Here is a 72089-nt window from a genome sequence, read left to right as displayed (position 1 = left end):
TGAAGAAATGTGAGTGCAGTTTAAAGCATATTTTTCCCACTAACTTTATTTTGCTTTCTTTCTTTCTTTGTGCAATACAATTAATATGGAAATGTATTTTGCATGACTTCATGGCCATAATTGACATATTACTTGCTTCTTTAATGAATGGGAGGTGGGACTTGAAGAAGGAAAAGATTGAGAACTTAAAATTTTATCAAATAAATATTTTTTAAAATGGAATTTTAAAAATTCTTCCAATGTCTATTTTTTAATTGATCCTGTCTCCAGCATGAGAAAGCAGGATGAAGTTTGTTGTGTTACAAGAGCCACTTGTCAGTGGCTGCTGGAGTTCTAACTCAGACCTGTGGAATGGATCTCTTCTTATGAGAAGTTAATGATGATTCAAGGAGACTGAGAGGCAGTTGCATAATACAGGGAGATTGAAAGGTTGTTGCTATTTTCTGATATCTCGACTGAGAGGCAGTTGCATTGTCTGACCTCTCTCCTCTTCCTTCTGCCTCCAATTTATTTCATTCCAGTCCACAAACAACATTTTTGTCAGTAAAGGCTGCTTTGCAACTCCTTCAGATGTTATGATCCACAGCTGTGGAGGCTCTTGGAGAATTGACCTACCCCTTCACTTTGGCATTCCCCATTTTTTATTTTAGATTTAATTATTTTCTCCCCACAGCATGGCCAGTAAGTTTGTGTATTTGCTGTTATCTGAATCCATACACTGAGAAATGCAAGCAGCATTATCATCTCTGGATGGTTGTAGGGAGAAATACTATAGCAGGTATTGATCTTGTGAGAGGTTATGGAGGTAAACTTTCAAATAGGAGAAGAGGACTACAGTGAGAACAGGCATTTAAGTCTCTCATAAGTCTCCTGACTTGGCCTTTTGATGTGTTGGCCCATTTAGTTACCCCGATTAAAAAAGTCTCACTGGGTCTCTTCGTCCTTTCCTTCCCCTCAGGTCACCAAAAGAATTCTGGGAGGATCCTACTTACAAATAGCTCTCAGACTCTGCTGCTTTTTTGTTTCTGATGCCCCACATTGGGCACCAAAATGTAATGTCTGGGCTAGTTTTCTGGAAGATCTCTGGATGAGCCTTGGTTTTAGATAGAGAAAGCAGGAGATCTACCACGAGGATGATCAAGGATGGAATCTGGAATCTGGAGTCTCGGGTCTGAGATTGAGCTCAAGCACTCCACTTACTCTCCTCCTGTTTCCAGTCCTCTCAGCCCTTAAATACCTTAGTACAATTACATCGCTACAGCACACTGAGCATGTGTCAATTGAAGAACAATTACATTACCATACTAAGTACTAAGTATACGTGAACTAGAGAACCATTACCTCATCAATTACACTGAGTAAACACCCCTTGTTTCAAGTAGAACACAGGTTCTCATGAAACCTTGACTTCTCATGAAAAGGTGTGAACACCAAGGGAAATGGGGAGCCAAACCAGATATTGTCATCGGTTTCCTCTGGACTAAAGGGTCTTATACCTTACCCAGAATTCCCCGACTAACTGTGGCCAACAGAAGTTCAAGTGTATATCAGAAGGCATAGAAAGAACTTCCACAATCTCATTCCAGTGATCACAAAGAGTCCGATTCTGCTTAAACTGCATTCAGTATCTATTAACAAATCAAGTAAAAGGGGAAGCATGGTAGAATTCCATGTCATTGATTATTGTTTTCCTCTGTTTAGAAAACAATGACTGTACTATTGACTCCATAACATCAAAAAGAAGACTGCAGGTACAGTGTGAGTGTAAGGTAAGACTGTCTTTTTTAAAAAAAAAAGCATAACCAAATAAATGTTGTCTTTTTCAAAGTAATCATCCTGGGAGACAATATTAAAACAAAACAAAACAAAACACAACTTTTTAAAAGTTTTAAATCTTATTTTACTGATAGCTTTTCTTTGATCATCTTTAAAGCAATTCCCTTTCTTCTTTCTGTCTGTCTTTTTATAACTTACTAGATAGTAACAAAATATTTTTTAATGAAAACACAAACAGTTAAGTGAAAGTTGTGTTGAACAGCATATCCAATATCTTACCTTTTTGGTTTCTCACCTTCTGAAAAGGGTAGGAGAGAATTTTCCCAATTTAGTTTAATTTTTGTTTTTGTTGTTTTTATTTCTATTTTAATTGTTGTAGTCATTGTGCATATTTTTCCTTTTAGTTCATATAAGTTCTTTCCATAATTTTCAGAAATTTTCTGATTATTTTGTAGAAAAATAAATATTCAGTTATATTCCAGCACCTCAGTTTGGTTAGCCATACCCCAGTCAAAGGATATGTACTTTGTTTCTAGATTTTACTACAACAAAAAAAATCACTTTCTATAAATATTCCATAAATATGGAATTTCTATCTTTAGGCACTTTGAGGAACATACCTAGAAATATGAGCTCTGGGACAAGAGACATGAACATTTTAGCTTTGTTTAAGCATAATTACAAAGACAGTATATTTATTATAAAGATAGTGCCAGTATTAACTTCTGGAATTTCTCCATTAAATTATCTTTTAGTATTAGTCTATGAGCCACTCAAGGAAATCAACCTTACTACTTTTATATTAACCTTTCTGTTGTTTGGTTTTTGTTGTTGAGTTGTTATTTTTTTTTTCAATAACTTAACTGTATCATTTAGTTTTCACCAGATATCAAGTTTCTCTTTAAGGAACAACTATTTGCTGCCAGTAATAATGTTTCAAAAATGTATAGCATATCTAGAAACAGCAGATTTTCAAGAGGTTTCTCAAATATTTGAACAAAAGTAATATCCTTATTTCACTTTTCCAAGGTGATTACTTTGAAGGAAAAAACAATTATAGGATCAGAGATCAAGAGCTAGAAGGGATTTAAGAGGTTATTCAGGGGAAACTTCAGATGAAACAGCTGAGACCCAAAGAGATTAAAAGACTCAGTCATACATAAAGTAAGCACCAGGGGAAGGATTTGAAGCCAGTTCTGCTTCCATGGGTTCATTCTTTTCATTTGTTCTTTATAATTCTTCAGTATTTTAACAATCTGTGATTTTATTGGTAGAGGTATTCCATCCTCTAAAATAGATTAGATTATAAATTATTTGTGGGATATTAAATAGAATTCAAGAGTTTCTGCTCTGTAAAGAATTTGTTGCTTGTCCTCTCCTAGCTTGATGAGGGTGATCTTTTTTTGCTTGTTTCTTTTGTTTTGTTTTGTTTTGACCTAACAGACTTATTTAGTTGTCTTAAAAGCCCTTCTATCTCAGAAAGGCTTTCCAGACTTGAAAAACACATGGACTTTGTAAACTCAAGGTCATTCCATACCATGATGAAATCATAAAAAAGAATTTCCCAAGAGAGCAGGATTTAACTTTCATCTTCATATTTCTTAGCACCTAATATAGTGACTGTCCACAATCAATGCTTAATATGTTTGTTGAATTGAAATAAACTGTAGGGGGCATCAAAAACGGTATGGCTTATTTATTTTAAAATCAGTTTCATTAATTGTTGGATAGAAAATTTAGCAAGCCCAAAATATAAAGTTTCCTGCAGAGGTAAGCCAACAAATATAGTTTAATGATAAACCACAATGACAGACATTGCACATAGCCAGTGTGGGCAGAAGTTTTCATTCTTCTGACATTTGTCATAAAAGCCAGGCTGAAGGAAAAGCCAAAAAGTGAGGCGTGAAAATTGTGAAAGTCTTAACCCTAATCATAAAAATAAGCCTATTGCAAAATATATCATTATAAATAACTATTGCATATTATTATCACCAAGTGATTTTCTGTAAGAATGCAAACTAAAAAAAAAAAAATCAGTGTCTGGGTGGATCTGTAAGCTACTGGGAAATTAAATACAGATCTGCTATTTAAAATCTGTAAATCTGAAAAAAAATTTTAAAAAAAATTCTTAACATCTGGACACCTTGGAGTTTTTCTTTTCATATACAGCCAAATTGCTATTAGTTTAGCAGGCTCTAGAGCTATCTGAGGAGATCCCATCCATTCCTAGAAAAAAATTAGAAAATCTCTATGTATCATAGATAAAGCTTATTGTATCAAATTCAACCTGAGAAATGAAACTTTGAAACTAGCAGAAATCTTAATATAACCTTAAACTCACATCTTGGAAAGAAATTTATGCAACAGGCCTCAAATTCATAGTGATTCTCCACTTAGTAATGTAGTAATGAAATGACTCATGTTTATGCTACTAGTTAAAGAACAAAACTCTCCAACATTGGGCTTGAGATTTGATAGAAAAGTTCTCTCTCTTGTGTGGTTCCCATTATATTTATGCCACAAAGAAAAGCAACATTGATCAGGTATTTATGAGAAATAGTATAAAATGTGAAAGAAGAGTATAAAATCTTTAACAGATTAAAGAAAAGAAAAATGGAAGTAAAACTGGGGCAGGGTAGAACCTGTCGTAGTTCTTCTTTCAATCAGGCTTGTATTTATCTGTGTTCCTACTTTGTGGAGAATAAATGAAAAATAAAGCACAGTCAGAGACACCTTCTAGCTTGTTCATTCAAATGAAGATCATCTCTCCTGGGCTAAGAGAAAGGAATTATACATAGGGCCAGCACTAGTTGCTACTCTATTTGCAACTGCTGAGACTAATTTTCCCTTCCTTTCTCCTTCTTACAAATTTCCCTAACAACTTGCCTCAGCTATGCATGAAAACTTCTACATTTCCCCACCCCTTCCTAGCCCCCTCCACTCCCTTTGAAGGCTGATTTCTATTTAACTTCTCTTCTTGCACTAGGAAGAATTACACATTGCAGAAATTATTGCGACTAGTTAGCCTCTTGTCCCAAGTTTGTCAAAAAAAAAAAAAAAAGAAAACAGGAAACTTTCTTCCTGGGAAATCAGCTAAAGACCATAAATTTTTGTCAAGTTCAGGACCATGTCTCCCAGGAAGTAGTAGAGCTTTGTAAGGAAAAAAAATGCAAGTATGAAAGAAACTGTGATTTTAGACATAATTTATCATCAAACTTGGCCCTCCAAAAGTTAAAACATTTGTAAAGCCCCAAGTGAAGTTATCGTTGTTTGAACCATGGAAGAGTTTAAATGTTCTTTAGAGAGAATTGGTACATAGGTTTCAGGTATACTTCTTTCTTGCTCTACTATCCTCTTTCTTTTAATTGTTCTCTAAGAGGTTCTTTAGGAATCTTTTCACAACATCCTGAACCATAAACCATTTAGGTTTTAGACTGTAGGACCTGGCAAGAAAACTGATCACAAATAGATTTCCTAGAAACTTTCCCAACTTCTCTTAACACTAGTGCCTTCCCTCCATTATTTCCCTTCTATCCTGCATATAGCTTTCTTTGCATGTAACTATTTTCATATTGTTTTCTTCACTAGATTGCAAATTCCCTGAGGGAAGGTACTGATTTTAGTTCCTTTTGCATTTTCAGTACTTATTTTCATTTTCAGTACACATTTATTAAGTGTCTGCTGCTTTGCCAGGCAGATAGTAGCAGACACTTAATAAATGTGGATTAACTGAGTGACTGGTTGATTTCTATTCTAGCTTTCATCAGAACAAAAATTGCTAAACACTTTCTTTGCTTCTAAAGGTTCAATGGTTTTATGGTGCTTCTGAAGATGGCAATTTTTTTAAAGCTTTTTATGGAAATAATGGAGATAAGGCACTAGTGTTAAGAGAATTGGGAAAAGATTACAGGAAATCTATTTGTGACCAGTTTTCTTGCCAGGTCCTGGTGGATAAAACAGTCAGTTAATGTTTAATGGTTCATTTATAGCTTAGGGTTTTTTGAAATTTAAAACATACATACACACTTGTAAGTAAGTGGCCAAACTTAAATTCTTGTCTTATAGTCTATAGCCTAAATGGTTTATGGTTCAGTATTTGTGAAGTATTCTAAATGCCTTAGCCAAAATGCTTTCAAAAAATTTGAAATATTTAATTATCTTTAGTTTTGTTTTTGCTTATTGTTTCATTCAAAATAACAACTTACAGATTGACAACAACTGCCAATTTCTAGCACATACCCCATTTAAATCATTTATTTCTCTTTGGATAAAATGCTTTTTTAAGCCAGAACAGCCAATATAGAAAAACACTTTTAATGTCTAATCACTTTGGACTGTTCAAAGATAGGAGGAATAGGCAAAAACTACAGCAGCATTTAAAACGAGTCCACGCTTTTCTTTTCTTGGGAAATCTGTCAAGTTAAACCTGAAAGAAAAGATTAGTTTATGTTCACTATCTCTTTCTTCTTCCCAACCTTAGAAGTGACTTAGTCCTTTCTCCTTAAGGTCAGAAGAGTGTGTAAGTTTTATAAGTCATAGAGTATAACTTTTCCTTTTCCTTTATGGAGATGGACAATGTAGGCATCCTTTTTCCCCTAAAAGATAACCTTCTCTTCCTATATAACTCAGAAGACTTCAGTTTTTGTCTGAGCAATGGAGCCCCTGTCTTGTAAATGTCTGCTGGAATGGAATCAGCATCAGGCACTTTGCCACATGAGAGGAGCCTAATTGCATGCAAAGCCTCTTCTTCAATTGGAGGTTTAGCTAGAGAGGGATTGATTTCAATCTGGGGTAAATGGTCAGTGGCTTTGGCACTGAGTGATAACAGTCTCTCTATCTTTTTTAATAATTACTTTTTATTTTCAAAATGTATGCAAAGATAGTTTCCGACATTCACCCTTGCAAAACCTTGTGTTTCTAATTTTTTCTCTCTTACTTCCCTCATCCCCTTCGCTAGTCAGTAAGCAATTCAATATATGTTAAACATGCACAATTATTTTATACATATTTCTATATTTATCATCCTGCATAAGTAAAAATCATATCAAAAAGAAAAAAAATGAGAAAGAAAACAAAAAGCAAGCAAATAACAACAAAAAAGGTGAAAATACTATGTTGTGATCTATGTTTAGTACCCACAGTCCTTTTTCTGGATCTAACTGGCTCTCCCTATCACAAATCCATTGGAATTGGCCTTATTCATCTATTAATAATAGTCTCTTAATAGAGAGATATTTCCTTACCAATGATGTCTTTTACTATCAAAGAGAATATCCTTTACATATTTCAAGGGGAAGAATAATTCCCTGTATTCGAAATCACCCTGATTTTGGATATTATTGACTTTATTAAGTCTTAGAACATAGCAGAACTTTGTATGTGAAATTTTTAATCACTCAAAAGATTTTGACCTGTCTGTACACATGGAAGGGGGCGGGGGGTGTGGAACCAAAATAAAACAAAACAAAGAATGCTTGCTATTCTACTATAGAATAATAAATGTATGTAGTGCTTACTATGTGTCAGGCATACTCTTTTAAGTACTTTTGATCTTTATAACCCTGGAAGGTAGATGGTATTATTATATCTATTTTATGGACAAGGAAACTGAAGGAAACAGAGGGCTTTGAATATGAGGCTAAATTTGTACTCAGATCTTTCTGATTCTAAGCCTCTTACTCTATCCATTACCACCTAGTTTCCCCTATACATGCAAATTATGATATATAATTAATTAACAATCCAAAAAGCTGGTCCATTATAACAAATATCTTGGACAAATTGTATATATGAACAATGAGCTGTATGCAGAGTTAAGGAGGACATGCTTAATTGCCTTTGGGCTATCATATAGTGACTTCACTATCCTTTAGGCTTCTACATGAAACAAAGCTTTATCTTTCTATTAATGTTCTTATAATGATTTAGCATAAATAAGTTTCATGGAATATTTGAGTTTCAAAAAGATTAACACTGAGGATCATCCAAAGAGCAATGGAGAGATATTCTGTGCTTGTTATTAAGCTATAGCATATTTCAAAAGAAAAATTGTGCAGGAGAGGCAGTATAGGAATTCCTTCCTTGTAACAAATAAGCACAGCAAAACACTGGCTATGTTGTAATTATCCCAGTTTTTTGGGCTTTAGTCTCCTTATCTGTAAAATGAGACATTAAGAATAAATAATCTACAGAAGGAGGATAGAACAATGGGAAGCTGTGAAACAGAACGAGTAAATGACAGTGGTGAGAAGGTGATAATAAGAGCCATAATTCTGTCTAGGAGCAGAGAACACTGACAAGTAAAAGAAAGAGCATAATGAAAACTGATTTGCAGTGGTGAATGAAAAGATATATCAATGAGGGATAGAGCTTCACCTTCACTGGAGCCATTGGAAGCAGTACTATGAGTCATGGAATTATACAGGTAACTAGGGTGTGAAGGAGTGAATAAAGGGAATCTATTGAAAAAGAGCTGTGAAAAGATTTGTTCCACAACTTCTGCTGCAATCTTGGCAAATACATACTCTGAGGATAAAGAGCATAGTAAGCATTTAACTAGATGGAGGCAAGCAAAGTTATGAAATAGAAGGGGAAAGAGGTAAACAAGGTTGTAAAATGAAAATTAAATGTATCTCAAGTCACAGAGATTTTGTTTTGGTCTAATATTGCTCTAACACTACTCAGATAGCACTTAACAATTGGGGATAAAATCAATCACAAGTAGAGAGGTCATGGTTTTTCTAATTTGACAGTATTTTCACCTCTGACTGACTGTTGTCAGATGAGTCTAGGCACAAGACTCACTTAGGGAAAACGGAGTGAGGCACAGGGAAAGAGCAGTTGACTGAAACTTTTATTAGATGGGATCTTGCATCATGCATCTATATCCTGCTTTTCGTAATTGTATTCTTATCAAATGAAACACATACACACACACACACACACACACACACACACACACACATATACACACATATGTATATCTGTGTATATATGTGTGTGTATATTTTATATTCTTTACTGGGAAAATAAAACCCCATTCATGTTTGCTGCCTTGTGCTTTTGCAATGATTCAGTAGTACTATTGGGGCACACCAGATATTTTCATTCACAGATTTCACCTGGAGAAGGGAAAGCAGATTTTAAAAATGTAGACGTTCTCAAGCCATGTCTGGGCCCTGAATTTTAGCAAAGATCCTCTTAATCAGGGATTCTGACTCAAGCCCCACATAAATTTGTAGACAATTCAGAGAAAATTTTCCCTTTAATCCAGCAAACATCAAAATAAGTAAAAATCCTCCCCATGGGATAAGACTTATATGCAGAATAGCACATTCTGATCTTTTATCTCAATCACCATGTCACCGAATGGCTTTCGTACAGTTTCTATAAAAAGAAAAAAATACATAATTTACAATTTGGCAAAGCCTGAGGAGAGACTACCAGAAAGTAGGCTTACCCCCAAGAGGGAAAAAAAAAAAACAAGAGATTAACCAGTTATTTTAGATCTCCTTTAATTTTGCTATTTGAACAAATCTTCTAAAACCATTAACTCTCTATCCAGATGTCAGTTTTGTCTCTAAAAGAGATTTTTAAAAAATAGAGCATCTAAAAGAAGATTCAGAAAATTGAATTCCAGTTTTATCATTGTCTAAATTTGAGAGAAAAAATAAATACATTTGAGAGAGCACATTATTCCTGTATCTTTATAATTAAACTATTTCTCCTTCATCATAATCTGGCCAGAAAAATAATATTATTTGAAGCACTATGGGAAGAATTGGTCCTGGGGTAAATTATAAATCTTTTAAATAAAAATATATAAAACTTTATAAAATTATATAGGAGATATTTGTCTTTTGATTCCCTCCCTCTAACTCCTTCATCTCAGGGATTTATTACAATAAATGATATTTATAAATGCTTTAACTTAGAAAATACCTTATATGCTTTCATTCTCTAAATACTCACAAGCCTATAAAATTATGCAAATAATAACATCTCAAATTTACAGATGAGGAGATCAGGAATAAGAGAAGTTAAATGACTTATCCAAGATCACACAATCAATAAGTGGCAGACCAATTCTTTTAATCTCAAATGCATTTTCTTTCTTTTCAAGTATAATAAACATTTTTCTTTATATATCTAAGTTCCATTTTGTTTCATCTCTATTCCACTTCATGGGGCTTTTCTTTGCCATTGAAACTTAGCTGTCCTATGGCCAATTCTCTCACAGCCTTGTCTCTATTTTCTAATATACTACCTTGGAGGGATTCAGTTTCAATACAGAGTTGTCAATTCCTGGCCATATCAACTTGAAGGTAAGAGATTTGTGTCTTTAAGAACTTGGATTACTGATTACAGAAAATAGCAAAGATCCACTGATTTGATTATACTCTGTGTATAAGTTCAGTCAGACTCTGTTAAAGACAAATAAAAATAAATGTGGAATAGATCCTTTCATAGTTGAGTTCTATCCTTAATGACATTCCACTCTGAAATCAGGGAACACTCTTTGGTTTTATTTCCTTGGTTTCTCCCCCAACTATACCAAATCAAGTACAATGCATATATTTTTCAGTTTTGGCTGACTGAAAGTTTGGCTATTTAAACATTTGTTTATGTATAGAGAAAACATATTTTCTGATCATTTGTACATATAAATTCAGTCAGGAAACTAGAGGTAATGAGAAAAAACATAGAAGATGCTGCTTTTGGAGCTTATTTGAGGTTCTCAAATCCCTGACTCCATATCTTCATAGAGAAGACATTCTTTTTTTCTTTAAGGAATGCATAATTTCAATAAGATGATAAGGACAAATTTATTACCCACAATTAAAGGGTTTAATTTTTTCATGGCAGACATACTCTCTTTCTACAGACTTTCAGTTGGTCTCTGATAGAAAACTTCTGAAAAATGGAGAAGGGAGATTATCTTAGTGAAAATACCACAGATAAAGACTGATGCCAGGCAGGGTGGAGTAGGGGTAGTGCATGTAAGAAAGGAGAGAACATTATTAGTCTTATAGCAGGTGAAAATATTCAACTAAATTATGTTAAAAGTCATGGTTAAATTTTTTTCCAGAATCAAGGGAAAAATAAAAAGAATTAAGGGAAGATTTTAAGGAGCAATATGAAACAATATGATATAGCAAACCTTTATTAAAAGTGTCTTTTGTGCTGGATGTAATATTAAGTACTAGGGAAGATAAAAATTTGAGATAAACCACAATTATTTCCCCATATAGCTTTTAGTCTAGGATGGATTTGACATCAACAAAGTTAATAATGAAAAATGTAATAATAATAATAAGTAAATACAGATAAAATAATAGATTAAATATATATGTATAATACTTTAAGGTTTGCTTGCTAAGTTCTTCCTACTTATTTTCTTATTTGAACCTACCATAACTCCCTAAAAATTAGAGCTCTCTAAAAATGAAATGAATTGCCTAGGAGATGATAAGTTTTTTCTTTAAGCAGAAGGTTATACTGATTAGGTATGTTATAGAAGTGATTCCTTTTGGACATGGATTGAACTAGGTGACTACTAAGATGCCTTGTTACTTTAAAATCCTTATGATTCTGAAATTGCTATTTCCTGTTCATAGAACTTACCTATTCTGTGCCTAGTTTTCTCATAGTCTTCTTTCTTTCTTTATAATATGTTAACTCATTAGTTTACTAAAATAGTCTATTGAATAAGTCTATGCTAACAAATACTATTTCATGATAAATGGATCAAGAATTCCCAGAAATGCTATATAAAATCTGAGAAATGAGGTTGAAGATGTTTTATAAAAGAATCACCTTACTTGGACTTTAAAGGATGGGTAGAAATTCAACTGAAGAAAAGGAAATATGAGAACATTTCAAACATAAGATAAGGTGAAGTAAAGACATGATGATATTTAAGCAGAGTGTATTTTTATCAGGCAGGATGAAGCTTTGCTTGCCTGAAGGTTACATATAAAAAGTTATGTAAACCAAAAAGATAAAGTGGAACCAGGTTTCTGCCAGAAAGAGACATTTGAATTGTACATTGATAATACTGTGGTATCTCTGAAGATTATTAAGCAGGATTGTTATCATCAAATTTATATATAAGAAAGATTATTCTGGCAATTTTAAGAAAAATAAATTAGGGAGAGAGAGGAGGAGGAAGAGGATGGAAAATCTATAGAGGTTTAGTTAAGATAAATTGTAACAGTCTATATTAGGATAATGATAATGCGAATCAAATGAAGGGAATATTCCCACCTACTCTGATGAATGCAATAATCCAAGACAATTCCAAAGAATTCAAAATGAAAAAATGCTATCCACCTATAGAGAGAGAAAAGTGATAAGCTCTAACTATAGAATGAATCATATTATTTTTCATTTTCCAAAATTTTCTTCTTTTTTTTTAAACAACATGACTAATATAAAAAATGTTTTGTATGACTTCACTTATAAATTGGAAATGGTGGGAGATATTAGAGTAAAGGAGAGAATTTGAAATTCAAACTTTTTAAAATGTATATTGAAAGAAGGGGATGTATATGACAATTTGACAAGGAATAGGGGGGCAATGAATGCATAACTCACTCTATCATAGCTTGTTACCTGGAATGAAAAAATCTTAGGGGTCATCTAGTTCAACTCCTTTACTTGGCAGAAGAGAAAAATCTAGTTCAGATAGTTAAAATGCATTTCTCAAGATCACTAAGGTATAGAAAGGGTCAAAGATGGAGTATTAAAAGATAAATCCAAGGTATTGAGCATGGGAAAAGAAATGAATAGTAGTGCCATTGAGAAGAAATAGAAAAATTAGAGAAGTAGCCACTCTATTAGATATATTGTATTTCATAAGTTTAGTCCTATGTTCTTTTCTGATAATGAGGAATTCTATTTGAATTCAGTTTCTGAAAAACTACAGACATTTCTGCAAGAAAGGGCATTTCATTTATTGGCTTATTTTTCTTCTCAGGCACACTCTTTGGAATATCATTGCACTGTGATCAAAGTTTCCATATATCATGTTTTCATCAATCCTGGAACATAAGGAACTGAAAATTCACTTGTATGTAAGAGATCTTTAAATATTAAAAAGTTTTATATTTTTAAATGGGTAATCTATTTCCAATTCCTTCAAATTAACTATGCAATTAATAGTACAAATCTAATTAAAATATTCTGGGAAAGAAGTGCAATAATTATGCTTGTTAGCTATCAAGCTGTGTCCTTTTGAGAAACTGCTAATGTGTTTGTTCCTGAAGAAAGCTAAATCGTGTCTTTGATTTCAGGATTTAATTCATCTTAAATGGTATTATTTGCAGAATAAAGTTTAACTTAGGTCCCATTATCAATTATAAATTCTAAGAAAGAATATAAGACAATCTTTTGTTGTAAGAGGTGTTTGAGCACAAAGGTAAGGTAAGTATCAATGTCATACAAAGAAAAGAAGGGGCAACTCACATCATGGTTAAAAAATCCTTGGAGAAAAAGATGATCAGCTTAATTTGTCTTAGAGATTAGTCAAAACAGAGTATGTTCTAACTAGGTAATTACAAAATCCCATCAGCTTTCTGTCCATATCTTTAAAAATAAGGATTATTTCATTCTTTGCACTAAAATCCTCAGCATTAGGGATGGATCTGACTCAGCCTGGTACCTTGTTTGTGCATGTTTAATATTAGAACAAAAGTCCCATATCATTTAACAGTTGACAAAAGGAGATTTACATAACCATAGCCTAGAAAAGATATTCAAAAATTATATTCTAGTGCTTAGTTCCCTTAGGATCCTCTTACCTTCACATGGACACCTTTCTGGTCAGCAGACCCAATTGCAGTTATAAGCTTAGTCTAGGAATATCCATCAAAACTGAAAGATCCTGATTCCATGTTTGTGGGTGTTTTTTTTTTATCTTTAGTGACCAGAAAGCCATTTCAATATGGTCACAGACTACCTAGAACAGTATTGTCACCTTTCAGTATTAAATGAAAAAAACAAACAAAAGAACAACAACAAAAAAAAAAAAAACAGATTAACACATATTGTTGATAGAGAGAAACTTTGATCATCACAGTCAGCACTTAGCACACTGACTGGCATATTTGTTAAATAAATAGTTATTGATTAATTGAATTCCAAGCTAGCATGGCTTAAAAATTCCCCACAGAGGCATATATCTTAGAGCAATAAAAATCATAGAATTTTAGAGCTTTAAAAGACTATGAGAGAGGAGGAACCTTTAAAATTGTATTTTATTCCAATCAAATACTTTTTATAATAATAAAAAAAATATGGCAGGATCTCCAATAAAATTCCACTTTAGACAGGTGGCCCTTTCTATTCCAAAAGTTTTTTTTTAATTTAAAAGAAATTTCATAGAAGAATCCAATTGCCAAGAAGATGCTTAATTCTGTAAGCATCTTCTATAACACATTTCACTGAGAACAAAAGAAAAAACTAAATTTGTAAGGAAAAACCTATAAGGATAAGAGAAACAAAGGTTCAATAGCACCAGATCAACAACTGACACCTTCAAAATTAATAAAGCAACTAACATCTCTAAAACCAGGGTATGTGAAAGATATATTAGCCTGCTTCTTGGACTCTAGGTTACTGATTAAGCCATTATGGAAGGATGGAGGAAAGATCTTGATGGTCTTTAAAAGAAGCTGCCTCCGGAATTGGCTTTGCTAGACTTCTTCCTCCTACATAGGAAAGGATACCTGTGTGCTTCCTAATCCTCCAAAGAAACGAATCTTGATCAATCAAGTTACATAAGGATCGTGAGTCTTAATGAAAATGAAAGGGGTAGGGTTCATTCAGGTATTGCTTACAATTTTACTGGCAGGAACAAGGAATTACCTATAGGAAACTATTATTATATAATTATGGGACGTGATATCTTCAAATCATCACCCTAAATAGGCAAGAGATAAGGGTACTAAGTAGAGAGGCTATTAAAAATAGAAGCATATCAGAAAAAGCATTTGATAAAATCCAACACCCATTCCTAATAAAAACACTTGAGAGGATAGGAATAAATGGACTTTTCCTAAAATAGTCAGGAGCATATATTTAAAACCGTCAGTAAGGATCATATGCAATGGGGTAAATCTGGAACCTTTCCCAGTGAGATCTGGAGTGAAGCAAGATTGCCCACTATTACCATTATTATTCAACATTGTATTAGAAATGCTAGCCTCAGCAATAAGAGCTGAGAAAAAGATTAAAGGAATTAGAATAGGTAATAAGGAAACCAAATTATCACTGTTTGCAGATGATATGATGGTATACTTAGAGAACCCCAGAGGTTCTATTAAAAAGCTATTAGAAATAATTTGTAACTTTAGCAAAGTTGCAGGATACAAAATAAGTCCCCATAAGTCCTCAGCATTTTTATCCATCAACAAAATCCAACAGCAAGAGATACAAAGAGAAATTCCATTCAAAATAACTGTTGATAGCATAAAATAGTTGGGACTCTATCTACCAAAGGAAAGTCAGGAATTATATTAGCAAAATTACAAAAAAAAAAAAAAAAAAAAAAAACTTTCCACACAAATAAAGTCAGATTTAAATAATTGGAAAAATATTAAGTGCTCTTGGATAGGCCAAATGAATATAATAAAGATGACAATACTCCCTAAACTAATCTATTTATTTAGTGCTATACCAATCAGACTCCCAAGAAAATATTTTAATGATCTAGAAAAAATAACAACAAAGTTCATATGGAAGAACAAAAGGTCAAGTCTCAAGGGAATTAATGAAAAAAAATCAAATAAAGATGGTCTAGCTGTATCTGAGCTAAAACTATATTATAAAGCAGCAGTCACCAAAACTATTTGGTATTAGCTAAGAAATAGATTAGTTGATTAGTGGAATAGGTAGGTTCACAAGACAAAATAGTCAACTATAGCAATCTAGTGTTTGACAAACCCAAAGATCCTAACTTTTGGGATAAGAATTCATTATTTGACAAAAACTGCTGGGAAAACTGGAAATTAGTATAGCAGAAATTAGGCATGGACCCACATTTAACATTGTATACCAAGATAAGATCAAAATGGGTCCACGATTTAGGCATAAAGAACAAGATTATAAATAAATTAGAGGAACATAGGATAGTTTATCTCTCAGACTTGTGGAAGAGGAAGAAATTTGTGACCAGAGATGAACTAGAGACCATTACTGATCACAAAATAGAAAATTTTTATTATATCAAATTAAAAAGCCTTTGTACAAACAAAACTAATGCAAACAAGATTAGAAGGGAAGCAACAAACTGGGAAAACATCTTCATAGTTAGAGGTTCTGATAAAGGCCTCATTTCCAAAGTATATAGAGAATTGACTTTAATTTATAAGAAATCAAGCCATTCTCCAATTGATAAATGGTCAAAGGATATGAATAGACAATTTTCAGATGAAGAAATTGAAACGATTATCACTCATATGAAAGAGTGTTCCAAATCACTATTGATCAGAGAAATGCAAATTAAGACAACTCTGAGATACCACTACATACCTGTCAGATTGGCTAAGATGACAGGAAAAAATAATGATGAATGTTGGAGGAGATGCGGGAAAATTGGGACACTGATGCATTGTTGGTGGAGTTGTGAACAAATCCAACCATTCTGGAGAGCAATCTGGAATTATGCTCAAAAAGTTATCAAACTGTGCCATACCCTTTGATTCAGCAGTGTTTCTACTGGGCTTATACCCCAAAGAGATACTAAAGAAGGGAAAGGGACCTCTTTGTGCCAAAATGTTTGTGGCAGCCCTGTTTGTAGTGGCTAGAAACTGGAAATTGAATGGATGCCCATCAATTGGAGAATGGCTGGGTAAATTGTGGTATATGAATGTTATGGAATATTATTGTTATGTAAGAAATGACCAGCAAGATGAATACAGAGAGACTTGGAGAGACTTACATGAACTGATGCTGAGTGAAATGAGCAGAACCAGGAGATCATTATACACTTCAACAACAATAGTGTATGAGATTGTATTCTGATGGAAGTGGATTTCTTCAACAAAGAAAAGATCTAATTCAGTTCCCATTGATCAATGATGGACAGAAGCAGCTACACCCAAAGAAAGAACACTGGGACATGAATGTAAACTGTTTGCATTTTTGTTTTCCTTCCTGGGTTATTTCTACCTTCTGAATCCAATTCTCCCTGTTCAACAAGAGAACTGTTTGGTTCTGCACACATATATTGTATCTAGGATATACTGTAACCTATTTAACATGTATAGGGCTACTTGCCATCTGAGGGAAGGGGTGGAGGGAGGGAGGGGAAAAATCGGAACAGAAGTGAGTGCAAGGGATAATGTTGTAAAAAATTACCCAGGCATGGATTCTGTCAATAAAATGTTGTAATTATTTAAGAAGAAGAAGAAAGAAGAAGAAGAAGAAGAAGAAGAAGAAGAAGAAGAAGAAGAAGAAGAAGAAGAAGAAGAAGAAGAAGAAGAAGAAGAAGAAGAAGAAGAAGCAGAAGCAGCAGCAGCAGCAGCATATGCCATCTAGGGGTTAAGGGAAGAAGAGGAAAATCTGAAACACCAGGCTATGTAAGGGTCAGTGTTGAATATTGACACCAATGAGGCAAATGACCAATCAAAATGACTTTACAATCCACCTAAGAAAATGAAAAATATACAAAGAATGCTTATTGCAAACGTTAGTCCGCAGCATTACTTCCTGATTACCTACATCTTGGACATACCCTGAAGATGAATGAAGAGCTAGGGCAAAAGGGAAAAATAAGATAAGTGAGGGCTAGATTTCATTTTGGAAATGATCACTATCTTTCAGTTTTCCCAGGTGGCTCTTTGGCAGCCAACCTTGATATTTTTTAAAACCCCTATGATCCTAGGAATAGCATATTTCTAAAATTCATGGAAAACAATAATTGATACAGAATTAGAATTGTGATTGTCCCAAAGGTCATGTAAAGCACATAATTAATTTGCAGCAAAGTTCTGATAATTATTTATGGTGAAAGCAAATAATATCTTCCAAGTAACAAAATATCATCCTGGAAATATGATGAGAATGGAAAAAGGATTTGTTATTTATTGAAAACAGGAGCTAATAGGTGGATTCTCAAGTGTTAAACTGGTACCCAGAATATATTGGTATATTTATATAATGACATTAATAACAGTTCTGGATGAGGAAACCCAAAAGAATTGCAATCCACGCCATCAAAGGGATTAGCTTTGCTGATAAAAAAAAAAAGAAGGAAATATGATGTTTAATTCTGATGAATGTGGCTTTCTTCAACAATAAGATGACCCAAATCACTTCCATTTGTTCAATAATGAATAGAACCAGCTACACCCAGCAAAAGAACTCTGGGAAATGAATGTGAACCAGTACATAGCATTTCCAATCCCTCTGTTTTTATCCACTTGAATTTTTTATTTCTTTCTCAGATTAATTTTACCTTATTTCAAAGTCCGATTCTTCTTCTGCAGCAAAATAATTGTATGGACATGTATACATATATTGTATTTAACATATACTTTAACATATTTAACATGTATCAGTCTACTGCCATCTGAGGGAGGTGGTGGGGGGAAGGAGGGGAAAAGTTGGAACAGAAGGTTTTGCAAGGGTCAATGCTGAAACATTACCCATGCATATATTTTGTAAATAAAAAGCTATTATAATAATAAAAAAAAAGAAGTAAGACTTCAATCCAAGTCTTTCTTGCTCTGTGACCCATTCTTTAATCATAATTTCATGCTTCCTCCCATAACATAAAAGTTTGCTATTTTAAAATACATTTTAAAAAATCATAGTAAGCATGGCAAGAATTTCATTGGCATTTGGAGCATTTTATGTTAGCATCAAAATTGCTATAGGAAATATAATTAATAAGGCTTTACCAGGAATTATAAGGCAAAATGCCAATACATCACTACTAAAGTATTTCCAGTTATTATATGTCTCAAAAACTAAAAATATTCTCCTTTTTCCTAAAGCCTAGAGCTGATTTTCTTTTTTTTTCTGCATTAGAGAACCAATAAAGAAATACTTTATCATACTGTCAGGACTGGAAAATTCCTTAATGCCCACTGTCTTTTTAAAATATGTGACTTCTCATTTTCTTGAGCTTCTGTTCCCAAATGTTTAAAGAGGTATCTTATTTAGACTACAGGACAGGGAATAGTATTCTTGCTCCCAATTCTTTTTCATAAATTCTCCTCAGGGGGGAATTATCAACAGCTTTATATTTAATGAGTTTTATGGGATTCAAGAAGCTACTATAATTCAATGAGAGAAATCTTAGAATTCAGGCTATGAAAAGAACCTCCAGAGGATATTAGGTGTTATGCCTTATCTGAATTATAAATGCTTTCTAAGGCATTTCCATTAATTGATTCTTCACCCTGTAGTTAAAGTTGTCCCTTGCTAGGGACCTGAGGCTGCCTATTCTATTTGGAGTTCATTCTAATTGCTAGGAAATTCTTTTTTAAATTGAACTGAAAATCCTTCTATGAAGAGCTTCCCATATTGGTTCAAATTGTGGCCTCAAAATCTAAACAAAATGAAAACACTTTCTCCTTAAAGTCCTCCAATTGCTTCTTCAAGAAAAACTCTGCATCTGTCTTCTTTTTTACTTATAGGTTAATTTATAATAGCATGTTAATAATTATTATTATATAATAAATAATTAATTTATAATAAAAATGTCTAATTCAGATCTTCTATTAACATGCAATGCATTGCCTTTGAGTAAGGAACTCAAATCTATTTTTAATAGCATTTTTTTCAAATTACATGTAAAGGTAGTTTTCAACTTTCATTTTTAATAAGATTTTGAGTTTCAATTTTTTTTCTCTCTCTCTCCTTCCAACCATCTTCCCCAAGAAAGCAAACAATCTGATGTAGATTGTATGTGTACAATCCATATTAAACATTTACATATTAGTCACCTTGAGAAAGAAGACATACACTAAAAGGGGAAAATCACAAGAAAAAAAAGTGAAAATAGTCTTTTTCAATCTTCATTCAAACTCCATTATTCTTTCTCTGGATGTGGAAAGCATTTTTCATTATGAATATTTTTGAATTGTCTTGGATCATTGCATTACTGCAAAGAGTTAAGTGTATCATAGTTGATCATCACACAATGTTTTTGTTAACTGTGTATAATGTTCTCCTAGTTCTGCTCACTTCACTCAGCATCCATTTATGTAAATCTTAAGAAACTCAAATTTAGAGAAACAATAGTTAAATTAAAATTTATACATAATCTAAAATCTATGTGATCTTAAAACTCTCACCCCCTTACTACTACTATGTCACTACCACTGCAAAAGTAGAAGGGTAAAAAAGGACTGAAGGCAATTTTGAATATTTTTGGAGTCACTAGTTGGTTTGTCCAAATTATTCATCAACAAATGGCTAGGTTACTGGGATAAGACTCTCTCCTTGGCTAAGAAGGTATCTATGACTAGGTTCACATTCAAAATCCTGTTAGCATGGTGAAAAATACTATGTGTCATTGCATAGACTTCCAGAACACATGGAATTAATTACAGAAAAACGTGTCAATGAATTAAAACAGGGATTCTTAACCTGGATTTTACAAACTTGCATTTGTTTTTAATATTTTGATAACTATTTCACAGTATATTGATTTGTGTTCATTTAAAAACATTATTCTGAAAACTCTTTACCAGATTGCCAAAGAGGTCCACGACACAAAAAAGGTCAATAACTCCTCAAGTAAGGAAATTTGTTATAGTTTTATAAATACTTTAAGCTATGACCATAGAACTTTAGCAGTAAGAGTATAAATTAAAGTAATAAGCATCAATAAAGATTATGCTAAATATTTCTATTTATAAATGATATAATGCATTATTATCATTTTTTTTTGCTGAAGCAATTGGGGTTAAGTGACTTGCCCAGGGTCACACAGGTAGGAAGTGTTAAGTGTCTGAGACCAGATTTGAACTCAGGTCTTCCTGACTTCAAGGGCTGGTGCACCACTTAGCTGTCCTGATATAATAGATTATTTAGAAAACTTGTGAGATGTAACCAAAATTTAACTGAGACAATAAATAATCAATACACAATATAAAATCATGGATCAAAACATAAAACCAAAAGAATAATAAATATTGGTATTTTAATATTGCTATGCTTTAATAACATAAGTATTACTAAAAATGGGCAGAATAAATTGATTTATTGTTTGTTTTTCTAATAACAACAAACTAAAAAAGGCAGGACAAACTGACAGAAAAGGAAATGTCATTTTTCAATTATAAAATTACCAAACACTCAAATATTAAACATTTATAATTATAGCTAATTATTAAAATGTTACACAATAGAAATTATTAAATATTTGGAGAAATATTCACTGATCAGACCTAAACAAAATCAATGGAATAATGATGGAAGTTAATCTATATCTTTAATTGTCAAGGAAAATATCAATTGCTTCAGCTCAGGATTTTATAAAAATGTATTTTAAATGTATACTGAAGAACAAAAGGTCAAGCATGTTTAGAGAAAAAAAAAGTGTGTTCCAAAGGTCTTAATTGAATGGGATAAACATTAGAAAAAAACAGATTAATAGAATAGGATATAATTCAAAACTAAAACTTAAGGCATACATTACTCTATTTTGATAGGTTTAAAAATATAAAGTAAAATGAAAATAATGTATTATTTCAAATCAGTGGGAAATTTTGATCATAATGGCATGTAAAATGAGATAACATTTCTATTTCATATCATTCACCAAAATAAATTATTGCTGGATCGTTGATTTAAACATTCAAAATTTTCTTCTGTACAAGTTAGAAGATAATGGAATGTTATGTTTAGTACAATTGTGTACAGGTGAGAAAAGCTTAGCTATTCAACACAAAAGAAATCTTAGGAAACAAATGAGAAAGTCTGTGTATTTCAAATATAGTTTGTTCATTTTTTACAGCAAAAAAAAAATTAGAATCAAAATAGAAAAAAAGCAAAAAATTATATGAACTCATTGACTGAAGTTGATTTATTTACTCAATAAATTAATCCATCTAGACCTAAGAGGATTGAATTCCAGTTGGTTTTAAGTCATTCAAAAGTTTAATAGCTATGAAATATTGGACTCATCTGCTTCTATCCCTTTTGTCTGATTCTTGTTCATTTTTCTCCTTTTCTTGCCCAAAGTTTTTTTTTACTTTTTATCTTCTAAAATTCCATTCAATTATTGTTCTGTAAGGAATGAACAGCAGGATGAATACAGAGAGGACTGGCGAGACTTACATGAACTGATGCTAAGTGAAATGAGCAGAACCAGGAGATTGTTATATACCTCAACAATGATACTGTTTGAGGATATATTCTGATGGAAGTGGATCTCTTCGATAAAGAGAGCTAATTCAGTTTCAATTGATCAAAGGTGGACAGAAGCAGCTACACCCAAAGAAAGAACACTGGGAAATGAATATAAACTGTTTGCATTTTTGTTTTTCTTCCCGGGTTATTTATACCTTCTGAATTCAATTCTCCCTGTGCAACAAGAAAACTGTTCGGTTCTGCACACATATATTGTATCTAGGATACACTGTAACCTATTCAACATGTAAAAGACTGCTTGCCATCTGGGAGAGGGGGTGGAGGGAGGGAGGGGAAAAATCGGAACAGAAGTGAATGCAAGGGATAATGCTGTAAAAAATTACCCTGGCATGGGTTCTATCAATAAAAAGTTATTAAAAAATAAAATAAAATAAAATAAAATTCCATTCAAATATTTTTTCACATGGCATCCTGGATGACTTGTTTGATTTTCATTCAGTGAATAATGTCTTACTCATTTTTTTTTAGAAGTGCTATGATCACAAGAAAAATACAATTGAGATGAAATTTTATGGTAATATATTCTATATCTTTTTAGTCTGTATATTTAATTCCTTAGTTTGTTAAGAATTGCTAAAAGGATGTGGAGCAGAGAGCCACCTGCATATGTATGCTCTCTTTCTGTTTCTGTCTCTGTCTATATGCTATTCTATTTCTTTCAGCTTCTCCTTCTATTTGTCTCTCTTTCTTGCATAATTGCCTACCTGAAAAATGAGGTGTGACCCAGAGTAAATATTCATTAGTTCTTATTGATTTTATTAATTTTTATGAACTATTTTTTAGCAAAAAACAAAGTAAAAAGTCATGACAGAGAAGAGTTGAATTCATTAATTACCTTAGAAATATTCTGAAAACATTATAATCATCATCATCATCATCATAATAATAATAATAGTTGACTCTGCTATCTGACATAATAATACATTCAATAATACTAATGCATTAGCTTGATAGGTTTTTAAATTAGATTTTGCGTACATCCATCATCTCACTGGAGCCTCTCAGCAACTCCTGAGGTAGTTATTATATGAAGCCTTATTTCCATTTTACAGATGAAAAACTCATACCAATATCAGGTTTTATTATTTGTTCATGGTGAAGTAACTAGTACCTGAAATAGTCAGGATTCAAAGGCAGGTCCCTGATAACCTTAAGTTTAGAGTTCTTCTTTCTATATTACATTGTTTCTTACAAAAGGATGTTAAGACATTCAGGACACTTAATAATAAGGCCTCTAGATAGAGAGACTTCTCAGTCCATAGACTAGTAATTCTCCACTTTTTTGGTTTCAGGAATCTTTTACAATTTTGAAAATTAAGAGTAGGCAATAAAAACAACTTGTATTCACAAAGTTTTTTTTTTTTTGTTTTTTTGGTTTTTTTTAAGGCTTGCAAAATGCTTTATATTTATTATCTCTTTTGATCGTCCCAACAGCTGTGGAAGGTAAATGATATTGTGATCTCCATTTTATTGAGGCTGAAACTGACATATAAAGGTGATTTTCTCATAGTCCCAAAGATAGCAGCATTAGAACTAAGATCTTCCTTTTTTTTTTCTCCTGTAGACCCAAGAAAGAGTTTTAATTTTTGTGAGTTTTATCTATTGATATTTACCATATTAGAAATCAAAATGTCTTAGTATAATTATGACAATAATAGTATTACCTCATAGTTGCAAGATCTCTGGACATTCTAATTGCATTTCTGAAATTGCTGTCAAATACAAATTCTCTAGCCAAATTATCCCCAGGAAACACTTTGATTACTTCTATCTACATACCTTGGCTCAGACTATTTCGTCTATTTTGTACATCCCATCTCTGACCTTTTATCTCTCTGAATTTTGCTCATTCTTAAAGGCCTATTTTTTTTTTTTTAATGAAGTCTTCCCTTACCAGCCAAAACCCAGCAGTGGTTCTCAAAGTATGGTCTAGAGAATCCTGGGGATCTCTGAAACCCTTTTAGAGGGTCTACAAATTCAAAAATAGTTTTTATTTCCAATATGGCAAATGTCTATAATATAATCCAAATAAAATGCTTTGGAGAGATCCTCAATAATTTTTAATAGGATAAAGATACTGAAAACAAAAGTTTGAGAACCACTTCCTTAAGGTTTTATCTCCTTCTCCATTTAATTATCACAGAATTCTTAATAGATTTAGAGCTGGAAGAAACCTGAGTGGTCATCTCATTGTCTAAACCTTTTAATTACAAAGAAGTAAATAAAAGGTCAGAGAAGTGATTTGTCAAAGATCACATAGGTAGTAGTATATAATAGAATTGATATTTGGATTCATGTCTTCTACTGCAAATCTTATGCTATTATCATTCCACACTGTCTCTGCCATCTGATAACTTGAACATTCCTTTGGCACTTGGCATGTGCCATTTGTATTATTTTTCATTTGCTTATAATGTCTTTACAAATAAATTATAAGTTTCTTTAGGGTAAGAATTATATCTTATGATACATTGAGATTTCCCAAAAGTATTTAGCCCAGAATTCAACAGGTTAATTATTTAGTGAATTATTATTTGATACTTGAAATAATTATTGAAATAATCATTATTTAATAATAAATGATAAATTTTATAATTTTCATTAGCTACCCTCTTGTTACAAGAATATAATGCATGTTTACCTACAATCTAATGCAATGGAAGAGTCTTTTGTGAACATTTTGTAGAACAACAGTGACATCCATTGGCTAAAACTTACCCATTCTCTGCTGGAACCCTTTTGTGATTATCTTCTTATAGAACTGACTTTCCATTGGAAAATAGATGCCACAATTACTCAGAATATTAATGTATTGGAAATTTAAAAGTCTTATAAAATACAACATCTTTTCTGTATTCCCTTAAAGGCAAGTTTCCATGTTTCCATGTGAAGTAGGGCCTATCATTCCACCATGAATTTAATTGAAAAACCCATTTCCTTTTTTACAAAGCATTAAAGCACTTATTGACAATCACTTGAGTGGATTTGTCTAAGAAGATATTTAAATAGTGCCCATAACTTCAGCAGGGAAACCATTTTTATTTCCAAGGTATTTGGAATTCCAGAATGGCCACAAAAATGCTAATGGACTTTGTGTTCCTACCAAATGAAGATCATTTTGAAGGAATTCAGCATGATGGCTCAGAGAAAAGATACAGGACAGAGTAAAAGAAGAGGGATGATAGCTAGCTTCAAATATTTCAAGGTTTGTCATATATGTAAGAATTGCATTTGTTCAGTTTAGCCCCAGATGGCAAAACCAGAAATAATGAATGGATAGAATTTTCAAATGGGGCCAATTTAATCTTAATGTAAGGGGAAAACTTCCTAATTAGAGCTGCCCCAAAGTAGAATGGGCTTCTTTGAACATCTTCATTGAGATATTTTGCTCATATCTCAAAATCAACATATTCAAAATATGCTGATCTTTACCTTCCCTCTGAATATTGGTGAATTTTTGTCTACCTTCCATGCACCTAGGTTGGACAGGGGATTAGATGGCCAGACCGGAAATCAGGAAGACTTGAGTTCAAATTTATTCAAATTCAAATTTATCACACTTTAAAGGTGTGATCCTGGACACACACTGTCTTAGTTTCCTCATCTGTTAAATGGGTATAATAATAGCACTAACCTCCTAGGGTTGTTGTGAGGTTTAAATGAGATAATATTTGTAAAGAATATAGACATACATCTATATTGTTTGTCCTCCTCAGCATCAGGTGCTAGAGAGGATCCTAAGGAGATGCAGGAGTTCAAGCTATGATGACCTTGGAGTCAGTATTGCATGCATATGCAATCGCATAGCAACATTCTGGCATAGAAGTCTGAAAAGCCTTTGGAACAGGAACTTTGCTCTAAAGGAATGGAACTAAGCTATCAATCTAATGCCCTTGACTTCCAGAGACTAAGATGGTATAAAATGGGGGAAGAGGATTATACTTCTCATGTATTTGGGTAAATAAAGCTTGCATATTTTTATTATACCTTTTGAAGTAAATATTCCTTTATAAAATTTCTTTATTACATGTATGACCTCATCCAGGATAAATTAGGCCCTTTGTTTTTATGGAAATCCTTCAGGAGATTCTCTGTCTAGGACCTTTGGTTTTAAATAACCCTGTACTGTGAGTTCCTTTAAAAATTTGGAGGAAAAAAATGTTTTGAGTCTATAAATGTTTAGTCACTTTTTATAATACATGTTCCCTCACAAATTAGTACCATTTATATAATTCTGCATACTTTTCATTTGTTGATTACTTAACTTTAGATACTGATACTGTTAGAATTATTTAATTCTGTATAAATAAGTTTTGATATATTGACATATGCTATATTTCTTCATCTTGTATAAATATTGATATTAAGTTTAATGTAAGAAAAATATGATTCATATTTTACTGTCTAGAAGAAATGTTTATTTTTTTCACATTTAGATAGACCTAGACTGTTTGCCTTTTATGAAAGTAAAATGCCTTAGGATATGAATGCTTGTGTCTAAATCCAAAAGTAGCTGACATTCTTTTCTGCTTTTCTAACTGATCTTCTTTGCCCTGATGAGAGAATTTTAAGTTCTGCTTGGTTTGTTTGGGAGTAGAAGCATACATGGGGGAATTTTAGCTACCCTTTGGGATAAAGGATTCAGAGTCTGCATCTCTGTGAGAATGGCGAGAAGGAGATCTCAATAATTTTAATGTGCCATGTAAAGAGGAACGTGTTTTGGTTGTTCAAACCCCAGTGGATGACCTGAAGAAATCATTAATACAGTATTTCTCTCAGTGCATATTTCTCATATAAGAAAAAAAAGATGCCAAGTTGACTGAAGGTTCCACATCCCTGTGGGAAGACCTCCATATAACCTGTAAAGCTCAGTTTCAACAAGATTCTTGTTCAAGACAGACGTCAGTTTTCTTTGTTTTTGTTTTTGCTTGTGGATTGAGAAAGGCTAAACAAGCAGAAATATTTGGTAAACTTTGTAAACTATTTTGTTTACTTATTTGGGGACCCTTGTGAAATGTTCCTTGCTGCATGAATCTGCAAAATTTTGTAGGGAGAAATCATTATAATTTTCATCTGTCCATGTGGGATTGCATATGGTAATGTGACATTGGCTATTTTGTACGGAGCTGGAGAAGCAAGTGATAGGGCATTTCCTTCCTCCCTAGAGTCCATACTGGGATAGCAAATTTCAAACAAGGGAAATTGTGTGAGCCAGCCTTATTTGAATATTACAACTTGTCTGACACAGAAGAGCTCTGGAGGGAACTTTGGAGCATGTGCAGAGTGCCTAATATGGAGACCTCTGCTTCCCCTATCACATAATTGAGGAAAGCTTCCTTTGATTGATTGTTCATATCTTCAAAACTGGCAAAGCTGTGGGATCTAGGGCCTCTGCTTAAGGAGAGAACTCAACACCATCTTCTCCCCATTTAACACTAGTTCCATTGCTTTTGCCCTTCTTTGGACCTTTCTAACATGCCTTCCTTCATCAGGAAACTCATCACTGAGAAATCTCATTATCCTGCAAGATTGAATCTGCCTCGGTGCTCACCTCTCATCAGTAGCCTCTGCCCTTCTGACTGGATTCTCTAAATGGAGTCATGGCCCTCGGGGCTTCTACTTAAAGCCCAGTTATACAGTTTTTGGCCTTATTTGGCCTTTTCTGACATCTTGTGTCTTTTCCCTGCACCATATAACTTCTTTTTGTGTGTGTTTTCCTCCTCCATTAGATAATAAACACACTAAAGGCCAGGGATTATTTTGCCTTTATTTCTATTTGTATTCTCTGTATTAGCACAATGCCAGACACACAGTTGTTGTTCAGTCATTTCAGTTGTGCCTAACTCTCTGTGATCCCATTTCGGGGTTTCTTGGCAGAGATACTGGAGTGGTTTGCTTTTTTCTTCTGCAGTTCATATTACAGATGAGAATCAGAGGTAAACAGGGCTTGCCATGTTCACACAGCTAGTAAGTGTCTGAGGCTACTTTTGTACTCAAGAGAATGAGTCTTCTTGACTCCAGGCCTGGCACTCTATCCATTATGCCAGCTAGCTGTCCGTGGCACATAGTGGATGCTTAACAAATGTATATTGACTGACTGACTGACTGACAGATACCAATTTGGTCATTCTTTTATACCACTTTTTCTTTAATTTCTCCTTCATGCTGTACTCAGAGGGTAAAGATTGTGGTTCACCCAGAGTGCAGGTATTGTGAATTATAGATAGATAGAGTGCTGGAGATACAACAAGAAGCAAATGACAGTGCCTTCTCTCAAGGAACTTACAATCTGATGGGAGTGAGGGAAGGGAGAGATGGACAATAAGCAATTATGTACCAATAAGGTATATACCAAATAAAGATGAAATAATTAAAAGAGGAAAGACCCTCAAATTGTTGATTGGGAAAAGCTTCTTATAGAAAATGGGGATTTTTATCTTAGAGGTAAGGAAGCCAGGGAAAGCCATAGGCAAGAGAATAAGGAAGAAAATGAGGGGAAAACATCAAAAATGCCTAGTGCTAAGAGACGATCTTATTCTTGGAACAGTCAGTATCACTTGGAACAGGAGATCAGTATCACTGGATTGAATGTGCTTTAAGGGTGTCAGTATCAGAGGAAAGAAGGGTCTGTATTTAAGAATTGTCGCAAAGGTTATATTGCTAAGTTTTGACAATAGCATAGATATGGGGGTAAGGAATAAAGCATTGAGAATGGCATCAGGTTGTGAGCCTGAGGAACTAGAGGTATGCTAAAGTCAAGATGAAAGAAATTTAGAAGAAAAGATAATGAATTCTATTTTGAATATATTGAGTTTAAGCCTTCTTAAACATTTGACATTCAAGATATCTTGAACATTTAGTTTGAGGTATCTGAAAGGCAGTGGAGAAGTAAAATTGGGGGTTAGCAAAAAGGTTAGAGCAGGACAAATAAATCTGAAAATCATCAGCATTGAAATGGTAATTAAATTCATAGGAACTGAAGGGATCAATAAGTAAAATAGTATAAAGGAAGAAGAGAAGAGACTGTAGGATAGAACCCTATGTAATGCCTTGGATTAGTTAGAGAATATGATTTAGATGCAGCAAATAGAGTAAGGAATGGTTTGATAGGTAAAAGGAAAACCTGAAGAGAGTGAATAGCAAGGATAAGAAGATGATCAATAGTGTCAAAGGCTGCAGAGAGTTAGAGGAGAATGAATATTGAGAAATGCCATTGAAATTGATTTATTCAGATTAGTGTGAATAATGAATACCCTGTTTAAGTAATCTAATTCTAAGCTAAAATTGTGCAAGATATGGTCATTGTTTCTAGACCAATTTCTAGATACAAGGCAGTATGAATTTAATTCTACCATTTCAGGGGACTCATGATTTCATTGTTCATATTAATTGATTGGCACCTGGATATTTTATTATCCCCATTTTCCCAAATGAGAAACCTGTGACCTAGGATTACACAACTAATAAGTACCTGAGTCAGTATCTGAACTCATCTTCCCAAATCTAATCTTAGTGCTTGATCCTGCTCAAAGCCAGATAAACTCTTTCCACATTCACTTGAAGCAAGTAAGTGATCCTACCATGACGGATAATGATGTTAATCATACATGACTTGTCCTTACTCAACTGATACTGTCTTGTAATGATAATATTTTCCTTTGTTAACAATGTCCAAATAGTTTCCTTAATGCATTATTGTTAGAACTCATTATCTTTTTCTTCAAACACATCCCTCTTCCTATTAAGGGCACCCTGATGCTACTGGTCACCCAGATTAACAACTGCAGCATTATTTTCCATTCCTCACTCTTCCTAACACCACAGTTCCAGTCAATTGTCATGTCTTGACATTGTAAACTCCATATCTATTGAATTGAATAAATAAATTCTCACTAATTATAATTACCATTATTTTAGGTTTTTGAAACCTGGACATAATTTCTACCCTCATCAATCCATTTGCTACAAAAGTGAGTTTTTAAAGTACAAGTCTGACCATGGTATTGCCTTACTCAAAGAACTCCAATAGCCCCTATTTTCTCTAAAACTAAAGAGAATGCATCTGATTGACATTTTAAAAATTTTATAACCTTGTCCTTCTCTATCTTTTCAACCTTTTTGAACTATATTCATCTTTCTCTATTCAATAGTCCAGCCAACTCAAGAGTTCACACTCCATCTTCCATCTTTATTCTATTTCTCTTGCTGTACCATATACATAAAGAGTACTATCAAATCACATCTGACTAATGGAATCTCTTGTTTCCTTCAAGATTGAACTCAAATACTTCTTTCTCTATGAAACTTTTCCTAATCATTCTCCATCTTCCTTATAAAACTCCCTTGTATTCATTCTCACATATTCTATATGTAATTAATTATATATACATACTTTGTATATTCTGATGAAATACAAGCTCTTTGAGGGGAAAAAAGCAGTTTCATTTTTGACCTTACTAGCACAATAACTATATATAATATGTGATGAAAAATGCTTATTAATTGGTATATTCTAGAATTTTATCATCTATTATTAATAAATGTTGTTATAGAGCAGGATACTTGTGGAACTTTAAGGAAAGCACTCCCATCTATATTCTCTCTCTCTCTCTCTCTCTCTCTCTCTCTCTCTCTCTCTCTCTTCTCTCTCTCTCTCTCTCTCTCTCTCTCTCTCTCTCTCTGTCTCTTCTCTCTCTCTCTCTCTCTTTCTCTCTCTCTTTCTCTCTCTCTCTCTCTCTTTCTCTCTCTCTCTCTCTCTCTCTCTATCTCTCTCTCTTTCTCTCTCTCTCTCTTTCTCGTTCTCTCTTCTCTCTCTCTCTCTCTCTCCTCTCTCTCTCTCTCTCTCTCTCTCTGTCTTTTTCTCTGTGTCTGTGTCTGTGTGTTTGTGTATGTGAGTATATCTCCCGCTGCCCCCACCTCCATGCATACAATTTCCATAACACCAATTACTACTCTTGGAAATATGTAAGTTTTAATACAAAGGGCAATTTGGACAAACTTTGCCCTATATGATTGATTTGAGGCCCAGCTATGGGACCTTTGGCCAAGATATTACAAAAGTAGTTTTTAGGACTTTGGCACTGAGCTCCTGAAATTCGAGGTAATCTCTTTGCCAAATGCTTTTTATTTATTCACATGTCTTTTATCTGTTTTTCTCTCTCTCTTTTTAACTGTTTTTAACCATCTTGTTTTTACCTGATGAGCGCAATAGAATATTTTTTAATATGAAGACTGTTTATTTGAACCCAGGACCCTCAGTAATTCATTGTGCCAAATGCAGAATAATAACTAACAAATAAATAAATATAACCCTAATAAAATTCTGTTTTTCTACATTTTGAAATATTCTTTTTTGAAATTTAAAATGGTCTATTTCTTTTTTTTTTATTTTATTTAATAATAACTTTATATTGACAGAATCCATGCCAGGGTAATTTTTTTACAACATTATCCCTTGCACTCATTTCGTTTCCGATTTTCCCCCTCCCTCCCTCCACCCCCTCCCCTATATGGCAAGCAGTCCTATATATGTTAGATATGTTGCAGTATATCCTAGATACAATATATGTTTGCAGAACTGAACAGTTCTCTTGTTGCACAGGGAGAATTGGATTCAGAAGGTAAAAATAACCCGGGAAGAAAAACAAAAATGCAGATAGTTCACATTCGTTTCCCAGTGTTCTTTCTTCGGGTGTAGCTGCTTCTGTCAAGATGGTCTATTTCTAAGGGACTTTAAAACCTCTACAATTTGCCATAATTCTTCAAGACATATTGATAACAGCAGTCACAACTATAAGTTGTTCCTCCTTCTTTTCCCCTTCCTATATTCTGCAATGTAATTTGCTTAGACTTAATGGCTAGATTCATTGCTTGGTTATTCTTCTTACTACAACCTTATTTATTTTTGGTTTCAGTGACTGGAGATCATATTCTTAGGCAAAAGAAACAGAGGCAAAATGGGAATAGATTGAAATTATCTAAAATTTCATTAGAACCTCCTTTCTATTTCTAGATATCCTTCTAAAATATTAGTTCTATACCCTGCCTTAGCAGGAAACTAAATAGATTAAACAAAATCTTGTTTTTCTTTAACAATGCTCAGGTTCAGTATTATTAACATCAATATATAGTATACAGGATTGGAGATGCAGAATTTCTAGGAAATAAAGTTAACATTGTGATACTCCTAAAAAAAAAAAAAAAAAAAAAAACTTGAAATTGCATTCATTCCTTCATTCATCTATTTATTCATTTTTCTGAATATTTTAAATGGATTTGTTTTCTTCTAATTTTCTTTCTGCTCCTAAAAGTGAAAAATCCTTTATTTGTCCCTCTACTTTGCTCTTTTGACAAAATTGATGGTGTCTATTGGATGGAAACGTTGTCATTTGTCTTTCTGTTGATACATGTAAAAAAATCAAAAAGATTATCATATAATTTTTAGTTAGAGGATCAATTTAAAGATGATGAAATGAAAACTTGAAAATATACAAGTAATTTTTCCAAGGTCACACAAGTAAAGAGCTAACACCAAAACCTAGATATCCTGCTGTCTAAATCTATATTCTTTATTTTTAGGAGAGCAAACTATTGCAATGTACTGCAAATGCAGAAGTCAAATATTCCCCTTCACATGCATCCTTTTATAGGTACTTTTATAGTGATGTCTACACATATGGCATTAATCATTCCTACTTCCAAAAGAATCTGTACTGGGGAAATTTTTTATATAGGCCAGGTCCCATAAGCTCTTCTTTTGAGGAAAGAAAGAGTTGAGGCCTATCTTGTCTAACTGTATTTTTTTTTTAATTTTGGTCTCATGTTATTTCACTAGTTTAGGTTATTTCCCTCTTTGGAACTCCTTTCACCTAAAGAGATTGGCAACCCATTTTCTAGGTATTATCCTAGGGAGTCGTCAAGTTCATTGAGAGATTAAATTACTTGCCCACAGTCTTTCATATATTATATATGAGAGGCAAATCTTGAACCTAGTAATTCCTCACTCCTAATCTTGTCCTCTCTGCACTGTGCCTCAATAATTTGATTCAAGCTGTTTTATATCTCGGGTAAACAGATACATCTGGTTGTTCTACAATTCAGGGATGTTTATTTCTTGGTTAGGAAGGCAGGAAATATTAGAGTCAATATTAAAAATGGTTGTACCCCAAATAAAACAAGTGTGCTTCTCCACACACGCCAAATTGATTGGTGTTTACACTAGTCAGAACTCATACAACCAGCACTCATACAATCATTGCCTTCTTCCCTTTTTAAAATTGAAGCCCTTTATTTTTTTATTTAATTTTATTAGTAAAGCATAAAATGTAAAAAGTCATATAAAAAGAAACAAAAATCGGTATTTAAGTCAAGCACTAATTTGTCTTTGTTCCACCACTGGGCAACAGAGAATTGACTTACAAAGGACTACAGGACTAGAGAAGAGAACACATTTAAATTGCTGATATAATAAACCAAATATGTTGGGGTTTTGTTAGGGCTGCTTTATTTTTTTGTTTTTGTTTTTGTTTTTTGAAATGAAAAAGCTTGGTAAAACTTACTTTCAAATCTTAAAATAAGGTTTGTTTTTTTTAATTAAAGTTCATATGAGTGCACTGCCTAAGATATTAAATTGGTCTCATTTGTGAAGAATGACAACACCCCTTCTCACCACAGTTTAGGAATAGTCCATGCATTTTGACCCTTTTGTTTATGAAGTTCAGTCTATCAAAACTTTATGGGGGAAAACCACAAACTGAGAAAGATAAACACATCTAATGAGTGATCATCTTCAGACTAACCTTTTTTTGTGATAAAGACAATCAATGTTTTTTATCAGGCTTTTCATCCTTTAATTTTTTTTTAAGTAATTGGAGTAATGTTATTCTTCTCTACCCTTACTCTAATATCATTTCCTCCTTAACTTATATCAGATAATTATTATCTATTTGCTGTTTTGCTCTGGTCTTTATGGCACCACTGTTTCTGCTTTTGGATCTCACCACATCTGCTCAACAGAGTATAACTTGTTCCCTTTTCTTTGATTTTGTTATTGATTAGATAGTTGCTGTTATGAAGACATGAAAAAAGAATGAGTGCTAGTGGAATTTCTGAGCAATATTCAGATACATTTTAAAAATTGTAAATGTTTGTAATACCCTTTCCCTGAAATGCTAAAGTTCTAGCAAACTCATATGGGTTAACATAATGCACATAGCAAGATAGATCACAAGAAATTGTCTATAATGCACAAAAATGTTGAAGGAGAGTACCAGTAACCTTCGAATATATTTAGTAAGGGGAAAGCCACTGCAATATATAATGTTTATAGGCTGATTGCCAGGAGACCACATTAAAAACATTATATTATATTCACTATTGACAAAAACTGCCGGGAAAATTGGAAACTAGTATGGCAAAAATTAGGCATTGATCCAGACCTAATACTATATGCCAAGATAAGGTTGAAATGGGTTCATGATCTAGACATAAAGAATGATATTATAAACAAATTAGAATAACATAGGATAGTTTACATCTCAAATTTGTGGAGGAGGAAGGAATTTGTGACCAAAGAAGAACTAGAGATCATTATTGATCATAAAATAGATTAAGTTAAAAAGTTTTTGTACAAATAAAACTAATATAGACAAGATTAGAAGGGAAGCAATAAACTGGGAAAACATTTTTACATCCAAAGGATCTGATAAAGGCCTCATTTCTAAAATATATAGAGAATTGACTCATATTTATAATAGTTCAAGCCAATCTCCAATTGATAAATGGTCAAAGGAAATGAACAGCCAATTTTCAACTGAAGAAAGTGAAATTATTTGTAGCCACATGAAATGGTGTTCCAAAGCACTATTGATCAGAGAAATGCAAATCAAGACAACTCTGAGATATCACTACACATCTGTCACATTGACTAAGATGACAGGAAAAGATAATGACAAATGTTGGAGGGAATGTGGGAAAACTAGGACCTATTTTTGTTGTTTGGTGGACCTGTGAATGGATGCAACCATTCTGGAGAGGAGTTTGGAACTATGTTCAAAAAGTTATCAAACCACACATATCCTTTGATCCAGTAATGTTTTTATTGGGACTATATCCCAAAGATCTTAAAAGAGGGAAAGGGATCCACATGTGCAAAAATGTTTGTGGCAGCCCTCTTTATAGTGGCAAGAAATTGGAAACTGAATGTTTGCCCATCAAACTGTGGCTGAATAAATTATGATATATGAATTTTATGTAATATTACTGTTCTATAAGAAATGAGCAGCAGGATGATTTAAGAGAGGCTTGAAGAGACCTACATGAACTGATGCTGAGTAAAATGAGCAGAACCAGGACATCATTATACAGCAACAACAAGACTATACAACAATCAATTCTGATGGATGTAGCTCTCTTCAACATTGAGATGATTCAGACCAGTTCCACTTGTTCAGTGATGAAGAGAACCATCCTCACCCAGAGAGAGAACCATGGGAACAGAAGGTGGAACACAGTGTAGCATTCTCACTATCATCTCTGTTTTTATTTGCTTGCATTATTTTTCTTTTTCTTCCTTCTTGATTTGATTTTTCTTGTACAACTGAATGGTTGTGTGAATATGGATACACATATTGGATCTGGCATGTATTTTGACATATTTGGCATGTATTGGACTGCCTGCTGTGTGGGGGAGAGGATGGGGGAAGAAGGGGAAAAGTCAGGGGGTTATGGTCAATGTTGAAAAAATTACCCATGCATATGCTTTGTGAATAAAGAGTTTTAATAAAAAAACGAAAGATGGGTTTACTGTAATCTGATCTTTTACAAAAAAATTACTGCAAGTTATTGAGAACAGAATTTCTTTTTTACTTTCTTAAATCTAATTCTCTTGAAAATTAAACCAATGTTTCTACTCCCTCTATCTAAAGTTCAACCATGGTCATGTTAGGAAATACCCCAGTTTATTTGTTAATCAGAAATATAATTCAAGTGCTTCTTAGGCTGTTTCAGTTTCATTATATTTTACAAGAAAACAAAAGACTTGCAATGCTCCTGCAGTCTTTCATGTTGCAGTTTAGGTTTAATGATAGTATGGAGGAAAGCAGTGGTGAAGCATGCAGGGAACTGGAACGATGAAAGGATTTACTTGACACTAAGACAGCAGGGTGCTTGTAGTTAAGTACCTACCTAGTGTGAGATGGTGGTTCTCTAAGCACATACTTGATGTAATGTAATGATGTGATCAATACAATTGGTATATACTTAGGGTAATGTGGTGATGTGATGTTCTACAGCTGTGCATGCCTAGTGTCGTGTGGTAATGTAGTCATGCTGGGGAGACAGAGGACTCCCTCGGCTGCAGCAATCTCAGCCGCAGAGAAGACTTCAGGCTCCAGACTCCAGAGTCCAGACTCCATCTTTGACCAGCCACACGTCTGCTCTCCTATCTCTTTCACTTCACTCCCCCACTAAGCCCAAGTACAGCTGCAGAGTGAGATCAGCTCTACTGCCCTTATCTGGTCATAGGATCTTTTTTTCCTGTCTGGCTTGCATTGCAGCAAGGAGGTTTTTCTGATCAGGTTGCCTTCACCAAACTTGACTTCAGGAAAAAGTTAACATTCTCTGGTTGATCCAGTTTAAGGGTGATGCTCATTCTTTTTATAGATGAATAGAATCTCCCTTTCATTCTAATATGAAGATACTAATATGATACTAATATGAGGAAAATTGTGAGGGTAATTGAAATATTCACTTAGTCACTGCAAAGGTGGCTCCAACATTGGTTCAATTCCATGAATCATAACTTGATTCTTCTTTATCCTATCTTCAGGAGTAATTGCAGAAGAACAAACTTCATTTAAGACAGCACCTAGTACATGCAATTATCCCCTGCAGCAACTGTCCAAAATAACTTCTGAATGAAAGATGGCTCAGTTGCTGCCTGATATATTCTACAAGATATGTATTGAAATCAATTATCTTCTGCAGGATATTCCATGAGTTTCCAATTAATGGCCCACAATTGATCAAATTTATCATTCTGTGATCCTATCCAGAGTTATTTATGATTCTTTTTCTGCACTTCATTGATAATTTGACTTTTATACTTTAAAACATCAGCTTCTTTAATTCAAGACATAAAATGGGCTTCAACTATCTCCTTAGATGGACAATGCCACTTCTGTACTTGGCTCTCCTGGAAACTCCGAGGTTCACACTAGCAAAGCAACCATCCAAAACAAAATATATCCATGCTGTCAAGCTCCTCTGTGGCTCCAGTCCATGTTGGCCTGGGAGATGATGTCTGAAGACTCTTCTAATGGACAGGTCACGGAACTCTGTCTGCCATAGGCAGAAGTATTCATAGAGTGCTTTATAAATTACGTGAGAAAGAAAACCAATATTATTATTTGTAGATAATAATAAAACTCTGTGTCTGTATCTTTGCCAAATGATAAACTAAAATACTTTAAAATATATATTTAAGTTTGAACTTAGTAGTAGTTAAATTTGTCAAGAAAAGACTTTTCAAACATTATATGAGATGTTTAGAAGAATGAGTGGTAGAAGAACTAATCTTAGAATCAAATGTATTTTGATTACAAACAGAAACCTATAATTGGAAACTTCAGAAAATCCTGAAGGATTTTTAAGCTCAATAGATAACTAATTAACAAAGTAAAAAGAAACAAAAATATAATCAGTGTGGGGAAATAGAGAAAAGATGCTGGCATTTCTTTGTCTTGAAATGGGAGACTCCACTTCAGAAATCAGTAGTCATTGAATTTATCTACCTCTCTCTACCTTGTTCTACATATCTAGAGATAAAGAACATTTTTTTCTACTCCAAAAATTCATACAGATAAGCAAAAAACCTCTGCTCTCTTCTTAAAATAAATGATTTGCCCTGTTATGCTTCCAAAGCCAATTTGCAAACAACTTAAAATCTGGTCTAATAAATTTTATTTTTCTCTTTCATTTTATGATATCCATACAAATCAGAAAATACCTTGAATTGTGACTTCATTTTGCTAACAAACAGTTGTGAACCAGCTGAAATATTTTCCTGTTATATTTAATCTATACTATAAATCCTGTAGACTGAAAAGCTTTTTACCTTGCTATAGTAATCAAGGACTAAAAGAAGGAAAACAGGCAGAGAATATTCTGTGAGAAGATCTTACCTAAAGGGTTAAGTCAAATGATTTCTCTTACAATTCTGCAAAAGAAAAGGAAATTTAGGGCTTGGAAAGAAAAAGTGTAATACCTGACAAATTGGATGACTATTAGAATCCAAAAAGATCGCAGAAGATCACTGGGTTACATGGAATCATATTTAAGTAAACAAATCACACACACACACACACACACACACACAGAGACAAATATATATTTCAATATATAAATGCATGTCCTATATAAGTATGTAATTTTACATATATAGATATGTATTTGTATGTACACATACCACATAGACCCAGGGGGAATGGGTTAAAGAGGCGTGTATATATATATATATATGTATATATATATATATAAATTTTTGTGTGTGCAATATATATATATAACAAGAAAGGAATAGAATCCTCCAAAATCTTTAAAGAAATAAGGATAGAGACAATAGAATAAGGTGGATATAGAAGGGTATGAGAGTTTGTAGATGAACAAGAGTGGGATTAGGTATGGTATTAATGGGAATGGGATAAAGAAGGAGAGAGAGAATGGGGGGAGAAGATAAAAGAAGATTTATGGGGGAGGCAACACCAGGGAAGTTAAATAATAATAAGGCAAGTTAACAGGTAGAAATAAAGTAGAAGAATTAGCCGGAATAATAATTAAGAGTAAATACAAACACAATAACAATGCTTAGGAGTAAAATTTATTAAGAAAAAATGGATGTAATTATCAATGGTCTCAAAGTCAAACTTCAAAAATATTTGATCAAAAGAGAAATTTACATTATATGTAAACTATATTAATAATGTTTAGATATATGTGTATATATGTACATATGCATGTGCATATACATAAATATATCCATGCTTAACTGTAGCTTTCTTGGGGAAGATGGGGCATAGGAAAAGGGAAAAAAAGAATAAAGTAAAAAGTACACAGCAGAGAACAAAAGAAAAGCTACAAGAAGCAAAGATGGACAATTCTGAATACACTATCTTCTATTATCATATGCTTTCTTGAAATGGAAACTTGTTACATATTTTGAATTCTCCTTGATGTTCTGCTGGGCACATGACAATGTTGTTTTTTTTTTTAATAGTCTTTCTTTTATATATTTTTTTCATTTGTTAAAAATAAAAGAAATAAAAATGTAAAAGCAAATTATATATGCCTGTATATATCATATATTTCATTATGTTTACCAGTCTTGTTCTATAGCATTTAAAATTTATTTTGGAAATTTATTTCTGAAATAAAATTGAAATGGCTCAGATTTCTGTATTTTTCATTATTTTAATGTCCTAAATAAAGCTTTGATCTTTCTTTTATAAATAACACAAAATATATAAATGTATGTAAAACTATTATATATGCATATATTTGCATATATATCCATACACACATGCATACACATACATACACTCCACTCATTGGCAAATATTACTGCAGGAAGTTGGTTACTTTTCCCACCAACATATCTAAGCAGTTTTGATATATTAAATGGAGTACAGGACTTGAAGTCAGGAAAATTTATATTCAAATTCCACTTCAAACCCTTACTGACTGTATGACCTTAAGCAATTCACTACTTCTCTTGCCTCAATTTCTTCATTTTCAAAATGAGATGACCTTTAGTCCCTTCCAGTTATAAATTTATAATCTTGCAATCTAAGTCCCCAAAAGAAAACATGCATTGCATTGAGGTCTAAGGGAAGAGCCTTTCTTTTGCTTAAACAATAATAGTAAGACAGCTATTATTTCCATGTTAGAGAAAGATAAATATTACTGGCATCCAAGGGTAGAGACTAAAAGGTAAATAGGGTGAACCCTTATCTAGTGCATTATCTTCTCCTAATTTAATAGGTAACCTGACAGATTCTAAAAGATAAGAGATTTATGGATGTTCATGTTTTGATATACTCAAATATTCAAATCCCCCAATGCAACTGTGGCTTACTTATGTAGGTATTTTCTCTAATGATGCATGCAACAATCAATCCAGGAATACTTATCCTATATGATTTTTCAGTGTTCTCTTCTGAGTTTACAGAAAAAGGTCATTCTTATATACTGGGACCTTCCTCAAATTTTCCTATCATTATTAGATACCACTGAAGCATATAGATTATCCATTGGTTATGGCTCCCTTCTATTAGACAACCAGAATTTTCCTTTGGTATCATAAAACCCAAAATCCTCAAAAACAAAAATTCATGTATGTTGAATGACTTATCCAAAGTTACCCAGCTGCTTAATGGCAAAGCCAAAAGTTTGTCACATGACTCCCAGTGAAAGACACTGTATTGTATGTTTGTCTTCTTTCATATATTAAAGTTGTTTCCCTAGAAATAGATATTCTATGATCATCTCATAAAAATAAAATTCTCTTTCTTCCCTTCTTTCAGTGATCTACAGAAGACTAACAGTCTTGCATGAAAGAAAAGCTTTATAAATTATAATACTTTTCTCTTCCTCCTCATAAAGTTCCATTGTATCTTCAGGACTCACCAAGTACTTCCTTCTGTGTGAAATCTTTCCTGATCTTCCTTCTCTAATGTCCTGTACTCTTCTAAATTACCTCTCATTCTTCCCTCCCAAAATATTTCTATATTTATTTGTTTTATTTTGATGTCATATAAATATTTTATATGCCTTTATTTCACCCGTTAGAACATAACTTACTTGTGAATAAATATTGTTGTTTTCTTTTTACTGGTAGTCTGAGAATCTAGCACAATACCTAACATTAAGTGGCAATTTATCAAACATTGTCATCATGAGATATTAAATTTACCTAACATTTCAAAATACCTCAGAGATAAGAACTTAAAAATATAGTTGTAAGCACAATGAAGTGTATTGTCCTTATCATGTGGGTAATTGTGGGGGAGGGGGAAGCTGAGGATTGAAGTCTAGTTCCCTGAATGGAAAGAGAAAGGGACATATGTTCTTACTCAGCATGACTTCCTCTCAACTAGATTTGGAAAAGAATTGGTTGGAATAAGATTTCTTTTCCCCAAAAAATGACTATTTTGTGTGTAACAAACTAGGCAGAACATTGGAAAGGGAAGAGAAGAGAAGGAAGTAAGTTGACATGTTATTGTTGTTGGAGCAGGAGCTCCTGTGCCTGAGTCAAGAACAAAGCCTTCCAAGGCAGATGAGGGTGTTCCATTGCCACTGGGATGCTGAAAAACTTTCACAACTTCCGCTGGCAAGGGACCATAACCACAGGCCCAATGATCCCAGACGAAAATAATGTCAGCAGCAGCCAGTGGTGGCAGTAACAGCAGCAAAGCATCAGCCAATTCCCCAAACTAAGCCCATCACATAATTGCTTCATCTTAAGGGACTATCAAGTGCATTTTTACGGGAATTTTTATAAACATTTTATGGGATCTCTGGGATGCTTTGTATCAAGTTGTTTGCTTCAGCAGAGCAAACTGGATGTCTTCTCAGTATAATTTATTGGGCATAGGAAAAGGGTAAAAGATCAACCAAAGAAGTTTAGTCCCAGACCTGTTAAGGATTGATGAGATACTGTGTCACAATATAGGGATATTGTTTGTTTGATTGATTTTTACAAACTATTTTTGCTATATTACCTCAGTAAATTCTTTTCTAAAAGCTAATTGAATTTGGTTAATTGATATTAACTGATATTAATGAATAAAAGCAAACAGTGAGGAGCTATACAGTTAAAAGACACCTGCACACCTACAAATACACATACTTACCACCTATGGACTCATTCTAGTTTATTAATATATGACACTCAAAATGAAACATCTAGATGTGGTCTGATTAGAACATGATATATTGACACTATCAGTTTCTTTTTTATAAATTATTTCTTTCTATTAATTCAACTCATGATTATAATAGCTTTTAAGGTTACATATCATATCCTTGATTGCTATTCAATTTTCTGTTCATTGAAAGACTCAGCTATTTTTAGATAAACTAAATTCTAGCCACATATTTAGATGGACTAAAACAGCCTCTAGGGTCCTTTTAATACTTTTTGTAATTCTATTGTTTGTATATCCTATAGTTGTGCAAATGATTTTTGGAGCAATGTCCAACTACTTTGGAGTTGTACAGATGATTTGTGGAACTATACATTTGTCACTATTAAATTTTAAAGTGCCATGTTAATGTTAGTTGTCATCATCATCATCTTTAATCTCTCTCATCTCCTCACTTTAAACTCAACCCACATTTGCAAAGTTATCAAAACTTAATTTCTTAACACTATTTCTAAAATCCATTCCAATCTTTCCCCTCCTACACACACCAGGTCCTTTATCATCTCCCATCTAAACCATATCACTTTTTAATTGATCTTTGTGACTTTAGACTCTTCCCATTCTAGTATAGAATTCAAACAGCTGCCAAGGTGATTTTCCTAAAATACAGGTCTGACCACATCATCTTGCACTTTCTTGCCTCTAGAATAAAATATAAAACTCCTGTTTCTCATTTAAAGCTATTTACCACCTGGTTCCATTGTACCTTTATAATCTCATTATATGGCATTCCCTGCCCATGCACTCTATAGTACAACCAAACATATCCTTTGCTGTTTCTCACACATATGGGTCTATTTCTTATTTCTGTGTCTTTTTACTAGCTTTCCCCCATTCTCAAATGCATTCTTCCCCTCAACCCACCTCTCAGAATCCCTGGATTCCTTCAAAATGCAACTCAGAAACTATGTTGTGTATGAAGTCTTTTCAAGCTGTTAGTGCCTTTCTCTGTAGTAAGATTGTTGCAATTAGTTTTTTGGATGTAGCCTATATATACACACAAGTGTGTGTGTGTGTGTGTGTGTGTGTGTACATATTGTTTCTCTTTTTAGAATATTAAGTTCTTTGAGGTTTTGTTTCAAAGTCTACTACAGTTCTTGGCTCATTACATTCATTTAATAAGTGTTTATTGATTGATATGTAGGAAAATATGGTTGGAGAATATCAAGAAATAAAAGGAGATGTAGACATTCACATGATTCAGAATTTTAAATACATCATTAATAGCTCCTTTACTGAAAAAAAATTGTAAAATACGGATTATGATGAGTAATAAGCACCACCACTGAAAGTAAAAATCATGATACTGCTTAAAGACATAGTGGGGACATCTAGATGGCACAGTTGCTAGAGCACCTGCCCTGGAATCAGGAGGGCCTGAATTCAAAACTAGTCTCAGGCACTTTACACGTCTTAGCTGTGTTACTTTGAACAAGTCATTTAATTTAATTGGCTCAAAAAAAACCCATAATACCCATTTATTATGCTTTATGGTGGTGTTTCTAGGAAATCATTGCATTGAAAAATGGGAACCATTTTTACAAGTCTATCTACTCCTACAGAACAGCTCAAAGTATATTCTATTCATATCATACAGAAATACAATTGAATAGTATAAGTTGAAAATTTCTTTCAACTCTGAAAATTTCACAATTCTAAATTATGTAAATCTTGGAGAACAAATAATCTCACAGAATCATTGATTTAGGATTCAAAGAAGGCTTAGAGATGATTAAAATTATACCAGGTCAAAATTATCACAAGCTATCTAATAATTACAATGGAAAATAATTTTAAAATATAAATGTATTGGTTTGTGATCTTTGGAAAGTTGCTGAACCTCGTATCAGTCTATGTATTGGTGGGAAGTTTCCTCACCTGGTAGTTCTTTATGCCAATGAGATCATAAGTACAAGCCCCAACTTCTGCCAGTATATCGGCTATATATTCTGTATCCAGCTAATATCTCTGTCTGCAGTGTGTTCCTATTCCACATATAGGATATAAGGATAGGTTTCTACCCCTATATCTGATACACATATGTAATTTGTAATAGCTTGTGAAACTGGTAACTTGGTATGAAAAAAGGAAAGTTATTTGAAAATAAAGATGATGTAAAAGTAAGATATCTCTATGATATTTTTAATTTAGAAAGAAATTACAAGGTTTTTTAAAGTAATGTAAACCAATGGAAAGAATAACGTAAAAGAGTCAGCTCCATGCCCCATCATTATTGCCTTCAGACAACATTAAAGTAGATATCTGTGGTGTTCTTCTTCTTTTTTATAATATGATGGTTCTCTGGGAGCAGGTTTCTTGGGGAGGTTTTCTGGAGGCAGCCTTAGTTTCAGTTCAAAGTAATAATCACTTCAAATGCAACCAGCTGACAAAATTCAAAAGTTTATTTTCTCCTTCCAAGTCTTGTCTCTTTTTTTGGGCCCGGGTAGCTTTCCCAACTCCAATCCAAACTGAACTGACTTCACTGACTCAGCTCCTTTTTATGCTCTCTCACAGGTTGACTCCTCCTCTGAGAATGGGATTATAGGAGGTGTGAATTCACAAAGTTACAAAGCTAACTTTGTGTATCTCCCATACTTGTGAACACTTGTGAATCTTTCAAACTTGTGAACTAATGTGTGTGAGCTAATGTGTGAACTCTCAAAGGTGTTAATTTAAACACACAAGCATTGCTTCTATCAATTCTATTGAGTTATCACCTTGTTTCAAATTCTGGCTCATAATATCTCCCTGTAGGATCAGCTCAATCATACTGAACCATGCTAAATTAGATAATTATTGTCTCTATCAATTCTAATGACAACACTTTGTAAGGATTCCAACAGGCATCCTTCTTCCAATCCATACTTAATATTCAACCTTCACATACCTATCCTAGTCTCCAGTTTCCTCTTGCCACTAGACTCAGATAGCTCTGGAGGGAAAAGTGAGACAAGTGACCTTGCACATCATTCCTCACTTAAATCCAATTTACTTGCATGTCATGACATCATCTCCCTGATGCCATGGTCCTCTTTGAGAATGAAGGACAACCCATCCTAGTAACAATAATAATGTTCAATATAGAGAAAAAAAAGCATTTCAGAAATATAAAAAGAAGGGAGTAAATCAGAAATGATCCAAAGAATAATACAATGTAGTATTTTTAAATGTTTCTGAGGCTCAACTCACTTCTGCAGTACTTTTCATACCATAGGTACTCAAGTGAACTGGCAGTGTGTGCCAGTAACCTGACCTCAAGGAACTTACATTCTCCCGGAAGAAGACATTTTAAAGGGAGGTGAAATTAGTAGGGAGGTTGGAGAGGATTATAGAGATAAACCAGGAGAATTTAACCTGGAAGAGCCAGATGAATAGGCTGGAGAAGACTAGCATGAATACATGGCCAACCAAGCCATCTTCCCCTTAAAATGGAAGTTCTTGGAAGAACCAGATAATTTGGAAGAGAGGTCATAGGATGAAAGGTACTTCCAGTGAGTGAAGTCCAGGAATGGAGTAAGTTTCTAGGGTGAAAATATTTCTAGGGCATGGTAGAGAATGTCTAGAGTCAACCAATAAACATTTATGAGGCACCTACTATGGGTCAGGCATAGTGCTAAGTACTGGGGGAAAAAAAAAAAGCCAAAAGACAGCTCCTATTCTCAGGGGCTTTATAATCTAATAATTCAGAGTAGAGGAAACAAAGATGAGAGGAAAAATATAGTACTGTATATGAAAAACATCAAAGAAATTGATTTACATGAAAAGTCTGTGAAGAGGAACAATGAACTGTATTGTAAGACAAGAAAGGTACATCAGAATCAGGTTATAAAGATTATTAAATGGGAAACTAGAGCCTCTCTTGAATATCAATTAGCAGTAGATGGAGGATATTTTGAGAGAGATTGGAATCAAGGGGACCAGCTAGGAAATGACTGAAATAGACAAGGCAAGAGATTATGAGTATTTGAAGTTAGATAGTGTCTATGGGAGTCTTGAGAAGACCTCACAGGGTCCTCAAACTTTTTAAATAGGGGGCCAGTTCACTGTCCCTGAGACTGTTGGAGGGCCATACTATAGTAAAATCAAAAACTTTGTTTTGTGGGCCTTTAAATAAAGAAACTTCACAACTCTGGGTGAGGGGGATAATCGTCCTCAGCTGTCACATCTGGCCCGTGGGCCATAGTTTGAGGACCCCTGCCTCCAGACGATAGAAAAATGGTGGTAGTAGCAACAGCAAGATTTGGAAATTGAATCACTATGAGGTAAGGCTGACTTTGGGAAGTGTAAAACTAAAGACCATGAGAATTAGTTGATCCTTAGTCACTTCCAATCATGTCCAACTTTTTATTATCTCTTTTAGGGTTTTCTTGGCAAAGATACTGGAATAATTTGCCGTTTCCTTTTCATTTTGTTTAGATATAAATATTGTTTTAGGTAAAAATATTCTAAAAGTGGAAATTAAATGAAGGTAATGAAATTGAGGCAAACAGGGTTAAGTGAACTGCCCAGGATCACAAAGCTAGTGTCTGAGACTGAATTTGAACTCAGGTCTTCCTGACTCTAGGCCCAGAACTCTTCTGCCATAGTAGGTAGTGCCATAGTAGGTAGATTCAAATGAAATAGGTAATAATACCTATTTTTCAGACTATGATATGAGGCTGGATAGGCACATCTTATAACATTTGCATATTTGCATACTCACAAAAATATTGTTTGCCATTTTAGGAGGAGGGAAGGAGAGGGATTAAGGGAGGGATAGAATTCAGAACTCAAAACTTAACAAAAATAATTCAAATATTGAAAAATGTATTTTAATAGGTAATTGAGTGGGGAAATATAATATAAAAATGTATAATATACTCATACTTATATACATTACATATGTGTGTATGCAAGCTTTGGAGTATTGGTACTTTCTTCATAATAAGCTTTGAAAAACAAAAAGTGAAACTCTTTCCATTTTTTTTCCCACAGAGAGGCTAAAAGAGTTACTTATCGGAATGTCAAAGAGCTGAGATTCAAATCTTGGCCTTTAGCCCCCAACTCCAGTGACTATTGTTGGAATCCTTACTAACTGCTAAGTAATTAGAGTTGATCTAATCTTACAAGAAGATGTTTTGGGCAGACCTGAAACAAGGTACTAAGTAGAACTACCCATAATCCCTCTCTCTGGAAGGAGCATAAATAGGCCAATGGGCCAGTCGGAGAGTGCTGGAGAGTGAAGACGCTACAAGTCGAGATTTTGCCGAAATGACATGAAGAGTTGAAGCTGGCTGGAGGCTGAAGAAAGCAGAGGCAGAGGCTGAAGGACCAGACCTTTGGATTTAAAGACATTTGGAGAGAGCTCTTGGAACCAAGCAGAGAGATAGGCCTCTAAGCTAACCGGGCTATATTGGAAATAATAAAATATCTGAACTTTTATCACCTGGCTGCTTTTTGAGAAGAAAAAACTCACCAACATTTTGGCGCCCAACGTGGGGCAAACAGACCCCCTCAGTGGATTTCAGTGGAAAAGCTCCGATCCTGATTCAAGTGGAAAAGCCTCTGATCCTGATCCAGTGGAAAAGACTCTTCAACCCAGAAATTAGAGTGAGTACAACAAAGAAATTTTGTTAAAAGATTTAAAGTAGAATTTCACCTAAGATGGGACAGATATTTAGAAAACAGCCTGTTTCTGTTCAAGGAAAATGTTTAGAGAGCATTGTCAAAATTATGGAAAGCCAAGGTTTAATTATAAGTTTACAGCAAATCACTGAATTTTTACAAACTGTAAAGGACATATGTCCTTGTTTCTCTCTTGATAAGGAATTAGATCTAAATGAATGGAAATTAGTTGGAGAGGATCTTTGTCAATTCTATGATAAAAATGGGCCTAACTCAATAATTAATACATATAATGTAATACAATTGGCTATAAGAAGTTATTTAAGTGATAGAATGATGAAAAGGAAAGTACAGGAGGAAGAAAAGCCAACTTTACTAGGTGAAAAGGAGGACGAATCAGATGAGAATGGAGTTAATTACAATTCTGAGTATGATACTTCACAGCAGGAGGAATTAGGTGATTCCACATCTCATGACCCTCCCCCGCAATTAACCCTTCATGGGTGGAACAAGGGGGAGGGAGAGAGACAGAAATGCAGTCAGCTTCTCCTGTAAAGCAGAATTTGACAAGATTAGAAAAAGCATTAATTAAAGCAAAAAACGAAGGAGAAGATATATCTGATTTTATAAACGCATATCCTGTGATTGAAAGGATTGACTCTTCAGGTCAAAAAGAGAGAAAATACACTCCTTTTAATTTGGGAAAAATTAAAGATTTGAAAAAGGGTTGCACTCTTTATGGGGCTACATCATCTTATGTGAAGATGTTACTAGATAATTTGTCTTATGAAATCCTAACCCTGAATGACTGGAAATCCATAGTGAAAACTTGTCTAGAACCGGGACAAAATTTATTGTGGCTTTCAGAGTTTCATGAATTATGTAGGATTCAAGCCCAATGCAATAGACAAACAGGAGCTATTGTACCAGTTTCCTCTTGCCACTAGACTCAGATAGCTCTGGAGGGAAAAGTGAGACAAGTGACCTTGCACATCATTCCTCACTTAAATCCAATTTACTTGCATGTCATGACATCATCTCCCTGATGCCATGGTCCTCTTTGAGAATGAAGGACAACCCATCCTAGTAACAATAATAATGTTCAATATAGAGAAAAAAAAGCATTTCAGAAATATAAAAAGAAGGGAGTAAATCAGAAATGATCCAAAGAATAATACAATGTAGTATTTTTAAATGTTTCTGAGGCTCAACTCACTTCTGCAGTACTTTTCATACCATAGGTACTCAAGTGAACTGGCAGTGTGTGCCAGTAACCTGACCTCAAGGAACTTACATTCTCCCGGAAGAAGACATTTTAAAGGGAGGTGAAATTAGTAGGGAGGTTGGAGAGGATTATAGAGATAAACCAGGAGAATTTAACCTGGAAGAGCCAGATGAATAGGCTGGAGAAGACTAGCATGAATACATGGCCAACCAAGCCATCTTCCCCTTAAAATGGAAGTTCTTGGAAGAACCAGATAATTTGGAAGAGAGGTCATAGGATGAAAGGTACTTCCAGTGAGTGAAGTCCAGGAATGGAGTAAGTTTCTAGGGTGAAAATATTTCTAGGGCATGGTAGAGAATGTCTAGAGTCAACCAATAAACATTTATGAGGCACCTACTATGGGTCAGGCATAGTGCTAAGTACTGGGGGAAAAAAAAAAAGCCAAAAGACAGCTCCTATTCTCAGGGGCTTTATAATCTAATAATTCAGAGTAGAGGAAACAAAGATGAGAGGAAAAATATAGTACTGTATATGAAAAACATCAAAGAAATTGATTTACATGAAAAGTCTGTGAAGAGGAACAATGAACTGTATTGTAAGACAAGAAAGGTACATCAGAATCAGGTTATAAAGATTATTAAATGGGAAACTAGAGCCTCTCTTGAATATCAATTAGCAGTAGATGGAGGATATTTTGAGAGAGATTGGAATCAAGGGGACCAGCTAGGAAATGACTGAAATAGACAAGGCAAGAGATTATGAGTATTTGAAGTTAGATAGTGTCTATGGGAGTCTTGAGAAGACCTCACAGGGTCCTCAAACTTTTTAAATAGGGGGCCAGTTCACTGTCCCTGAGACTGTTGGAGGGCCATACTATAGTAAAATCAAAAACTTTGTTTTGTGGGCCTTTAAATAAAGAAACTTCACAACTCTGGGTGAGGGGGATAATCGTCCTCAGCTGTCACATCTGGCCCGTGGGCCATAGTTTGAGGACCCCTGCCTCCAGACGATAGAAAAATGGTGGTAGTAGCAACAGCAAGATTTGGAAATTGAATCACTATGAGGTAAGGCTGACTTTGGGAAGTGTAAAACTAAAGACCATGAGAATTAGTTGATCCTTAGTCACTTCCAATCATGTCCAACTTTTTATTATCTCTTTTAGGGTTTTCTTGGCAAAGATACTGGAATAATTTGCCGTTTCCTTTTCATTTTGTTTAGATATAAATATTGTTTTAGGTAAAAATATTCTAAAAGTGGAAATTAAATGAAGGTAATGAAATTGAGGCAAACAGGGTTAAGTGAACTGCCCAGGATCACAAAGCTAGTGTCTGAGACTGAATTTGAACTCAGGTCTTCCTGACTCTAGGCCCAGAACTCTTCTGCCATAGTAGGTAGTGCCATAGTAGGTAGATTCAAATGAAATAGGTAATAATACCTATTTTTCAGACTATGATATGAGGCTGGATAGGCACATCTTATAACATTTGCATATTTGCATACTCACAAAAATATTGTTTGCCATTTTAGGAGGAGGGAAGGAGAGGGATTAAGGGAGGGATAGAATTCAGAACTCAAAACTTAACAAAAATAATTCAAATATTGAAAAATGTATTTTAATAGGTAATTGAGTGGGGAAATATAATATAAAAATGTATAATATACTCATACTTATATACATTACATATGTGTGTATGCAAGCTTTGGAGTATTGGTACTTTCTTCATAATAAGCTTTGAAAAACAAAAAGTGAAACTCTTTCCATTTTTTTTCCCACAGAGAGGCTAAAAGAGTTACTTATCGGAATGTCAAAGAGCTGAGATTCAAATCTTGGCCTTTAGCCCCCAACTCCAGTGACTATAACCACCTGTTCAGAAAAAAAGTGAAGCATTAAATGGGAAGATACTGCAAAAGCACCAGATGAAGGAGGGAGAATGACCTAGCAACTGGAAGTAGGGAGAATTTATCTCTATTTCTTATTTTCTAAACAAAGAAGAAAAAATTAAGAAGTAGGTCACTTCTCTGGAGACCTTAGCAGGCTCCAAAAGACTCCATTCTTTCACAACATTTCCACTTCAATCCCTCAGATTGTACCAGAAATCCAGAAGTGGTTATTGGGTCCATATGCCAGCACATAATGAAAGAAAAATTTGCAGAGAAAATTTGCTCTCATGGATATGGAACTCAGTGGGTAAGACTTCTATTTTTTCACATGCCACATTGTTTTCAATTCCTCTAAATGGGACATGGTCTGAGACATGGAGATTTGACACTTAGACCTCATAGATCATGGGGTAAAAGATCAAGAGTCCTATGGGAGGTAACTTAAAAGCCATCTAGTCAAACCTCTTCTTTTTTTAAAAAAAGGGAAGGAAAATTGATGAAATCTTAGCAAGTTCATGTAATACTCCATATCACATGTATATGAGAAGCAGAATTTGAACTCTGTTCCTCTGATTCTAGACCCAGTATTATCTCAGCAGTATCATGATGGGGCAGCTAGGTCGGTGCAATGGATAGTGCACTGGGACTGACATCAGGAAAACATCTTCATGATTTCAAATTCAGCCTCAGATATTGGTCCTGGGCAAGTCACTTAAACCTGTTTGTCCCAGGTTCCTCATCTGTAAAATGAGCTGGAGAAGGAAATGACAAACCACTTCAATATCTTTGCCACAAAAAACCTAAATGGGATCATGGAGATTCAGAAATGCCTGGAACAAGTGGATAACAACAATAAATATTGGAAGAGATGCTAGAGAATGTCTAGTTTAGTACCTACTTTAGTGTAGATGAGGAAACAGAAGGCAGAAGCAAAGATGAAATTAAAACGTAGGTTTCCTGACTCTTAGTCCAGGGTCCACTTCTAAAATGCCATTTGTAAATATAATAGAAAATAATTTAAATTTCCAGAAATGAAAATACTTTCAAAATAACACCCAGCATCATGTGAATAATATTTATATAGTGTTTTAATATTGCACCAAGTGATTGCCTCACAACAAACTTCCTAACTAATTAACTAATGTTAATACAAGTATTATTAGAACCAGGATGTGGAAAGTAAAGTTTTTCTTTTGAGGTCACACAAACATACTCATTCATAAAGCATGGACCAAGAATGCATCCAGGGAAAGTGTTAATGATACATCAAAATAAAACAATGTACACCAGGCCCATGCCCTCTGCACACCTATGGTTGGAACCAAGATTAGAATTCTAGCCTCCTGAGTTCAAGTCCTAGATTCTTTCCGGAACTTTTCTTGACAATTCTTATGCTAGTCTCTAAAGGTCTTACTCAACAGTTTCTAACTTTGAGGAATATTTTTTTTTCCTGTGCTTATCCTTTTATCTTTATGATGGCCTAAACAACAAGTGGAACTGAAGGAGTCTGGGAATAAGGCCAAGATGATCCAGCTCTAATTTATTAACAAAATAACTTAGAAAAAGGACTGAGTATCAGAGGTCTCATCAGTACTTCTGATATGCCACATTTAGAATTCCAGCAAAGTAAATATGAAAACAGCCCTGTTGATCTTATCCTTTATCCAAGCATTCAGAGCAAACCTTGGCATAATTCCCACCAATACCTATTGCAAAAGATAAAAAAGTAGAGGACTTCTTTTCAGGAATTTGCTAAGATCTTCTAAAACAAGACAACATCATCAAGGCCCTCAGTGCAAATATATACGATAGCTGGAACTCCCCTGTCACACACATGAGAAAGGAATCCCTTTATCTCTTTTTTCCTCTACCTCTTAAGTAACAGTTCTACTTATTATGTGTCCCTGACAAATTGTTCATATCTCATTTGCTCTTCCTTACTTAAATGTTCTAGTTTTTTTCTTTGAAAATTTAAAAATATACCAATTTCAATCTGAATACTTAGTGTTAAGAATGTTGAATTCTATTATTTAAATAAGATCTTTGATATTTTAAAATGCATAATAATCCACTGCTTCATAGCTCCATTTAGTATACCTATACTTCTGAGTTTTAACTTAGGTAGGCCAGTGATGCCTGAGATCAGCTTAATAAAAATAAGAAGAGGCTCATTAGCTAATACAGATTTTTAATTTGGTAGTTTTTGGTCTTGGCAATTTATAGAATTAAAAAAAAAATGGATTGTCCACCTACTTCTGGCTCTAAAGTGATGGTCACAAAAAGAACCAAAAGCACAGAGACTCATATAGTCCTTAAGAGCTTTGACAATGTGAGTTAAACTATTTAAATGAATGATCCTTGTCAAATGGCCAAGTAATCAAACATTAAAAGGGGAACTGAAGGACTGACATTCTGCCAATATAAAGTCTTCACAGGTTTTTACTAAAAGAGGGAAATAGACAATTTAGTGTAATTTGTTTCCTCATGCTCCTAAAATTGACAGGAAGTATTTTTTTCCCTGGGTCATTTAAAAAAGATCATGAAGAAATGGCAGTTCACCACCAATACCTATTGCAAAAGGTAAAAAAATAGAGGATTTCTTTTCAGGAATTTGCTAAGATCTTCTAAAACAAGACAACATAATCAAGACCCTCAGTGCAAATGCAATAATAGGAAAGGATGATAACAAATATTTTAAATTATTCCATTTTCTCTTGGATTCAAAGATTCATTCAACTATCCTACAAATATGCCATTTTTTTTTCTTTTGGAAGTCACTCAAATAAGCTGTATCTTTAAGAATATGAAGTAGTCCAGTGATTGTCTACTTCTTAATGCCCTCTGAGAATTCATTCCCAAAAGCATTTTGCAAAACTCTCTTCAAAGACACAGGCTTAGGCATGTGAAATTTCAGGAATTCAAAAAGACTTACTAACCTTATAATACTAAATCCACTAACATAGGAACAGTTTTTTTTTTTTTTTAATTTGTTTTGTTTGTAACCTATTCCTAGTTCCCAGGCTTTCCAAAGTGCTGAGTCATACTGACTAACAACTAGCATCCCCCATTTGCTTTCATCCTTATGTTACTTGTATGATCTGAGCCAAATTCTCAAGCTACTTCTATGGATTAAAGGCTGAGAGAGAAAAGTCCACCTCTTACAGATAAACTCAAATAGTTGTTTGAATTCTGTGTCTCACTGTGCAGTAGAATCTCAAGCAAATTTGAAAAAGAAATGTGATGGATCATATGACAGAAGTTGCCAGTAGGCTTTCTTCTTCTCTTTAGTCTCCTAGCTTTCTTCCTTTGGATGTATCCATTTATATTCATCAACATTACCTAGTGTTTATTAAACTGAGGTCATAGCTGGGAGCATCATAGAGAGGAAAGCAGCGTTAGGGGCTATCTAATATAATCTCTCCTTTTGCAGATTAGAATTAATTAGTTGCAACTAATAACTAAATATTATTTATAGTAATATTGATGTACTAACATTAATATGATATATTAATGAGTTTATGTCAGTAATATATTGATTAATCATAATTAATATGATTATTAGCAATAACAATATTTATATAGTATTTTACTATTAATGTATGTGTCAACATTAATATATGTTAGTATATTGATATAGATAATACATCATGAAATATTAATCATATTTATTACAATAAATACATTTAGTAGCAATAATAATAATCTTTATGTAATACTTTGTTATTTCATTTGATAAGTATTTACCCAAAGTCATATAGATATAAATGAAAGAGTTAGAATTTGAACCCAGTTCCTCTGACTATAAATCTAGTACTCTTTCCACTGTAACATGCTGCCATAAATGTGGATTCCAGGAAGAATATTCCTTCCGTCAGATTTAGAATGTAACTATGACTTTTAATTGTCATATATGTCATTTTTGAGTTAGACAATAAGGGTCAAGTGGCCCAGGCTTTGTTCCTGGGAGGCTAAAGCTCTAATAAATAAATTCAAGGAAATCCGTCCCCCACTTATTGCATAAATTGACACCTGCTCCTTCACTTGTAAACACAATGATCCAGCTGTAATTGAAGTACTTATTAGCAAATAACAATTTTCTTAGGAATCAGTGATTCCAAATTTGCTAATCCTTGAGTTTTAAGGGAATAAATGAGGCAGAAATTGTTGACACAGTCGTAGTGATCAGAGCTTCAAGGCTGAGAGAGAACAAACAAGTGGCATGTGACACACCTGAACACACATTACCTATTAACCACCAACCTTACCCATCGATCCTTAGGCTAAGTCAATTTTAATTGGCATAAGAGAAATTTCTAACAGGAAATCTCTAACAATAGGAGAATGATAATGCCCTTTCCACCTCAATCCATTTTCCTTAGATTACTGAAAGACATTTTTCAGAAGGACCTTTACATATGTTGTAAAGTGAGGAGATCCAGTACTATTATATCTAGGGACTTTTTATCCATTGCCTCTATTTATAGGTTTAGTTAGCTCCCTCTAGGTTTATTCCACATATTAACACAGGGAACTAGCTTGTTCTATACAAAACCACAACTAAGTTTGTACTACCATGATTTTGCCCCAAGACACCAGATTTAAAGGGTATTGACAGTGCTTGAGAGCTCAGAATGTAGTTAATAAGGACATTTAGTTAAAATAGGATGTTATAAATTTTAGCACTGGGATGAATACAAGATCCTCATATTCTTGGGGACTCAAGGACAACTGGAAGCAGTACTACTAATTTGTATCCAGAGATTGACAGAAGTCATGGAAAGAGGGAAAGACTGCCGAGATAGTGAGGGAGATTGGTGGACCCTGAAAACTTTACTACACTAATCAGATTATTATTAAAGAGCGTATTTTTGAGGTTTCCTCCTACCTCTTCTATCAAGAAAGGGGAAAAAAATACCTTCTTAGCATATATTCCAAAGGATAAAATCACTATAATCTGAAGACACATGATCTTCTACCATAAATATCTTTTGGGGTTGTTTATATTTAAGTTCATATAGGAGTCCATGATCTCCCATAAATTGCCATAAATTGCTGAAGTTGCTTCAAGAAGACAATTGTATTGCATTCATTCATCCTGTTGACCAGAATTCTGCCAGGAAGTCCAATATTGCTGCTAGGGTTAGTCATAGAAAGAGGTCTCAGAGAATTTCTACTTTAATGACTGCCTATGTATACCTATGAATTTCTAGTATAAAAGTTGAAACTAAAACCTAAGTCTCCAGATTCCTAATCCAAGATATCCTCCATGATACTGTGTTGCCGGTCTACAATCATTAATTCATTCAACATTTATTGCATGAAGTCAGTCAACAAGTATATATTAAAAATTTGCTATGTAAAAGGTATTGTTAACATCTGAAAATAAAAATTGAACACAATACACCCCTTGCCACATCCCTGCTACAATTAATCAATCCCCATTAAATGCATTAAAAACAGTCTCTGCCTTCAAGGAGTTTATATTCTGTCAGGGGAAAAAGAATATGCTCATATAAGCAGATATATAATATGTACAAATTACAAGATGCATACAGGATAATTTGGGGTGGAGGATAGAAAGAGACTTATCTGGTACTCTTATCTGATACACTTTTGGTACTCTTTATTATCTGTACCCTGCCATAATCAGGCATAATCTCTTTATCACTTTAATCCCATTCCTATCCATATCCTGAAACTGTTACTGGATTTTTCTAGGGAAATATACATGGATTCCATAACCCAAATAGAACCTTCACATGACTAACAAGTTCATTCCTACTAATGATGCCCTGTACTGATTTCCTGGTGTTTTGACAAATCTCTTATCCCTTTCCTCCAGACTTCATGACTTCCCAATTCTTAGTTGTCTATTTAATCTATTAACTTCATATCTGTTCTGCCTTCCACCACCAAGTTTGCCCTTTTGGATTGTGTATTGTCCTTGTCGCTGGTATAGGGCATTCACACTTTCCCAACCCTACTTCCTTCTCTATGTCCCTGATCAATCATGAATATTCAGGCTTGCAAAGTCCAAAGCTTGGCTTTTTTTTTTTTAAGCACTTATAGTTTTTCACAGCACAGCTTGGTATTTATGGGAGCACTTAATACTCCTCTCCTAGCTTAGCCAATAATTAATAACTCTAGTCATGCTCTTTTCACAATATTTCAGTTTTTTACTAAGTTCCCAGGACAAGAGGCCCTTTCTCCAGGGATTGCCTACCCTAGCAGGTAGCAGCATAATTATCTCTGAGTTAGACATAGACATAAAATACTAACAGTGAAATCTCATTAATCACACATAGAGAAGAGAGAAATAAAAATGATGTATTTTTTTAAATTCCCTTTTCTCTGGTGTTCACTCTATTATTGTGAAATCAGACATCATCCTACATATAGAAGGAATGAGTAACCATTCCACCCCTCAAAGAAAGGGATTGGATGCCTATTTCCCCACGGTCTAACTATACTCTATTTTTCTAGAAGTTACCAATTAAGTTATTCTAATTGTTTTCCAAGTTGCTCCCAGGAAATCATAGTAAATTACACAAGTAAAAATACCAAGAAATATTGAGAACACATACTCTACCCTTGACTAAATGGAATGTATTTTAATCTCATTCCTAGAAAAATTGTACTGCTTGTGTTTAATATTTTGAAAGGCAGAAATTCATCTTTCAGAGTTGAATTTATGAATAATTTCAGCACATTTTAATTAAATCCAGTGTAGTAGCCATATATATTGGTAAATACAATAAAGCCTCATCTCAATATTTTGTTATGTATATAGCATTCATAAAATACTAAGACCTTAATAAATATTTAAATATATAAAGGAACCATAGAGTCTTAGAATTAGAAGGGATGTGCAATGATCTTCTCTTAAAAGCAGAAATTTCTTTTAAAACAACCCAGTTCATCTGGCCTTTACCTGAATGTCTCCAGCAGAAGGGACTTGTCAATTAAGTCAATCTATTCCATTTCTGGACCATTCTAATTATTAAAAATTGAAATCACTTTAACTTTCTACATATTGGACCATTTGAACCAATCAAGAAGCAGATTCTTGCTTCATACTAACAATCTTTCAAATTTTCAAACTTAACAATCGCATCTCCTTTTTGGTTCCTTTTCTCTACATCAAATATGCCAGCACTTTCAAACGTTCCTTATATAATGCTTTTCTATGGTTTTCATCAGAATGTATTCTTCCGGACAGATCATTTTATCAAGATCCCTTTTTACATATTTGCCTCCATGTTCATGACCTCTGTAATTCTGATTAACAGTCTGTTGTCATCCCACCTCTTCTTTGTCTTTCAATCCCAAAGTCTGTTCTTCTTAGCCTTCCAAATCTTTGATCTCCTCAGTTGTTTTCTAGACCCCCACATTGGCTTTAATTTCCTTTCTTCACCATCTTAACCAGTTGATGAAATAGTTTAACTTTACAGTCTCCTTTTCTCTGGAGAACTTCACTCTTTATTCTGTCTCTAAATTTTCCCTTCCAAGCTCCAGATGCACTGCAGATACCCCATGGTGTCCACATGCCTTGAGAATCTATCAGGAAGCTCTTAGCCAAAATACAGCAGTATTGGCTACTCTACTCTGGTTCAGAAGCCAATGGATCAGCAAACTAGCTGTGGGACATTCAACACAATTACAAAAGGCAAATAGTGAAACCCACAATAACAAGGGACCTGGCCATGCCTACTCAGCACTGGAAAGAAGTCAGCAGCACTGGCCCTAGGACATTATGAAGCTATTGTCTCTTGTAGAGGAGGCTTGTGACAATCTCTTTTTTGCCCTAAGAGCAGACTTCAACCTTTAAAAGTGAGCAAAAGCACAAAAAGAACTCTGGATATAGATAGCTCTTATGAAGAAAGAGAAGAATAAGCCTTAAACTCTGAGGACACTAAAGGCAAATCATCTTCAAATGATGTGATATGAGTTGGTCTCCATCTCACAAAGCCCTCTTGGAAGAATTCAAAAAGAATCTTAAAGGAGAGTTAGAAGAAAAATAGGGAAAGGAAATAAGAAGTTTGCAAGAGAGTTTGGAAAAGGAAAAACAGAAATTATCTGAAGAAAATTCATTTAAAAATATATTTGATGAAATGGGAAAAGCATATAACTCCTTACAAAATAGAAATGAAAAAGAAACCAATTCATTGAAAAGCAAAATTTGTGAAATGGAAAAAAATGCAGTGAACAAAACATCCCATTTAAAAGTTCAATTGGCCAAATGGAAAAGGAGATAAAAAAGCTAACTGAAGAAAAGAATTCATTAAAAATCAGAAGTGAACAAATGGAAGTGAATGACTCAATGAGACATCAAGAATCTTCCAAACAAAATCAAGGGGAAAAAAAGAAAAAAAAATAGAAGAAAATGTAAAATGCCTCATTTGAAAAATAATTGGCATGGAAAATAGATCCAGGAGAGACAATCTAAAGAATTATTGGGCTACCTGAAAACCATGATGAAAAAAAAAAGAATCTAGATAACATCTTTCAGGAAATCATCAAGGAAAACTGCTCTGATGTCCTTGATCTAGAGGGTAAAATTTAGTCATTGACAGAATTCACCAATTTGTCCTGAAAGAAATCCCCAGGATGAAAATTCAAGGAACATCATAGCTAAATTTTAGAATTATTAAATCAAGGAGAAAATATTGCAAACAGCCAGAAATAAACAACTCAAATATTATGGAGCCACAATTAGGAATTATCTAGCAGCTTCTACTTTAAAGGACTGAAGGGCCTGGAATACAATATTCTGAAGGGCAAAAGAATTTGGATTGTAGTCAAGAATCAACTATCCAACATAATTAAGCATTATTTTTCAGGGGGAAAGATGGCGATTCAATGACATAGAGGATTTTTCTTTATTTATGATGAAAAGACCAGAGCTGGACAGAAAATTTGATCTTCAAAAACAGAACTCAAGAGAAGATAAAAAGATTAAAAGGAAAGAAAAAAACTGTTTCTTTTAACAGTTAAAAAGTTTACATCCCTATATATGAAGATGATATGTTTTACTCTTGAGAACTGTATCTCCATTATGGGTATGCTTAGAAGGTGTAGGTATAATTTGCTTTAATTGTGATGATATAAAAAAGAAACTAGAGGTAGAAAGGGCATTATACTGGAAGAAGAGAAAAACAGAGGTAAAATGGTATAAATTACATTTCATTAAGAGGCACAAAAGACCTATTACATTTGAAGGAAAGAAGAGAGGGGGATGAGCATTATATTTACCTTACTCTCATCAGAATTGGCTCAAGGAGAAAATGTCAGACATATTTAGCTTCACAGAGAATTTTTTCTCACCCTATAGGGAAGTAGATAATAAAGGGTAAGGGAAAGAGAAAAATAATAGAAGGGAGGACAGATCTAGAAGGGGAAAAATAAGAAAGGGGTAGGGCTACAAAAGGAGAAGGCTATTTGAGGGAAGTGGTGGTCAGAAGCAAAATACTGGGGAGGAGGGAAAGGGGAAAAGGAAAAAAATGTATATAACTTGGGGAAAATAAGATGGTAGGAAATACAGAGTCAGTAATTTTAACTGTGAATGTGAATGGGATGAATTCTCCCATAAAATGGAAGTGTATAGCAGACTGGATTAAAAGGCAGAATCCTACAATATGTTATTTACAAGAAACACATTTAAAATAGAGTGATACATACAAAGAAAAAATAAAAGGCTGGAGCAACATCTATTATGCTTCAATTGAAAAAAAAAAAAAAAAGCAGGGATAGTGATCCTGATCTCAAATCAAGCGAAACCAAAAATAAATCTAACTAAAAGAGATAAAGAAACTACATCTTGCTAAAGGGTACCATAAGTAATGAAATAATATCAATACTAAACATATATGTACCAAGTGGTATAGTATCCGCACTCAGAGAGGAGAAGTTAAGAGAGTTGCAAGAGGAATTAACAGGAAAGCTATACTAGGGATCTTAACCCTGCTCTCTCAGAACTAGATCAATCAAACCACAAAATAAATAAGAAAGAATTTAAAGAGGTAAATAGAATTTTTTAAAAGTTAGGTATGATAGACCTCTGGAAAAATTCAATCAAGAAAGACAGAAAGAAATATACATTTTTTCTTGGCAATACATGGGACCCACATAAAAACTGACCATGTATTATGGCATAAAAGCCTCAAAATCAAATGCAGAAAGGCAAAAATAGTAAATATATCATCTTCAGATCATGATACAATAAAAATTACATGTAATAAAGGGACAGGGGAAAATAGACCAAAAATTAATTGGAAACTAAATAATCTAATCCTTAAAAAATGAATGGGTAAAACAACAAATCATAGACACAATCAATAATTTCATCCAAGAGAAGGACAATAATGAGACAACATACCAAAATTTATGGGATGCAGACAAAGCAATTCTTAGGGGAAATTTTATATCCCTAGATGCTTCTTTGAAGAAAATAGAGACAGAGAAAAATCAATGAATTCGTCATCCAACTAAAACACCTAGTAAAAAAACAAATTAAACTCCCCAATTAAATACTAAATTTGAAATTCTGAAAATAAAAGAGGAAATTAAGAAAACCTTTCTATATGTATAAGTGATCCCATTCCATCCCATCTTCTCCAGTAGAATTCCCCTTCTGTCATTCCCACTCTTATCTTTAAGGTCTCCCTATCTACTGACTGCTATCCTTATGATCTATAAATATAAAAAACTCTTACTTGAACCTTTCATCCATGCTAGTTATATTCCATAAATCTCCTCCCCTCTGCAGCTTAACTATATGAGAAATCTATCTATAATAAATGCTTCCATTTCCTTTTATTTTCTTCTTAACTTTCTATAATCTGGCTAATCATAAATGGAACTGAGCCCTCCAAAATTATCAGTGACCTTTTGATTGCCACATCTTCTCATTCTTCTTTACCTTTCTGCATGTTTTCTCTAGGTTTTTGTGACACTAGTTTATCTAGCTCCTTATAATCTCAAGGACAAAATATAAAATCTTCTTTTTGGCATTCAAAGATCTTCCTAACCTAATATCTTTCTACCTTTCCATTCTTACACTTGTATTCTAATGTATTTGCCTTTTAAAAATCTAAATTCAATTATTGTTCTAAAGGAAATGGATGCTTCAGAAAAACCTAGAAAATCCTCCATGAACTCAAACAATATGAGATGTCTGTGTACAAAATAATGGTAATATTATGAGATAATAAGCTGTAAATAACTTTGTAATTCTTAGAAATACAATGATCCACAACTACTCTAAAAGACTTATGATGAAAAATGTTATCCATACCCAGAGAAAGAACTCATTATGTCTGAATACAGATTGAAGCTTATTTTTAACTTTATTTTTCTTGAGGGTGTTTTTTTTTGGGGGGAGGAAATCTACATTTTCTTTCATAACATGACTTTTATGGAAATGTTTTGTATAACTTCTCCTGTGCCTTCTCAGGGTAGGGAAGGTGGGGAGGAAGGGAGAAAATCTGAAACTCAAAGTTCTAAAAATAATATAAAAACTGGGTTTTACAAGTTAACTGGGGAAAATAAAAACATTAAATAAATAAATAACCTACATTCAATATCTTACAGTTTCTTTTGTTCAATTTCATCTTGTTAGTTAAAATTGATCCAGTGTTCTAAGATCATAAATCTTTTTACATCTTTATTCTGTCACACATCTTCTCTCATTACTCTCAGCTTTCTGCCATTTGAAAACTTGATAAATAATGCTGCTGTGTCTTCATTGAAGTAATTTGTTTAAAAATATATGAACAAGTCATGGCCAGGATATAGTCCCTTGTTGTCCTGCTAGAAGCCTCCTTCCAAATTGTTATATCAATTAATCACTATTTATATTACACTAGCTGCTGATCCACCTAAATGTAATACCAAACCCATGGTTCACCATCTTTTCCTTCAGGATAGCACGAGAGATTATCAAAATAATTGGCTACTTATTTCATAAAAAAGCAACATTGCAGTGTAGATGGAGAATATCAACCTGAAAATTGGGAACATCTGGATTCTAGTCCTGTCTAGCTGTGGTAACCTCAGGCAAATCATTCAGCCCCTCTGATTTGGGTTTTCTGATCCATATAATGAGAATTTTAGATTGGGTGAGCTCACATTTTAATCAATTCATAGTGTCTTACTAAATCAGAATTTAGACCACAAAGGGACCATAGAAAACAACTATTGAAAAGAATAAGATGTGCAGGGGCATCTAGATGGTGCAATGGATAGAGCATCTTCCCTGAAGTCAGGAGGACTTGAATTCTAATCCATCCCCAAACACTTAACACAATAGCTGTGTCACTCTAGGCAAATCACTTAACCCCAATTGCCTTGCCAAAAAAAAAAAAATTAAAAGAAAAAAAAGAATGAGACCTTCCAAAACTAGAAAACCTCTCTGAATTCACATATCCTTACCTCTTTCTCTCCTAAATCAAATGATGAGTCAATCCTCCCTTACAAAGCTAACTTCTTTAATTATCTCTTTGATGCCATCTCCTCCATTTTCCTACAGACTTTAATTTCACCTTTCCTACTGATTCTTTCTGCTCTAACTAGAATAGTGCTCAATTGATTGTTTATTATATTATTTCCTTTCATTTCCATTGCCAAATATTTAGGGGAGAACAACACTTCACACTTCTGTCCTTCACTTGCTTATGCTTCACTGATTCCTTGGCACTCTGTAATCTGTATTCTGCCTCTATCATTCTACCAAAATTGTACTTTCTAAAGCTATTCATGAAGTCTATCTGCAAACTTGGTGATCATTGTTTTAAGTCTAGTCTGCTGGATGAAAATAACTGCTTACTACAGAGTAAAGATGTAGATGAGATTTAAACACAGGATCTTCAGTTTGTATATAGTAGACATTTAATAAATGTTCCCTGGATTGAATTCAATTAAACTTGCTGGATTTTCATTTTTAACAGAATTCCCGATAACTTCCTTTCTCCTCAAAAAATCATGACAACCCTCTGATATACTGTGCCCCTTGAAAATGTTTTCTTCAGGTACTTCAACAAGTTGATAATCAAATTCTGCAGTGAAAATATTTCATGTTCATGATGTTTCAGATCACAGCACATCTGGAAACCATTGAGAAACCACTTAGAAGGGTTTGGGTTTTTTTGTTTGTTTGTTTTGTTTTAGGGGGTTTTGCATATGGAAACAACCAATCACAGATAGAAAACAAAGTCAACAGTGAGACCAAAAAAAGCCAGGAATAACTGATGCTAGAGGAAAGAGAAATGATAAAAAGATGGGCATATTAATGCACTATTGGTAGTGAATTGGTCCAATCATTCTGAAAAAGAATTTGGAATTATTTGAAGAAAGTGTAATGCCGGAGAAACTGAGGCAAGATAGAGATTAGAGATTTTTTAAATATTTTATTAATTGGAGAGTATAATTGATTGGACAAGACTCTCATCTCAAAGTATCCAGTGATGAATGGGAGAATCCCAAGTCTTTATATATCTTTTTTGAACAAAGAAAGGAAAAGAAGCGGGAAACTTCTTTACAGAACCATTTGCTTCAGTCAGGATGGGGGGAAGCTATAAATTCTTACTAAAAGCCAGAGTCAGGATGTTTAAATAAATAGAAGTAAAGGTGTCAATGAGATATCCGGGATAGTCTTATCTTTTGAAATATTTTAGAGGGGGTAGGGTCATAAATTCTTGAGGGCAGAAGGAGTTAGGAGCCAGGAAGTCTTATCTCCCACTCATCTTGAGCCTCACATTGACAATTTATAACCTTAGAGCAAATGGTCCTCAGTCTTAATGGACCAGAGCAGGGTTTTAGAATTAAAGGGGATTGAGGCAGAACAGTTAAGGAAACTGAGATTGAACAATTTAGGGAAACTCAGTCAGGACAATAAGGGAAACTAATGAGGTAGAACAGTTCAAAGAGACTGTGGCATAACAAAAGTCATTAAAATAACATTTACCATTTATATAGCGCTTTAACATTCACAAAATGTGTCACATATCTTAACTTATTTAATCTTTTCAATGAGTATGTGAGATAGGTACTTTTATTGCTTGCATTTAATAGACAAGGAAACTCCGGCTGAAACTCAGGCTAACTTGCCCAGGGCTATATAGTTAATAAATATCTGAGGAAGGATTGGAACTCAGGTCTTATAGTGCCTACCATACAGTAGGCATATAATAAATGCTTATTTCTTTTCTTCCAAATAATAATTTTTTTAAAAACTGCAGATCTTCCTGACTCCAAGTCCAGCACTCTTTTCTGATTTCTACCTTGCTGCTTCACGTTTTCAAACCTTTTAATCCATAGATCCCATGGCTAGACTATTCTTCCCCTTGAAGTAAGGGAGCCCCAAAACCTGACATTCATAGCTCCCCTTCTCCCACCCAAGTGTAAGTATGGGGAAAAGCTAGGAAAGCATACCAGAGAACCACTGAACTGTAATATATATATATGGCTCTCTGGTATGCTATATATATATATAATTTCTGCACTGACCCAGACAGGCAGCTCATAGGCCTCAAGGAAGAAAGTTTTGAATAAAAACTAGAAACACTTAAAAAAAAAAAACAATTCCAAGAAGACTGGTAACAAGAAAGGCTCCACATACATCAAAATATCCATAGCAGCATGTTTTTATAATCAAAAATTAGAAACAAAGTAATGTCCAATGATTAAGGAATGGTCAAATAAGTTCTGTTCCATGAATAAATAAAAAGTGCTTCAAGAAATGATGGATACCAAAAAAAAACATGGGAAGACTAACAAGAATAGATGCAAAAAGAAGTAGATCCAGAAAAAAAAAAAGATATAGATATAGATATACTCTGCGCTTCTAACAATGTAAATAGCACAATAATGATAAAACAAAAATTAAATGGGGTAAAATATATTGGCTAATCTTGGCCCCAAAGAAGATATATATGAAGGAAATTCTGCCTGCTTTTATTTTTCAGAGGTGGAGAATTATAGAAAGGGAAACTGCATCAAATGTTAGATTCTTTTGTTCAACATAACAAGCGTTTTGCTTAAGAAAAGTTTTCCTTTTTTTTTGCTTTTTTTTTTTATGAGATAACTCTCTGGGAAGGTTCCTTATAGTCGAGGAGTACAATTAAAAATATAGGTGATATAAAAACAAATTATGACAAAAGAAATTTTAACAGAAAAATAATATAGCTAAACATACATAACAAAACATTTTACCATTAATAAACATGCCACTGTAGGCAATTATCTTGTCATTGTCCTGATGTTATTAAGTGGCATAGTGAATCAAATACCAGGCCTGGCAAGTTCAACTTTGATTTAAAACAATTAGTAGCTATGTGACCTCAGTTTCTCAATCTGTAAAATGGGAATAATTATAATAGCATAAGGGGCAGCTAGTTGGTGCAGTGGTTAGAATACCAGCCCTGAAGTCAAGAGGACCTGAATTCAAATCTGGCCTCAGACACTTAACACTTCCTAGCTGTGTGACTGTGAGTAAGTCACTTAACCCCAATTGTCTCAGTAAAAATAATAATAATAATAATAATAGCACCTACTTCCCAGATTTGTTGTGAGGATCAAATAGAATAATTGTGGAGTATTGGCACATAATAAGTATTATGTAAATGTTAGCTGCTATTATTTTATTATAGTAATTAATATAAATAACTTTGCAAAATTTTTTGATTATTTCATATTTATTCCATAGTTTTCCTTCTAAAGAAATCAACAATTTCAATATCTCCTCTGTAACTTATATGAGAGAACACTAGGAATATATTTCATTCACAATAGAAAGTCATTCAGTTCCGATTTTGAACCTGAACTGGCCTTTTGCTCATTTACTGATTTTCTTCAGTGATTTCCTTCCACCAAGTTAAACAAAGGTTATTTTAGTCTGACTGTATTTATTTTTCTTTCTTATTTTTATATGTTGGAAAAGTAACTTTAAATCTGAGAACCACAACTTGGGAGACATAGCAGCCAAAATGACTTTAGAGATCATCTTGTACAATTTTTGTCATTTTACAGATCAGGAAATTGAGGCTTAGAGAGTTTAAGATAATATACATAGAATAAGTAGTAAGTAGTCGAGCTGAGACATACATTTAGATAGAGCAGATATGTGCTTCCAGATGGTCCAAATCCATTGTACATTCCCTTTAATACATACAATCCCATGTGAAATTCTTTCCTCAAAGAGTCACTCACTCAATTTCATTCTTTAAAAAATTGTGATTCCATCATAGCAGTTTATGTTATTTCAAATGAAGGCCATTGTGAGAAAAAGTTTACAGCAAATTCATGAAAAATGTGGCAAATTTTTTTGTTTGTTTTTATGAAGTGGAAAAGACCTGATGAATTTTTTTTATTCTCTGAGTTTTTTAGAAGGTATTATGAAGATGGCGTATTACATAATTTGACATTTACAATTCCCATGGCATATTTTAAAGTCTCTCAGTCTATTTGTTTACATATAAGGCATTATGGGTCTGCAGAGTAGCATTGGATTGCCTGCCCTACTGCCCCTTGGCATTGCTTGGGCCAGCATAAATCAGCTTTAAGAAATACACTATGACCTTTCTCTTAAGATTAATGTTGGTTGTAAAATCTGATTTCTGACTGATTGCATTTGATTTTAGACTTTAAAAAATGTTTATTCAATATTTATGACTATCATACTCTGGGTCTTGAGAAGGTATAGATGAAATTTCACTTTAAGCTCCTCTAATAGTGAAGATGGTTGCCTTGGATCATCTACTCTTGACTGGCTAAAAAAGATTTGAATTTATGACTATATGGCAAAGTTTTCTCTCAGTAAAGCTTTAGGAAGTAAACCTAATTTTATACATTTATTTGAAACAGTTTTTATTCTATTAAACTGACCCAGACACTTGTTGGGAGTAGCACTTAAGACTATATCCATAAAAACTGGTTGATGTCTTTTGCTCTTAGGGTTTTGGATTTCCCTTTTAGTACAAATAAACAGACAAGAAGAGCCTCTTTCCTGTCCCTTTTGCCAAATGGCCTAAGTTGGGAACTGCTGGAAAATAACTGGGTTCTAGTCCCATCTCTGTTAGTAACTGACTTTGAGACCTTGAGAAAAATAACTTTGCTCCTGTGATCATCTGTTTCCTCATTTCTAAAATAAAGGAGCTGGGATTAGGCAATTGCTAAAGTCCTTTCCAACCCTAAAGTTTTATGAATACTTTGAACTGTAGCTAGTTCCTCTCTCTTCTCATGATCTGATGTGGCCTAGGTCAGTAGTATAGATTCTCCAGCTAACCTCAGGTTTTGTGGACTGACTGGTGAACAAATGTGAAGAGAGAAGCAAAAGCAAAGCCAGCTAACCCAGTACCATAGTGGAAAAGGTAGTCAGGAAGGAATGGACTGCGAACATCAATTGGCCCAGGTATCTTAACTCAGAAGACAACTTCAAAGGCAGAGTTCTGAATCTCCTTGCAAAGACAGAGAGCTGGTAGAGAACAGGTGTAAGTGGACTGAACAAAGTGGCTTTGACAAACTCAAACGGCCAACCAGCTAATAATACTGCTAGATGTGTGTTAGCCTCATCCCCTACCTCTTCTCTTGATCACAGAATAAGACCCAGATAAAAGACTCTATTTCAATTCCTTCATTTTATAGTTTAAAAAAAATGAGAACCAGAGAAATGAGAAATTATTTATCTAAGATCACACCATCTAAATGTGGCAGTCAGGATTCAAACTCAGTTCATCTCTGGGCCTTGGGTTTTTTTTTTCCAATTCATAAAATGAAGAGGTTGTAATAAATTACCTCTGAGATCTCCTCTTTTTTAAAAATTTATGAACCAGCGATTCTTTGATTTAAAATTCAGTCCACTGTCCACTGGACTACATTGATCATCTGCTGTGCCAACAATAATTCTGGTATTTCTAAGGGGAAAAAGGAAAAACAAACTCACACTTACAATAGAGTTGAGCTTATGAAAAAAGTTTTCCCATTTCCTCAGAAATGTCTCCATTGAAATTTTGTCATTAGAGAGTCATGCCTTAAGCAGAACCAGGAGATCACCATACATGGCAACAAGATAATACAAATATCAATTCTGATGGACATGCCTCTTTTCAACAATGAAATGATTCAAGCCACTTCAAATTATTTTATGATGAAGAGAACCATCTACGCTGAGAGAGGACTGTGAGAATTGATTGTGAATCACAACATGGTATTTTCACTCTTTTTGTTGTTATTTGCTTGAATTTTGTTTTCTTTCTCATTTTTTTTCTTTTTGATCTGTTTTTTCTTGTGCAAAATGATAATTGTGTAAATATGTATACATAAAAAAGAAAGAAAAAGCCATTTCTTTAGATTATCACAATTTTCTTTTAAATTTAAACATTCCCAGAGAATTATAGTGAATCAATGATCAGATAGTTCATATCTCAGTTCGAATTTATAATGTAAGATAGTCACATGAGACTTTTAGTCAGATGGAAAGGAAAAGAAAGCACCAATTTTGGAGCATAGGTTGCTAATCTAGGAGGAAAGGAGTGAGTAGGAGCTCTAGGCAACAGAATGATGAAAAAGAATATGGGGGTCCTACGTGCATGATATTTGCAAATTTAATAGAATCACAAAATTTCAGAATCAAAAGAAGCCTTTTGAAGTCATTTATATGACCTAACTAATACTTGCAAGTCTCACTTTAAGAAAACCTGACATGTGGCTATGCATCCTTTATTTGAAAATCTCCAGTGACAGGCAACTCATTGCATCCTGAATTATCCATTTTACCTTTGGATAATTTTAATTACTTGAAAATATTTCTCATATCAAATTGAATTCTGCCTTTCTATTACTACTGCTGTTGTTGCAGCAGCTGCTGCTGCTATTACTACTATCACTGCCATCATTACTACCACTACCACCACCATTACTACTCCTCCCACTCTGCAACAATAGCACTAATGTAGCATTTTAAGGTCTCAACTTCCCCAACCTCAATTTCTCATCTATATATATTCAGAAGGCTAGATTAAATAACCCTCAGTTTTTTTATCTGTAAAATAAAAAGATCTAACTAAATGACTTCTAAGATCTTTTCCACTTTCATATCTTTTTGTTCTGTAATCCTGAACCACTTAAAATCATTCATCTAGCAAATAAAAAGGTTGAACCTGATAATCTCCAATATCTTTACCAGATTTATGATTCAATGATCTATAAATATCTTGATTCTATTTAAGAATGAACAGTAAGATTAGAAGTTAATGATGAAAACTGCAAACAAATAATAATAAATAAAGTATAAAATTTGCATTTTATTTTACAAATAGATTTCTTAAAGCTATAATGGCTTAAAATTAGATTATTCTTAAAAATCAACCCCAAATTGTTTATGACAAATAAGAAAATTTACTCAGGCCTCCAATGACTAATTCAACCCTCAGAATAAGTTTTGCCTCTAAGTACTTTAAAATGAATAAACTTGATAAAATAAAGATTTTAGTAAGAGTCTGTAATGGGGGTGAAGATGTTGGGTGAATATAATAATTTTGAACCAAACCAGCAGAACCTTGAACAAAGTGGCAAATACTGTTCTGCTTATTGTTCAAGTTTGTGGCATTAACTTCATGGCAGATACTACAAATATTTCTTGTATTTACAAGGGAAGTATGGGCTTGTGATCCATAAATCAATACCTGCTTAGTAAGAATTAGTCAGTATTATCATGAACACCATTGCTAAGTGAACAAAGAGGCTCTTTTCATGGCATATGTGAGATGGACAATTCCAAAGGCAACAACAAGTCATAGTGAGGACCTGAACAAACCTCAGACATCCCATTCTTTCAATAGGATGCTGAACAAAATGATCAGTAGTCATACAGTTTAACATAACTTCATCATCCCTCACTAACTATTCTCTGCCTACCCCCTCTTTTCCTTATATTCTTCCATTGTCTTTTTATTTCATTAGTGCTGTTACTTTTCACTTTAATAACATGCATAGATCCAAGTGGTTCCACAAGCCATAAGAGCCCTGAGTAGCTAGGATTCCACTAACTTTCTGTTCTCAAGTCTTTTTGGCATGGTTTTTCATCCCGGTACCACATTTGGATCATGGGCAATAGTCCCTCTTGTCAGTTTCTATGGACTCAATGTTGGCATGTGAACATACACAGATGATAAACTATTTCCAATCTCCCCTCAATATTATATTACTGGCCTCCAATATTCTACAATTTGTCCCAGACAAAATTTATTTGTCATAAGAAAAGGCATCAGACACATAGTGAAAATTTTGCCAGATGGAAGAGCCAATGAGGCAATAAAACAAATCTATTTGAAATACTAATTAAAAGCCAACTCGGCATAAAGCAGAAATGGGCTAGACTACCGCGTGACTAGTTTTCCTGGAAAAAATCCCCACAATATAAGAATTTGCTAAGAGAGTAGCATATTTCCTGGAATTAAAACAGAGAGACCAATGGTGAAAACTATTACAATTTATGGCCAAGAAACCATTTGGGACCCTGATGAGTCATTTTCAGGTATGAACTGTGCTAAATGGGTCTGGGGGAAGGTATAACTCTTACAACCTATCCATTACCCTCATAGTTAGTACTAGCAGCTGAGTCCTTCGTGATAATTCTAAGCAACCCTTGGCTGTCTGGTCAGTAAATCTGTTTTAAACAAGGATCTGTAATGGCAAAACAATCTCTGAGAACAAATTGTGGTGAGTGAGATAATTGATTTCAGTAGACATACTGACATTACTATGGTGCTAGCAATAGGTCTATAAAAAGCCTGACTGTGGGCCTGGCTAAAGTCTGATAACTAACTTCTAAATTACAGTTCCATATTCCTCCTTGGATAGTCATTAGCATTTGGTGAATTTGAATTTGAAAAAAAAAAAAAGTCCTTAATTGTAGATCAGTTGTAGTCAGGACTTTAGAAATTTCACTTTCAGCCAATATGATAAAAAACATATCTCTGTGCTTCAAAAGAGCCATGATTTTATTCATGTGAGCTAACCCCTCCATAAAAACGGATCATGACCTGCTCAACAGGCAGATTGAAGAGTCATTGTGATCTAATAATAATAATAATTAATGATAAAAGCATGATCAAGCTGACTTCTCTGATTTCTCTGATTCTAACAAGGCTAGGAAAACAGATGTGTGAGTAATTGCTAGGCCTGTAGTTAAAGCTTAAGGCCTTCTTCAGTTGATAGAACCTGCCAAACAGAGTTTAAGCTCT

The 72089-nt window shown here is 33.8% G+C and overlaps 1 pseudogene; it reads right to left on the bottom strand.

The window, feature by feature from the left end:
* Positions 1 to 36848: 36848 nt before the first annotated feature.
* LOC127544415 (autophagy protein 5-like) lies at positions 36849 to 69761 on the bottom strand (annotated as a pseudogene).
* Positions 69762 to 72089: the final 2328 nt, after the last annotated feature.

The sequence above is a fragment of the Antechinus flavipes genome, chromosome 1 (genome assembly GCF_016432865.1).
Source record: "Antechinus flavipes isolate AdamAnt ecotype Samford, QLD, Australia chromosome 1, AdamAnt_v2, whole genome shotgun sequence".
In the NCBI taxonomy this organism is placed as follows: Eukaryota; Metazoa; Chordata; class Mammalia; order Dasyuromorphia; family Dasyuridae; genus Antechinus; species Antechinus flavipes.
This window is presented reverse-complemented; position numbering and strand designations above follow the sequence as displayed.